General features: G+C 40.4%; 5 protein-coding genes across 5 annotated transcripts; all 5 read left to right on the plus strand.

Moving 5' to 3' along the window:
- The first annotated feature begins 22,462 nt into the window (after window positions 1–22,462).
- On the plus strand, window positions 22,463–23,407 carry LOC114118282 (olfactory receptor 51F2-like). Its single transcript, XM_027979038.3, has one exon. It carries the CDS (start codon window positions 22,463–22,465, stop codon window positions 23,405–23,407), a length of 945 nt encoding a protein of 314 aa, XP_027834839.2.
- Window positions 23,408–31,021: 7,614 nt separating this feature from the next.
- LOC101111389 (olfactory receptor 51E2) lies at window positions 31,022–34,881 on the plus strand. The gene has a single exon (XM_015100856.4). The coding sequence runs from the start codon at window positions 31,185–31,187 to the stop codon at window positions 32,145–32,147; it is 963 nt and encodes a 320-aa protein (XP_014956342.3). The 5' UTR covers window positions 31,022–31,184; the 3' UTR covers window positions 32,148–34,881.
- Window positions 34,882–39,116: 4,235 nt separating this feature from the next.
- LOC101111655 (olfactory receptor 51I2-like) lies at window positions 39,117–46,097 on the plus strand. The gene is made up of 2 exons (XM_012096595.5): window positions 39,117–39,445; window positions 44,856–46,097. The coding sequence occupies exons 1-2, from the start codon at window positions 39,384–39,386 to the stop codon at window positions 45,850–45,852; spliced, it is 1,059 nt and encodes a 352-aa protein (XP_011951985.4). The 5' UTR covers window positions 39,117–39,383; the 3' UTR covers window positions 45,853–46,097.
- Window positions 46,098–49,825: 3,728 nt separating this feature from the next.
- LOC101111902 (olfactory receptor 51I2-like) lies at window positions 49,826–58,654 on the plus strand. Its single transcript, XM_060400180.1, has 2 exons — window positions 49,826–49,872; window positions 55,177–58,654. Exon 2 carries the CDS (start codon window positions 55,223–55,225, stop codon window positions 56,183–56,185), a length of 963 nt encoding a protein of 320 aa, XP_060256163.1. The 5' UTR covers window positions 49,826–49,872; window positions 55,177–55,222; the 3' UTR covers window positions 56,186–58,654.
- Window positions 58,655–68,045: 9,391 nt separating this feature from the next.
- Window positions 68,046–69,086, plus strand: LOC101112158 (olfactory receptor 51I2-like). The gene has a single exon (XM_012096596.4). The coding sequence runs from the start codon at window positions 68,058–68,060 to the stop codon at window positions 69,084–69,086; it is 1,029 nt and encodes a 342-aa protein (XP_011951986.4). The 5' UTR covers window positions 68,046–68,057.
- The last annotated feature ends 3,003 nt before the right edge of the window (window positions 69,087–72,089 follow it).

The following is a 72,089-nucleotide window of genomic DNA, read 5'->3' on the forward strand; positions in this document are numbered from 1 at the left end:
GCCCATCTTTGCATGAAATGTTCCCTTGGTATCTCTAATTTTCTTGAAGAGATCTCTAGTCTTTCCCATTCTGTTGTTTTCCTCTATTTCTTTGCATATTGAACGGCTGCGACGGACCATGCAGAAGCTCTCTGGCTGCGACAGACTGTGCACAAGCATGGCCAAGAGGAGCTATCCCTCGCCCAAGGTCAGGGGCAGCGATAGAGAGTGCCAGGCTGTGATGGCACAGGAGTGGCCAAGAGGAGCTACCCCACGTCCGATATCAGGGGCAGCGGCCGAGACCAGTTACCCATGCTAGAGGTCAGGGGCCGGCGGCCGAGAGGAGCTACCCCACATCCAAGGAGCAGTGGCTGCACGGGTGGAGGAGGGCCGAGAGGAGCTACTCCACACTCAAGGTCAGGCGGGGCAGCCCTGAGAAGATACCCCTCATCCAAGATAAGGAGCAGTGGCTGCGCTTTGCTGGAGCAGCCATGAAGAGATACTCCACGTCCAAGGTAAGAGAAACCCAAGTAAGATGGCAGATGTTGTGAGAGGGCATCAGAGGGCAGACACACTGAAACCATAATCACAGAAAACTAGCCAATCTGATCACATGGACCACAGCCTTGTCTAACTCAATGAAACTAAGCCATGCCATGTGGGGCCACCCAAGACAGGCGGGTCATGGTGGAGAGGTCTGACAGAAAGTGGTCCACTGGAGAAGGGAATGGCAAACCACTTCAGTATTCTTGCCTTGAGAACCCCATGAACAGTATGAAAAGCCAAAATGATAGGATACTGAAAGAGGAACTCCCCAGGTCGGTAGGTGCCCAAATATGCTACTGGAGAAATAACTCCAGAAAGAATGAAAGGATAGAGCCAAAGCAAAAACAATACCCAGTTGTGGATGTGACTGGTGATAGAAGTAAGGTCCGATGCTGTAAACAGCAATATTGCATAGGAACCTAGAATATCAGGTCCATGAATTAAGGCAAATTGGAAGTGGTCAAACAGGAGATGGCAAGAGTGAACATCAACATTCTAGAAATCAGTGAACTAAAATGGACTGCAATGGGTGAATTTAACTCAGATGACCATTATATCTACTACTGCGGGCAGGAATCCCTCAGAAGAAATGGAGTAGCCATCATGGTCAACAAAAGATTCCAAAATGCAGAACTTGGATGCAAACTCAAAAACGACAGAATGATCTCTGTTCATTTCCAAGGCAAACCATTCAATATCATGGTAATCCAAGCCTATGCCCCAACCAGTGATCTACATCAGTGCTTCTCAAATGTGAATGCCAATGAGTTTCTTAGACATCTTACAAAATTGCCGATATTCTGCATTTCTACTTGTAGAATTTTTTTTTATTTTTTGGAGTATAGCTGCTTTACAATGTTGTGTTACTTTCTCAGTTCAGTTCAGTTCAGTCACTCAGTCGTGTCCGACTCTTTGCGACCCCATGGACCACAGCACACCAGGCTTGCCTGTCCATCACCAACTGCCAGAGCTTACTCAAACTCATGTCCATCAAGGCAGTGATGCCATCCAACCATCTCATCCTCTGTCGTCCCCTTCTCTTCTTGCCTTCAATCTTTCCCAGCATCAGGATCTTTTCCAAAGAGTCAGCTTTTTGCATCAGGTGGCCAAAGTATTGGAGTTTCAGCTTCAGCATCAATCCTTTCAATGAGTATTCAGGATTGATTTCCTTTAGGATGGACTGGTTGGATCTCCTTGCAGTCCAAGGGACTCTCAAGAGTCTTCTCCACACCACAGTTCAAAAGCATCAACTCTTTAGTGCTCAGCTTTCTTTATAGTCTAACTCTCACATCCATACATGACTACTGGAAAAACCATAGCTTGACTAGATGGACCTTTGTTGACAAAGTAATGTGTCTGCTTTATAATATGCTATCTAGGTTGGTCATAGCTTTTTTTCCAAGGAGCAAGCGTCTTTTAATTTCATGGCTGCAGTCACCATCTGCAGTGATCTTGGAGCCCCCAGAAATAAAGTCTGACACTGTTTCCACTGTTTCAACTGTTTCCCCATCTATTTCCCATGAAGTGATGGGACCATGTGCCATGATCTTAATTTTCTGAATATTGAGCTTTAAGCCAACTTTTCCACTCTCCTCTTTCACTTTCATCATTAGGCTTTTTAGTTCTTCACTTTCTGCTGTAAGAGTGGTGTCATCTGCATATCTGAGGTTATTGATATTTCTCCTGACAATCTTGATTCCAGCTTTGTCTGGCTTTAGGTGAGTGATCACACTGTCGTGGTTATCTGGGTCATGAAAATCTTTTTTGTATAGCTCTTTTGTGTATTCTTGAAACCTCTTTGTAATATCTTCTGCTTCCGTTAGGTCCTAACCATTTCTATTCTTTATTGTGCCCATCTTTGCATGAAAAGGACTTCCCTGGTGGCTCAGATGGTAAACTGCCTTGCTTACAATGCGAGAGACCTGGGTTCAATCCCTGGGTCGGGAAGATCCTCTGAAGAAGGAAATGGAAACCCACTCCAGTACTCTTGCCTGGAAAATCCCATGGACAGAGAAGTGTGGTGGGTTGCAGTCCATGGGAAAGCAAAGAGCCAGACAAGACTGAGCAACTTCACTTTCACTTTTCACTTGCCTGAAATGTTCCCTTGGTATCTCTAATTTTCTTGAAGAGATCTCTAGTCTTTCCCAATCTATTGTTTTCCTCTTTTTTTTTTTTTTTGCATTGATCACTGAGAAAGGCTTTCTTATCACTCCTTGCTATTCTCTGGAACTCTGCATTCAAATGGGTGTATCTTTCCTTTTCTCCTTTGCTTTTTGCTTCTCTTCTTTTCTAAGCTATTTATAAGGCCTCCCCAGAAAACCATTTTGCCTTTTTGCATTTTTTTTTCCCTTGGGGATGTTCTTGATCACTGCCTCCTGTACAATGTCACAAACCTCCATCCTTCAGGCACTGTATCAGATCTAATCCCTTGAATCTATTTGTCACTTCCACTGTATAATCATAAGGGATTTGATTTAGGTCATGCCTAAATGATCTAATGGTTTTCCCTACTTTCTTCAATTTAAGTTTGAATTTGGCAAGAAGGAGCTCATGATCTGAGCCACAATCAGCTCCCGGTCTTGTTTTTGCTGACTGTATAGAGTTTCTCCATCTTTGGCTGCAAAGAATATAATCAATCTAATTTTGTTATTGACCATCTGGTGATGTCTATATGTAGAGTCTTCTCTTGCGTCGTTGGAAGAGGGTATTTGCTATGACCAGTGTGTTCTCTTGGCAAAACTCTGTTAGTTTCTACAGCACAACAAAGTGAGTCCATCATGCATATACATATATCCTGTCTTTTAAAAATTTTCCTTCATTTAGGTCATGATAGAGCATTGTGTAGAGTTCCCCATGCTATATAGTGGGTTCTCATTAATTATCTAATATATAGTACCAATTCTAATCTTCCCATTTATCCCATCCCCTCCTTTCCTCTTTGGTGTTCACATGGTTGTTCTCTACTCTGTTTCTCTATTCCTGTTTTGTCAATAAGATCACCTACACAGATTTTTTTTTTTTCAGATTCTACATATATGAGTTAATACAGAATATTTGCTTTTCTCTTTCTGACTGACTTCACTCTGTGTGACAGTCTCTAGGTCCATCCATATTTCTACCTGGGACCCAATTTCCTCCCTTCTCATGGCTGAGTAACATTGCATTGTGTATACATGCCACATCTTCTTTAACCATTCTTCCTTTGATGGACATTTAGGTGGTCTCCATATCCTGACTTTCATATATAGAGCTGCAGTGAACACAGGGGTGCCTGTGTCTTTTCGAATTAGTTTTCTCTCAACATATGCCCAGTAGTGGGATTGCTGGGTCACATGGTTGTTCTATTTTTAGGTTTTTAAGTAAGTTCCATACTGTTCTCCTTAGTGACTATATCAATTTACATTCCCACCAACAGTGCAAAAGGGTTCCCTTTTCTCCACACCCTACTCTGCCTTTCTAACAAGCTTCCAGGGAATGCCAATATTATTGTTACTAGTCACAATTCTCACGCTCTTTAATCAATAGAAACTGGTAAGAGGCCAGATAAGAAATTCAGGGAAGGGTTTATTGCGACTTATGCTGCAGAACAAGGGACAGAAAACAAGTAACACGTTTCATTGCTCACTCCCTAAGGAGGGGTGAGCTGGCCCCTTAAATGGGATGAGGCTAGAGGCAAGTCCAGGGGTTAGGCCAGAAGGCTGGCATGGGTTCTCTGCCCACACTCTTGGTGGAGCTGTGTGCAGGGATCATGCAAAGTATCCTGCTTTTGCTCTTGACACTTCAGAAGTGGCAGCTGAAGTTTTTGGTCTTTTTGCATCTTGCTCATAATTTGCCCCAACTTACACGCATGTAGTTATTTTCAACCCCGTAATGTTTTTTTGCATTCTGTTGCTACAGGAGACATTTGTCCAATTGCAAACACTGAAGGCACAAGGTTGCAAGTCCCAGAACCCATCCCATCTCACTGTACTTCTTTAGTAGCAAAGATCTCTATTAATTCTCCTTTTTGAATAATTATAATATGACATTATAATTTCCCATGCAATTATATCCTCCACTAGAGTCTGTGTATTTGGACAATGTTACATCCTCAGATCTTTTTCAATAACATATATTGTGCACACAATGTTTTTGAAAAGATAATTGAATAAAGAATTTTGATGGAAGCACATAAGACATGGTGGAAGCAGAGAAGAATGAAATAAATAGGAAGAATAGGAATAGCTGCAAGAAGCTGATAAAGAGAAAATAGGAAGAGCTATATTTCTTCATGAGTGTCCCTCATGGCTCAGCAGTAAAGAATCCGCCTGCAATGCAGGAGACGCAGGGTTCAATGCCTGGGTTGGGAAAATCCCTTGGAGAAGGAAATGGAAACTTGCTCCAGTATTCTTGCCTGGGAAATCCCATGGATAGAGAAGCCTGGTAGACTGTAGTCCACCAAACAACAGTAACACGTTTCTTTGTCCACTAAAATCAAATGGTTAATGTTGGCCAGGTCAGCAAAGAAGGAGAAACTGCTGTTAATTTGACAAGACTGAATCAAAGAGAAGAGGAGAAATTAGACTTTCACCAGATCACATAGGGCCAGCGCACATTGTAGGACCTTAATGATTTTTGTGAATAGTGGCCCAAACACAACATTCATTGATGCAGCAACCAGATTTTGCTGCTGTTATTACTGTTTGCTTACTTTTAAGTTTATTTCTACAGTTTTGATATATTAGAATACCTGATTTGCCTCTGGCCTCTTGCTTCTGTCTCAGACTTTGTGTCTTTCAGAACCTATACTCTTTACTGCCCTATAAAACCCTCAGCCCTGATTCCTGCTTTCCCACTTCCTGATTCAGGATGACCATCCACATCAGCTGCTATATACATGAATTTTAAAGGTTCTATAACACCCTATGACTCAATATAAATGTTTTATTTCTACACCATTGAGAATTGTCTACATTTACTTCTGTGAATAATGCTGCAATAAATGTTCCCCTACATAAAATGTGGCTGGCATCTCTGATACTTTTCCTTTACATGAATTTCTAGAAATGAAATACTATGGACATTTTAAAGCATTGATATATTGGAAGATTCACTTCCATAAAGTTTATGTGTGCGTGCTCAGTCATGTCCAACTCTTCGTGACCCCATGAACTGTATCCTGCCAGGCTCCTCTGTCCATGGAATTTCCCAGGCAGAAAGACTGAAGTGAGTTGCCATTTCTTATTCCATTCATGAAGTTTATAAAAATATTGTAAAATAGTGCTTATTGTTGTCATTGCTGTGTAGTTGCTAAGTTGTGTCTGACTTTTTGTGATCCCGTGGACTCTGGCCTGTCAGGCTCCTCTGTCCATGGGATTTCCCAGGCAAGAATACTTCCAGGTTGCCACTTTCTTCTCCAGGGATCTTTCTGACCCAGAGATTGAACCTTTGTCTTCTGCATTAGCAGGCGGGTTCTTTACCACTGAGCCCCCAGGGAAGCCAAAATAGTGCTTAGCAGTATTCCCTGCAACAGGGACAGGGACACAACTGTGCAGTATGTTTTAAAAGTTTGCTGACTTGTTAGGAAAGAGGTTTTACTGTTTACTGTAATAAAATGTTGATACTCTAAGTAATATTTATTGCCACTCCCTATGCTACAATTGTTTTTGTTTGTTTTTAGTTCTATTCTTTCTGTTTGGATTAACAAGTCTGGCACACATTAACATGGAGTTGAATGACATCACAGACTGTGGTATGTTTCCCAGATTCAATGTTATTGATATTGATATTTTGATAACTGCATATGCCTGTTGCAACTAATTTTATTGAGGGATATTTTGCTCAGGTTTTTCAGAAGGTTGGATTGATATACCAGCTGCTCTTCTCCTAGGCTAGTGTGAGAGAAGAGCAGTGAGAAGGGCCATATATGGAAAGTCTATGCACCCATGTGTGGATCAGTGTATCACAACATCCCTGTGCACACACCAAGCTCTGTCACAGAATGCACACAATGCTACTATAGTAACTCTACTGTTTGGAGTGAAAAGTAACATTTGTGTCTAGAGGAAAAATAATTCTGGTATTGTCAAGTAGTTTTTGAGATCTAGGGCAGCATTCACTGCCCTAGAATTTGCCCAGCCTGGTAGAGGAAATGTTTTCACACATCTTGAGTTCACTGTGAGGACACACAACAGAACAAACCTTCATATGCAAAATATAAACATACACAGTGACAATATGCTAATATCCAATCTGGTATACAGGCATGAATGCATGCTATGGGTTTAGAACATCTTGAATTGGAATCAGTGGTAAATGGATGGTCATGTGAAATTCTCTAAGGAATGAGTTTTAAACATGAAAACTCTCCAATAGGCCATGCTTTGAATAGTGGTTGTGCCACTTAATAACTGAGAGACTGAAGTTAGTTACTTAAATCTTGGCAACAGCATATATCAAAGGACTACTAGATTCTTCTTCCAAATTTATTATCTTATAATTGTGCAGATCACAAGTCTGACAAGAGTCTCACTGAGCTAAAACCAAGGCATCAGCAGGGCTATGCTACGTTCTTTCCTAGAGAGTCTAAGAGGGTCTAAGGAAGGATGAATATGCTTCCTTTTCCCCTTCTAGAGGCTGCCCACTTTTCTTAGCTGCCCACTTTCCTTGCCACCTTCAAAGTCAGCAATAGTGGTCAAGTCCTTCTCATGCTGCCATCTCTCTGGTTCTCCACTTTTCAGGACTCACATGATTAGATTGGACCTACCCAGATTATACAATGTAATCTCCCATCTCCAGGGCTTCAGCTTCAATCACATCTTCAAAATCCCTTCTGTCGTGTAAAGCCAACATATTTACAGGTTCCAGGATAATAACATATTGTTATCCAGGTCATCTCTGGGGGCCATTATTTTGCCTACCATAAAGATTGGGCATAATAACTTGGGCACAGAATACATAATCAAATATTTCTATCATTGTTTTGTTACATTATAAAACATAAAATATTTCAGGCCAAGACATGTTCTGTGGTGAAACAGAGTTGGTGGTAGGGATGGAAGCAGGGATAATGGTTAGGAAATTTCTGAAAATATACAAGTGAGAGATAATTGTGTATTGGAAAAGGGAGGCATTTTGGGAGGTGATTAAGAGTGATTGAATTCTGGTTGTGTTTTCAAACATATTGGAATAATTTTCCAGTCATCTGTATACAGAGTATAAGAGAGAAATCACAGATGACTCTAAGAGTGGTCCAGAAATGGTGGCAATATTTAAAGATATAAAGGTACCATAAGTAGAGACGATGGGCCTCCCAAAGAAATATGTGGGTACTAATTACCAAAGACTAAGGGATAATTGATGCTTTTGAACTGTGCTGTTGGAGAAGACTCTTGAGAGTCCCTTGGACACAAGGAGATCCAACCAGTCCATTCTGAAGGAGATCAGCCCTGGGATTTCTTTGGAAGGAATGATGCTAAAGCTGAAACTCCAGTACTTTGGGCACCTCATGCGAAGAGTTGACTCATTGGAAAAGACTCTGATGCTGGGAAGGATTGGGGTCAGGAGGAGAAGGGTACAACAGAGGATGAGATGGCTGGATGGAATCACTGACTTGATGGCCGTGAGTCTGAGTGAACTCCCGGAGTTGGTGATGGGCAGGGAGGCCTGGCGTGCTGCGATTCATGGGGTCACAAAGGGTTGGACACTACTGAGCAACTGAACTGAACTGAACTGAAAGTAAGATAATATTCACCTCACGTCAGGCGTACTCAGATGTGCAATATAAGATCCTCCACATTTGAACACAAGTAGGTAGAACCCCAAATTACTGTGATTAGTTTTCTTCCACCTAGTGGGCTGGAACTTTAAAACAGAAAATAGGTTGAGTTATGCAAAAGTAAAAAAACTTAATTTTCTGCACACCTCAATGATGGACTGAGATTTTTATTTACTATATTCACCAACACTTAGTTCAGGCTCTGTGGTAATCTTATCATTGGTTATCAGTATCAGAAATTATCAGTTAACCTGTTTTGTATACTAATAAACTAGGAGACCCTGAACAGTAAGAATTATTGTTATATTCTTTTTTTAAAATCTCTAGCACTTCGGAGAAGGCAATGGCACCCCACTCCAGTACTCTTGCCTGGAAAATCCCATGGACAGAGGAGCCTGGTGGGCTGCAGTCCATGGGTTCACTAAGAATCGGACATGACTGAATGACTTCACTCTCACTTTTCACTTTCATGCATTGGAGAAGGAAATGGCAACCCACTCCAGTGTTCTTACCTGGAGAATCCCAGGGATGGTGGAGCCTAGTGGGCTGCCATCTATGGGGTCACACAAAGTCGGGCATGACTGAAGTGACCTAACAGCAGCAGCAGCAGCAGCATTTAGCTTGATGTTCAGAATTTAGGACAATTTTATTACTGAATATGTACAGATGGATAACATTTTTTGTGAGAGAGGCTACTGGTGGGGTAGTTTAATAAAACAAGACTGTACTTAATGACAGATACTATGGGGTAGAGTATGACTTATATTCACAATAGCTGGTGGATTTTAGCAGTTGGGTATAAAATTTCATTCTAAAAAAAAGTCCTCTTTAGAGTGGGTGCAAATGAGTATGGAGTTTCTTTTGGGGGTGATGAATATTTTCTAAAATCAGACTGTGATTATGGTTGTTGCACAACTTTGTGAATTTACTAGAACTTTTAAAATTGTACACTATAAATGGTGGAATTTATGGTATGTGACATATCTCCAAACTGTTCATATGCGAAACCCTTCAATAAAAGGGCACAGTACAAAAAATTACATCAGCCTATAAAGCACATAGCCACAAAATGCAATTGCTTAATGGAAGGCATAAAAAGACTATATGAGGCAAAAGAAGTCTTCTGGGAACCAGCATACTCTAGAGACATAGTGAGTGACAACACCACAGGGAGTTGGCTGCTCGGTTCTGAGACTGTCTCCAGCCAGTCAGCCAGTAAGTCTTCTCATAAGCTCACCCTCAGCTGGATCTAAAGCCTTCCCGGCATTGTGAGTCAGCCCAAGAGGGACAGGAAAACTGCTGTATGGGCCCTGTAAGTAACACTGTTTTGAAAAAGCTCAACTCTAGGCAATCCGAACTTTCCTACCCACAGATGAGAGTCTCCTCACCCGGAGCAGAATTAGCCTAGATAATGGGATGGTGGGCTAAGATGGAGGGTAGAATTTATATAATTATCTATTCTCAGGAAAGCTGTAGAAAAGGGGTGTTTTGTTCTGTCAGGTGTGGGTGGGAAATCCTGCTGTTCATTAGTCAAATGACTTAATCAGTTGCTAATACATTTATCCTAGTTAGTGGTTTGGTGCTCAAGAAAACTAAGGAGGTTTTCAGGGGCTGAAAAGCCCAGTGGTTCTTACTAAAAATGAAAAAATACCAATTTTGAACATCTAATGCATGCCAGGTACTATACTAGACACAGTGTGTGTTCAATCTCACAGAGAAGGAAACCAAATGAAAGAAAGTTTACACTACTTGTAGGTTTTAGTGAGAATAGTTTTTGAGAGCCTGAGCATTGAAATTAAAAAGAAATGGGTTTTTTTTAATTAAAAAAAAAGAAAGAAATGGGTTTAGAATCCCTACTCTGATGTTCACTAGTTGTACATGGTCTTGTATATGTTTCATAACTTCTTTCATATTCAATTTATTCATCAGAAAAGTGAATATAATACTGCTCCATGGTGTTATAATAAAGATGAAAAGATAAAATGCTTATAGAGTACTGGGCAAAGTAATGTTCATAGAGCAGTAACTGTTGTTATATTTTTGTCATTATCACTATACAAGGTCTCAAAACTAGTTGGTGTTTGAGCAAGGATCTAAACCCAGATCAGTCACACAATAGCCATGCTGTTGGCAATGACTTGGACGATACAGATAATATTATATAGTCTAATTCAGCCGTTAAAGCCATCACCACAAACTGCAGCTTACGGCAGTGCAATGGACAAAGTGCATCACTGTGATCGAAGTGGACAAGAAAATTAGTAGAGAAACTGCAGCTTATTTCCCATAAAAGAAAATGAAGGCTGTGCAGGAACCCAAAGGATGGGCTGAACAGACCTTCTGGTGACGGCTACACAAAACGTCCATTTGAGGGAATTTTTGTGCTCCCTCCTGACCATATTCATTAGTCCTCCTTTATTCTTTAAGATCAGTTTCATGTTTTTTATTTAAGAAGATTGCAATGAAATACAACTGCAAGGTTCCACGACCAAACAGACTGCTATTACTAAGTCTCCATATGAAATCCTCTTGTGGCTCCAGTTTTTGACATTTCAGAAATAAAATTAATATTGAGGCTAAGTGAGTGGATGGTGAGTATGTGTGGTATGTGTGTGCATGAGGGAGGCAGTTCTGGGCAGATGATCTGCTAGAGTTCAATGTCATTTTCTGGTAAATGAAGCAAAGAAGAGGCACCCAGGTGTGGAATGGAGTAGGATCTTTTTGATTCTTACTGACTGAGCTGTCTGAGGGTATATGGGTGGAGCTATCTCTCAGGTATAGATAAAATAGTTTATTCACATTTTATTCACTGGCCCTAAGCAGAGAGCTTTGATTTGTTCTCCAAACTACTGCCAGTTCTTTTCCTAAATCATCTATTTGATTTACTCATTCTACTTCCATGACCTAGTTGAAGCCTAAAAATGTTCTTACAGCTTCAAAGATTCTATTAACTTTTTTTTGGATATTATAATTTATTTAGCACAATACAAGCATGGTCATAATTCCCACACATACTGAAAGAGATCAAGTTTCTAGTTAATAGGCTCTGCATCTGTGATATAGTGCTTTGATATCCCATTTGGTTTCCATTATAATAAGCAAACATACTGCTTATTTTGCATCCATGAGATCTGAAGTCCTAAGCAGAACAGTAAGGATTAATTTCATCTTCATCGGAATCTTACTTAATGTTACTTGAAGAAAGCATTTGATTGTGAGGCAATACTCCATCTCTAATTTGCGATTGGGTATTCATAGGCCCACTCTTTGTCACTTGATTCTTCTTCATATGTTATTTGACATTTTCCCCCCTAAGTATTAAGAGCCACTAATTCTCAGTAGATGGGTTCAGAACACAGGCACACATTATGAAAATTAAATGTCACATGGAAGTGTCCAAAAACATCAGCCAGAAACATTCCTTGAAAATCTAGCTACCAGAACTCCAGATGATGATCCAGGTAGCGCAGAACTACTGCCAGGTGAAATTAAATCTTTCCCAGGCTGGTCTTGGACACCATGCTTCTCAGAATGCAACAAACGTTTGCCAACTACTTCTCTCGCTCCTACTGAACTTTCAGTCAATAAAATCTCACAGCTTTTCCCCCATGGATGGTTGTTAAATCAGTTTCACGTCCTGCACTTTTTTTGTAGTAGTAATCTAATATTCTTTTTTTTTAACTTTATTTATTTTAATTGGAGGTTAATTACTTTATAATATTGTATTGGAAGGCAGCTATATTGTATTGGTTCTGCCATACATCAACATGTATCTGCCACAGGTATACACATATTCCCCATCCTGAACTCCCCTCCATCCTCCCTCCCCGTACCATCCCTCTGGGTCGTCCCAGTGCACCAGTCTCAAGCATCCAGTATCATGCATTGAACCTGGGCTGGCAACTCATTTCGTATACGATATTATACATGTTTCAATGCCATTCTCCCAAATCATCCCACCCTCGCCCTCTCCCACAGAGTCCAAAAGACTGTTCTATACATCTGTGTCTCTTTTGCTGTCTCGCATACAGGGTTATCATTACCATCTTTCTAAATTCCATATATATGCTTTAGTATACTGTATTGGTGTTTTTCTTTCTGGCTTCTTTCACTCTGTATAATAGGCTCCAGTTTCATCCATCTCATTAGAACTGATTCAAATGTATTCTTTTTAATGGCTGAGTAATACTCCATTGTGTTTATGTACCACAGCTTTCTTATCCATTCATCTGCTGATGGACATCTAGGTTGCTTCCATGTCCTGGTTACTGTAAACAGTGCTGCAATGAACATTGGGGTACACGTGTCTCTTTCAAATCTGGTTTCCTTAATGTGTATGCCCAGCAGTGGGATTGCTGGGTCATAATGGCACCCCACTCCAGTACTCTTGCCTGGAAAATCCCATGGACAGAGGAGCCTGGTAGGCTGCAGTCCATGGGGTTGCGAAGAGTCGGACATGACTGAGCGACTTCAGTTTTATTTTTCACTTTCATGCATTGGAGAAGGAAATGGCAACCCACTCTAGTGTTCTTGCCTGGAGAATTCCAGGGACAGGGGAGCCTGGTGGGCTGCCATCTATGGGGTCACACAGAGTTGAACATGACTGAAGTGACTTAACAGCAGCAAGGCAGTTCTATTTCCAGTTTTTTAAGATGGCTAACAAACACATGAAAAGATGCTCAACATCACTCATTATCAGAGAAATGCAAATCAAAACCACAATGAGGTACCATTTCTATTAACTTTTAAAATGCAGAACTTTGGAGAGGCCATAAATAGATCTCAGGTTTGTGAATCATCAGGATATAAGTGCTATTTAAAGCCATGGGAATAACTGTTATATCACAAGAGAATATATGGAGAGCAAAAAATAAGAGGAACTTCTTGGAAGAAAATGCCAGTCTTCAGTTTAGTTCAGTTACTCAGTCATGTCCAACTCTTTGTGACCCCATGGACTGCAACACACCAGGCTTCCCTATCCATCACCAACTCCCAGAGCCTACTCAAACTCATGTCCATCGCGTCAGTGATGCCATCCAACCATCTCATCCTCTGTTGTCCCCTTCTCCTCCTGCCTTCAATCTTTCCCCACATCAGGGTCTTCTCAAATAAGCCGGTTTTTCACATCAGGTGGCCAAAGTATTGGAGCTTCAGCTTAGGCATCAGTCCTTCCAATGAATATTCATGACTGATTTCCTTTAGGATGGACTAGTTGGACCTCCCTGCAGTCCAAGGGACTCTCAAGAGTCTTCTCCAATACCACAGTTCAAAAGCATCAGTTTTTCGGTGCTCAGCCTTCTTTATTTTTTCTTAATTTAAATTTATTTATTTTAATTGGAGGCTAATTACTTTACAATATTGTAGTCCGACCCTCATAATCCATATGTGACTATTGGAAAAACCATAGCTTTGACTAGATGGACCTTTGTTGATAATGTCTCTGCTTTTTAATATGTTGTCTAGGTTGGCCATAGCTTTGCTTCCAAGGAGCAAGTGTCTTTTAATTTTGTGGCTGCAGTCACTATCTACAGTGCTTTTGGAGCCCAAAAAAGTCTTAAAGACAGTCTAAAGTATAGCACAATTACAAGACAGGGAACAAAAATATTGTTTGATCACCAGGGCAAAAATCCTTATAGAATCACTATCATTGAAGCTAATAAAAGAGACAGTTTCAAAGAGGAGATAGTCAACACTGAGAAAATGTGAAATAAGGGAGAGGAAAATGAATGTGCAAATAAACTTTTGGACTTGGTATTTAGGAAGTCATCGGTGACAGTTCGAGAATGTTCTGAGAGTCATTAGAGAAATAATCTGGATTGTTACTGAGAGTGAAGGAATGATAAACAAAAGTATACTGCCTTTCAAAGAACATTTTTGTTATTATAAAATATGGCAGGAAACTGAGAGAGAAACAGTTTATGTTCTATTTCTTCCACTAGATAAGCACAGTGGCTGGTTAAGAAGGATGATCAATCTGTCTTGGTTGAATTTAATGTGTTGGAAAAAATCAATATAAATGTGTGGGAAGCTTTCATTAATAGATTGGGATAAAACTTGAGTATTTTAGAGTGCAGGAAGAGAGTCAATGGTACTAAATAAGACACTAAAGAAGGAAAGGAATCTTCCTGGAGTTAAATTAGAGGAGATGAAGAATTATTTATTTAGTTATTCATAAAATATTTGGAAATGCCTGGCTTCTGGTGCTCTGGAAATAAAATCCAAATTTCTAATCTCTTCCATGGAATTCAAGATATTCATGTCCTAGCCCCCCACCTTCTCTTACTTTATTTCCTATAGCACCCAGCTTCACATTTAAGGCTCAGTAGTCTTCCAACAAATTGTAATATATCATTTAGCCTCTGCTTCCTTGTTATCTATGTCAAGAACATATCTTTGATTTCCATCCTTGTAAACTCACACCCAACCATCAAAACTTTACAGAGTTAAAATCTATCTCATCACTTAAGATTTCTTGGAACTAATTTTTCTTAGTACACAGTCAAACACATTCATGTATACTTGTATTCAGAATCTGTCGCTCCACATTAGTTTTGTCTTATGTGTCACTTTGAAGCATCTTACCTTCACATACTTTACAGTTCAGTTCAATTCAGTCACTCAGTCCTATCGAACTCTTTGCGATCATATGGACTAGAGCACGCCAGACTTTCCTGTCCATCACCAACTCCCAGAACTTGCTCAAACTCACCTCCATTGAGTCGGTGATGCCATCCAGCCATCTCATTCTCTGTCATCACCTTCTCCTCCTGCCTTCAGTCTTTCCCAGCATCAGGGTCTTTCCCATTTGTCCATTCTTTGCATCTGGTGACCAGAGTATTAGAGCTTCAGCTTTAGGATCAGTCCTTCCAGTGAATATTCAGGACTGATTTCCTTTAGGATTGACTGGTTTGATGTCCTTGCACTCCAAGGGACTCTCAAGAGTCTTCTCCAACACCACAGTTCAAAAGCATCAATTCTTTGGCACTCAGCTTTCTTTATGGTCCAACTCTCACATCCACGCATGACTACTAGAAAAACCATAGCTTTGACTAGATGGACCTTTGTTGACAAAGTAATGTCTCTGCTTTTTAATATGCTGTCTAAGTTGGTTATAGCTTTTCTTCCAAGGAGCAAACATCTTTTAATTTCATGGCTGCAGTCACCATCTGCAGTGATTTTGGAGCCCCCAAAATTAAAGTCTGTCACTATTTCCATTGCTTCCACATCAACTTGCTATGAAGTGATGGAATCAGATGCCATGATCTTAGTTTTCTGAAAGTTAAGTTTTAAGCCAACTTTTTCACTCTCCTCTTTCACTGCCAACAAGATTTTCTTTAGTTCTTTTTCACTTTCTGCCATAAGGGTGGTGTCCTCTGCATATCTGAGGTTGCTGATATTTCTCCTGGCAATCTTGATTCCAGCTTGTGCTTCATCCAGCCCAGTGTTTCTCATGATGTCCTCTGCATATAAGTTATAAATATGCAAGGTGACAATATACAGCCTTTAGGTACTTTCCCGATTTGGAACCAGTCTGTTGTTCCATGTCCAGTTCTAACTGTTGCTTCCTGACCTGCATATAGGTTTCTCAAGAGGCAGGTCAGGTGGTCTGGTATCCAATCCCTTTCAGAATTTTCCACAGTTTATTGTGATCCACACAGTCAAAGGCTTTGGCATAGTCAGTAAAGCAGAAATAGATGGGTTTTTTTTTTTTCTGGAACTCTCTTGCTTTTTCAATGATCCAATGGATGTTGGCAATTTGATCTCTGGTTCCTCTGCCTTTTTTAAATCCAGCTTAAACATCTGGAAGCCCGTGGTTCACGCATGTACTGGTGAAGCCTGGCTTGGAGAATTTTGAACATTACTTTACTAGTGTGCGAGATGAGCACAATTGTGCAGTAGCTTGAGCATTCTTTGGCATTGCTTGTCTTTGGGATTGGAATAAAACTGAAATTTTCCAGTCCTGCAGCCACTGCTGAGTTTTCCAATTTTGCTGGCATATTGAGTGCAGCACTTTCACAGCATCATCTTTTATAATTTGAAATAGCTCAACTGGAATTCTATCACCTCCACTAGCTTTGATCATAGTGATGCTTCTTAAGGCCCACTTGACTTCGCATTCCAGGATGTCTAGCTCTAGGTTGGTGATCACACCATTATGATTACCTGGGTCATGAAGATCTTTTTTGTATAATACTTCTGTGTATTCTTGCCACCTCTTTGTAATATCTTCTGCTTCTGTTAGGTCCATACCACTTCTGTCCTTTATTGTGCCCATCTTTGCATGAAATGTTCCCTTGGATCTCTAATTTTCTTGAAGAAATCTCAAGACTTTCCCATTCTATTGTTTTCCTCTATTTCTTTCCATTGATCATTGAGAAAGGTTTTCTTATCTCTCTTTGCTATTCTTTGGAACTCTGCATTCAGAGTCAGAAAGGGTATATCTTTCCTTTTCTCCTTTGCCTTTCACTTCTCTTCTTTTCTCAGCTATTTATAAGGCCTCCTCAGATAATCATTTTGCCTTTTTGCATTTCTTTTTCTTGGAGATGGTCTTGATCTCTGCCTCCTGTACAATGTCATGAACCTCTGTCCATAGTTCTTCAGGCACTCTATGAGATCTAATCCCTTGAATCTATCTGTCACTTCCACTGTATAATCGTAAGGGATTTGATTTAGGTCATACCTGAATGGTGTAGTGGTTTTCCCTACTTTCTTCAATTTAAGAGTTCTACAAGTAGTGGCATTTCTTTGCCTGTGATTCCACTGATATGCACATGCTTAGTACACAGTGCCTGGCATGTAGTTGGTTTTTCAAACAGGTGATTTTCCTTTTTTTTTTCAAAAGTGTCACTGGGCTCTGTTTAAAGATGAGGTTTTCTGCCTCTCAGTAATGAGGTCCTGACATCTCTGGTTTTCTCAGGCACCAAACCTCTGTTATTTTGCTTGCTTTGTGCCATAAGTGCTGACATAATCTGGTCTTTTGTATTCTCATAACAATTTTTATTATTCATCATGATATGCTGGATATTGAAATTATTTATAAGCAGCAGCATTCACTCTCCTTTAATTATAAACCTTGTAAGAGGTGTTTTGTTTGTGTTATATCTTAGCTTCTACCACAGCACTGTGCCCAGAGTAGGTGCTCAGGAAATGTCTCAGAGTGTAAGGCAAGAGCAAAGAAACAATATTATAAGCTCATTCTCTCAACAGTTTCTGGCTTGGAATACTTTGCCTTGACATACACAAAATGTGGAATTATTTCAAGTACTGTTTTTCTTGGAAAGCCTTTTGCAAATACCCCAAACATTTTGTACACAGAACTGAAGTGATTCCTTTTTTTAATAATTTTTCTACTTCCAAGTAACCTCAGAAAGTTGTTAACTTCAAAAACTGAGTCCTTTTCCAAAACTGAACCAGGAAGAAATCGAAAATCTTAACAGACCCATCACAAGCACGGAAATTGATACTGTAATCAGAAATCTTCCAGCAAACAAAAGCCCAGGTCCAGATGGCTTCACAGCTGAATTCTACAAAAAATTTCGAGAAGAGCTAACACCTATCCTCCTCAAACTCTTCCAGAAATTGCAGAGGAAGGTAAACTTCCAAACTCATTCTATGAGGCCACCATCACCCTAATACCAAAACCTGACAAAGATGTCACAAAAAAGAAAACTACAGGCCAATATCTCTGATGAACATAGATGCAAAATCCTCAACAAAATTCTAGCAATCAGAATCCAACAACACATTAAAAGATCATACACCATGACCAAGTGGGCTTTATCCCAGGGATGCAAGGATTCTTCAATATCCGCAAATCAATCAATGTAATTCACCACATTAACAAATTGAAAATAAAAACCATATGATTATCTCAATAGATGCAGAGAAGGCCTTTGACAAAATTCAACATCCATTTATGATAAAAACTCTCCAGAAAGCAGGAATAGAAGGAACATATCTCAACATAATAAAAGCTATCTATGACAAACCCACAGCAAACATTATCCTCAATGGTGAAAATTGAAAACATTTCCCTAAAGTCAGGAACAAGACAAGGGTGTCCACTTTCACTGCTACTATTCAACATAGTTCTGGAAGTTTTGGCCACAGCAATCAGAGCAGAAAAAGAAATAAAAGGAATCCAAATTGGAAAGAAGAAGTAAAACTCTCACTGTTTGCAGATGACATGATCCTCTACATGGAAAACCCTAAAGACTCCACCAGAAAATTACTAGAGCTAATCAATGAATATAGTAAAGTTGCAGGATATAAAATCAACACACAGAAATCCCTTGCATTCCTATACACGAATAATGAGAAAGTAGAAAAGAAATTAAGGAAACAATTCCATTCACCATTGCAACGAAAAGAATAAAATACTTAGGAATATATCTACCTAAAGAAACTAAAGACCTATATATAGAAAACTATAAAACACTGATGAAAGAAATCAAAGAGGACACTAATAGATGGAGAAATATACCATGTTCATGGATTGGAAGAGTCAATATAGTGAAAATGAGTATACTACCCAAAGCAATTTACAAATTCAATGCAATCCCTATCAAGCTACCAGGCACATTTTCACAGAACTAGAACAAATAATTTCAAGATTTGTATGGAAATACAAAAACCTCGAATAGCCAAAGCAATCTTGAGAAACAAGAATGGAACTGGAGGAATCAACTTGCCTGACTTCAGGCTCTACTACAAAGCCACAGTCATCAAGACAGTATGGTACTGGCACAAAGACAGACATATAGATCAATGGAACAAAATAGAAAGCCCAGAGATAAATCCACACACATATGGACACCTTATCTTTGACAAAGGAGGCAAGAATATACAATGGAGTAAAGACAATCTCTTTAACAAGTGGTGCTGGGAAAACTGGTCAACCACTTGTAAAAGAATGAAACTAGATCACTTTCTAACACCGCACACAAAAATAAACTCAAAATGGATTAAAGATCTAAATGTAAGATCAGAAACTATAAAACTCCTAGAGGAGAACATAGGCAAAACACTCTCAGACATAAATCACAGCAGGATCCTCTATGATCCACCTCCCAGAATGCTGGAAATAAAAGCAAAAATAAACAAATGGGATCTAATTAAAATTAAAAGCTTCTGCACAACAAAGGAAACTATAAGCAAGGTGAAAAGACAGCCTTCTGAATGGGAGAAAATAATAGCAAATGAAGCAACTGACAAACAACTCATCTCAAAAATATACAAGCAACTTCTGCAGCTCAACTCCAGAAAAATAAACGACCCAATCAAAAAATGGGCCAAAGAACTAAATAGACATTTCTCCAAAGAAGACATACGGATGGCTAACAAACACATGAAAAGATGCTCAACATCACTCATTATTAGAGAAATGCAAATCAAAACCACAATGAGGTACCACTTCACACCAGTCAGAATGGCTGCGATCCAAAATCTGCAAGCAATAAATGCTGGAGGAGGGAATGCAAACCAGTACAGCCACTATGGAGAACAGTGTGGAGATTCCTTAAAAATTGCAAATAGAACTACCTTATGACCCAGCAATCCCACTGCTGGGCATACACACCGAGGAAACCAGAATTGAAAGAGACACATGTACCCCAATGTTCATTGCAGCACTGTTTATAATAGCCAAGACATGGAAACAACCTAGATGTCCATCAGCAGATGAATGGATAAGAAAGCTGTGGTACATATACACAATGGAGTATTACTCAGCCGTTAAAAGAATTCATTTGAATCAGTTCTGATGAGATGGATGAAACTGGAGCCGATTATACAGAGTGAAGTAAGCCAGAAAGAAAAACACCAATACAGTATACTAACACATATATATGGAATTTAGGAAGATGGCAATGACGACCCTGTATGCAAGACAGGGAAAGAGACACAGATGTGTATAACGGACTTTTGGACTCAGAGGGAGAGGGAGAGGGTGGGATGATTTGGGAGAATGACATTCTAACATGTATACTATCATGTGAATTGAATCGCCAGTCTATGTTTGACGCAGGATGCAGCATGCTTGGGGCTGGTGCATGGGGATGACCCAGAAAGATGTTATGGGGAGGGAGGTGGGAGGGGGTTCATGTTTGGGAATGCATGTAAGAATTAAAGATTTTAAAATTTAAAAATAAAAACTAAAAAAAAAAAAAACTGAGTCCTAAATTCTATGAAAAATGATAAGAAATAGGTCAAAGACTTGTGGAAAATGAGATGTGAACCCATTATTATAGGTTATAAATTATCATGAGTATCATTCATTTAATAGATTTTTAGTTTATCTTCCTGATCAATACATGCTTATTAAATGTAAAAGCTGTAAAAAAAAAAAAAAAGATGTTCAGGAATCACTATAGTTATAATTAATTTCAAAAAGTGCTAATAGAACCTGTTAATCTTTCAAACTTTCACAGTTAATTGTTAAATACATGCCAGTTGCGTGAGACAGTATCTACTTCATTTTTTAAGTATTTTTTAATTGTTTATTTATTTATTTTTGGCTCCTCTGGGTCTCTCTTGCTGCGTGTGATTTCTCTAGTTGCAGCAAGCAGAGGTTACTCTCTAGCAGAGGCATGCACTTCTCATCGCAGTGGTTTCTCTTATGGCAGAGCATGGGCTCTAAGTACCCAGGCTTCAGTACTTGAGGCACATAACCTTTTTTGCCCCAAGACATGGGGGATCTTCTCAGACCAGGAATCACATTTGTGTCCCCTGATTGGCAGGCAGATTTTTTTTTAACCCTTGGACCACTAAGGAACCTTGATACTTCAGTTCTATAAAATGATCAAATCCATGGCAGTGTCATGGGAGTAGTAACCAGAAATAGAAATTCCTTTTAAAATAAATATTCCCTTTTTGTTAACTCTCATTTCCCTTATGAGATTTGCTAATATATTCTGACAGTAATTTAATTGGTTCTCTGAGAACAATCTAATTTTTCTAAACTGGGGAATATGAAGTCATAGTTCACTGATTTGACCAACTCATGTAATTTAACACTCTTTTTTCCTTGAATTTTCCATTAATCAAATTAAAAATTTCCTGTTAAAACTAAGAGATTTATTTAGGGAATTCTTGACCTTGCAGTTTGGGTAAAACTGTGTGTTCTGGAAACCTTTAGGTTCCCTTAAGGAACAGTGATCTTAACATTGGTTACAAGTTCATTCTGGCTCAACCCTCTTTCACATATGCCATGCTAAAAGCTTTGGAATACTAATCTCTGTTTTTCCCATACCTCTTCTTCCAACTTATACAGACCTATTTATCCAGGCTGCAATTACTTACTCAATGAAAAATAAAGTTATGTTCCCCTCCAAAGCAAAGCAGTAAAATTATATTAGGGGTCTCCTCAGAAGCATGTCTTAACAAAATGGAGAAAAATCTGTTCTTTGCTAATGGAGAAAAGCTAGTTTTTAAAGAAATTGAAGAAATATATTTGAAACTGACAGCATGTTATATCAAGCAGGGGCCAGAGGCCTCTGTAGGTAATAAGTCTGTGTTCTAGCTCTCCATCTCTCTAATGCAATTCCAGATGCTATAAGGGTCTGGACAAGGGTTAAATGACAGGGGTCATTTGAAAGGTTAGATACTATAGTCACCTGCACATGACCGTACTGATGCCTAAGTCATTTATTATCACATAATACATGTAATTTTGCATTATAAGTATCTCTCAATATTTTCTCGCTTCCCAAATTATCTGTAAGCTCCACTGCTTTCTCTTCTCTCGACCAATGTAATACTGCTCTTCCAAAGCCTCAATCATCTGTCCCTGATGCCAACTATACAGAATATATTCCAAAGAGGATGGACTATGTTCAGCCAGTCTTGGATCAAGTGCCTTTTCTTAGTTCTGCTATCTCTGGCTAGAGGAAAGGGTCACATAATGTAAACCTTGCTATCAGCAAAATGCTCCAGAGAAGAAAAATCATGAGCAGAAGCAAATACAAAAAAAAAAAAAAAAAAAAGGTATTTTTAAAGCAGTTGAAATTTTGCAATTATTTTATCAATTTATATCAGCCATTCATATTTACATGGTATATAGATCTTCATCTATGGTTAGCTTTTGGTTGAATAAAATTATTCATAATTGGATTGCCTGTTTAAATGTAAGTTTTTTGGTTATTCCAGAATTTCATCTTGGAATTCTGTACTTTTTAATTCATCATGTCAAACTTGAAAAATACCACATCCTCTTCCATCATTTTCCTGCTGACGGGTGTTCCCGGGCTGGAAGCCTTTCACAGCTGGATCTCCATTCCCTTCTGCTTTCTCTATGCAACTGCTCTCTCAGGAAACAGCCTGGTTCTCTTTGCCATCGTCACTCAGCCCAGCCTCCACGAGCCCATGTATTATTTCCTCTCCATGCTGTCCACCACTGACCTTGGCTTGTCTGTATCCACTCTGTTCACCATGCTGGGTATCTTCTGGTTCAATGCCAGGGAGATCAGCTTTAATGCCTGCTTGTCACAAATGTTCTTTATTAAATTCTTCACTGTCATGGAGTCATCAGTGTTGTTGGCCATGGCTTTTGATCGTTTTGTGGCCATCTCTGACCCCCTCAGGTATGCCATCATTTTGACAGACTCCAGAATAACTCAGATTGGAGTGGCCATTGTCATCAGGGGGGTGCTAACGCTCACGCCAATGGTAGCACTTCTTACGAGACTGTCCTATTGCCGCAGCCGTGTGCTCCACCACTCCTACTGTTTCCACCCGGATGTGATGAAGCTCTCGTGCACAGACACCAGGCTCAACAATGCAGTGGGGCTGACTGCCATGATCTCTACTGTTGGTGTGGACTCGATCCTCATCCCCTGTTCTTATGTTTTGATCATCAAGACTATCCTCAGCATTGCATCCCCAGAAGAGAGGAAGAAAGCCTTCAGCACATGTATCTCTCATAGTGGGGCTGTTGCCATTTTCTATATCCCATTGATCAGTCTGTCCTTTGTTCACAGGTTTGGGAAACGGGCCCCAGCCTATGTACATACTATGATTGCTAACACCTACTTGCTAATCCCCCCTGTCATGAACCCCATCATCTACAGCGTGAAGACAAAACAGATACGCAGAGCTGTGATAAAAATTCTCCATTCCAAAGACACATAGAATCATAGAAACAGTCTATGTCAGGTTGTTTTATCAATTGAAAGGTGAATCTGGTGATCGTTGATGCCAAATGTGCAAATATTTAAAATCAAAGATGAAATATATTTAGAAAATCAGCTTGACTGACCCATTTATTTTACAAACGAGGAGACAAGACATTAGAATAGGAGGAACAAACAGCTTTACTGTTTAGAATTTCTCCTCCAATGACCGCTTATTCTAAACTGTTATTTATCCTGCCAGTAGTCTGTCTCCTTTTACTTCATCCTCTTCTCAGCAGGTAAGATGACACAGTATGAAAAAGTCACTCCTTTTTGAGAAATAGATGGTATTTTCTAACTGTAATAATAATTTTAACTAATTTTATTATTTCCTTTAACCAGTCATTGTTCTGTTTTTTACACATATTAACACATTTTTATATTTGAAACAAAATGATAAGATAGTCACTTTTAGTATTAATGAGAAAAACTGAAGCACAAAAATGTTAAGTAACATGCTTAAACAGATAGTAAGTAACAAAGCCATATTTCCTTTTCACCTGCAAACTGACTTATTTCAGGGTCCTCCTACTTTTAACTTTAATGGTGTATGTAGTATAAACAATATACATATTTATATAGCTATACTATATTTATATGTAATATAAACATGTATATACAATATAGCATATAATTATACATGAATTGGATCCCCTAGAGGAGGAAATGGCAGCCCACTCCAGTATTCTTGCCAGGAGAACTCCATGACAGAGGAGCCTGGCAGACTACAGTCCATGGGGTCGCAGAGAATGGGACACGACTGACCGTCTGAGCAGCAGAGTACATAAATTAACTAACTTGTACTGGGGGGACACAATTTAGCCAAACAAACAAAAAAATAAAACTATATTCTCTAGAAATTTTCAACCAATTAATCAAATAAAAGCTTAAAACAAAATCCTCAAACCTCACAAATGTATTTCTACCTGATGTTCTCTCCCAGCTAAGCATATTCCAGAATTTCTTTCTGACCTCCCTTAACATTCTGCCCCAGAAGAAACTGAAAAGTGACTAGAATTGCAAAGGAATTACAAGTTGTGTTATTAGAATTGTTTGTTTAGCAAATTAATTATTTTTTCCAACCTGGGTATATCCAATAATTCTCAAAAATTTAAAGTGCATGTTTCATTGATACATTGGTATCACTCAGTAATCACTCAGTAATGGTGGGCCCTAGCTGGTATCAGATCCAACAAGGAAGTAGAAGTAGTCATTCATAGCTACAGGGAATTTATTCACAGTACCAGCTATTTAATCGTTAGGATGATATCAAAATCCTCAGCATGTTTGACAATAGTATTTTCAGAGTCAGTTACTGTTAATCTTCATCTTTGTTATCGTTGCATGTTGAAATGTCCCAGAACTTTGTTTTGAGACCTGTCTTATTCTTTGTTATATTCTCATTTCTGGTCATCTAATGTAACATCATGTCTTTACATACCATCTATAGGCTTGTAAATCCCAAATAAGTATTTATAATATAGTCCAGACTCATATCTAATTGCCTGTGTATCAGTATCTTCATTTGGACATCTAAAAATCATCTTAGACTCATCATATCCAAAACCATATCCTGGTATTCACATCAAGGAAAAAACATTCTCAATCACGGTTTTTTATAACCCAGAACTCTGCTTTTCAAGATGCTGAGAGAAGACTTGGAGTTATTTCTGGCACATGTTCACCTCCCCCATTCTACATCCAATCTTTAGCAAATGCTGCCTACTCTTTATTCCAGATATTCCAGATGTTGATATCTGGAGTACAACTACTTTCTACTACTTCTACTGCTACCACCATGTTCCAAGCCATCATCGTTTTGAACCTGATTTTGCTTTATAGTACAGTCTATTTCCCCCACGGTAGTTAAAAGGATTATCTTAATACACAAGACAAAGCATGTCACATCCTCTGTGCAACATGTCCCAGAGGTCTCCTGTCTTACCCTAGAAACATTTATAGTCATTATAATACCTTGCAAGGATTTATGTGCTCTGACTCATCTTCATCAGCTCAACTTCATCTCCTACTACTCTCCTCCTACTCACTGTACTGCTGCTGCGGCTGCTAAGTCGCTTCAGTCATGTTCGACTCTGTGCGACCCCAGAGATGGCAGCCCACCAGGCTCCCCCGTCCCTGGGATTCTCCAGGTAAGAACACTGGAGTGGGTTGCCATTGCCTTCTCCAATGCATGAAAGTGAAAAAGTGAAAGTGAAGTCGCTCAGTCGTGTCCTACTCTTCGCGACCCCATGGACCGCAGCCTACCAGGCTCCTCCATCCATGGGATTTTCCAGGCAAGAGTACTGGAGCGGGGTGCCATTGCCTTCTCCTACTCACCCTACTGCACCCACACTAACCTCCAAACATCCCCTAAATACACCGAGTGTGCTTCATCCTCAGACTTTGCACTTGCAGATCTCCTTACTTGAGATGTTCTTCCTCCCGATGCGTGATTTACTGCCTGTCACCAAGCAGTCTCCGCTCATGCCCCCTCTTATTACAGGGCCCTTTATACTACAAAAAATAATAATGACAACACCACCTCTCCTCAATTCCTGCCTACATTCACTCTCTTCCTTACCTACCTTGTTTTAACTTCTAGCACTTTCACACCCTCTGTCACGCATTACATATCGGTTTATATCTTTTCTAGCTTAAAAGGTAAAGGTAAGGTAAGGTCTTTGAGAATAAGGACTTTGTTTCTTTTAAGCTCTCTTCCTGCCAGATAGGAAAAAAAAAAATCGTAAAATCTGTGTGGCCTGCTCAAAGTCATTGCTTCCCCTCCACCCAGTGCTCCAGGCACAAAAAACAACTTGCATTTCCTTAGCCTTGATTGCTCTGTCTCACTTTGAAGCCTTTGCACAGGCTCCTCCACTTACAGCACCCTCACTCTCTTCCCTCTGACCAAGTAGAAGCAGCTTTCCTTCAGAGGTGTTTTCATGATGTCTCAAGTCTGTCTGATACCCTTTTCAGGTTCTCCTGCATCATTTTGTGCTTCATCATGGCACCCTTTTTCAGACGCTACTGTAAGCATTCTCCCCACAAAAGGCTCTGCTTACTTCTTGAGATCAAGGGACCATGTCTCAGTCACCATTAGAAATAAGAGAAAATGCGCACATGATGTGGGTTCACAGACTCAATTTTTGTTTCATATGATATAAGATAGGGCAGGGAGATAAGGGAGAGAGACAAAGAGGTGCTTGAGCTAGAGAAGATGGATGGGGGTACCCAGCATCCTAAATATGGGAGGAGATGGAACTTCAGTCTTAAGAACTAGACAGCCAGGAAGCTCTCATTACTTCTACAGATGTTTCTCTCCCATCAACACCCGCCCACAGGATCAACACTAACGTGTGAAAGGCCCCACTGTGCAACCATCCAAGCAACTTGTAAGCTTCCATTCCTAGGGAGTACATAATGTAGACGTTAAGGGAAATGGGGGGTGGGGTGCAGAGCAAATGTCATCTTTGACCCAAGGGACAAGTTCACAATGAATTGTAGATTTTCCTAAAGGCCAGAGCAGTGGTAGACACATGGCCACTATTTCACTTGGACTTCTTAATCGAAATTCTTAAATGTTCCATAAGTCCTATGAGGCCCTATATGATCCAATTGCCCATTACTTCTCTGATTGTATCTCCCTAATACTCTTGTCCTGGTTCCCTCTGCTCAGCACAGTGGCCTTCTTGGTGTTCTAAACTCGCAGATACATTCTCTTCTCAGGAATTTTATTTGTGGTTTCTTTTCCTTCTTCCTGGAATAGCCGTCTACAAATACCTCCATGGATATATTTCTCACTCTCTTAGGCTTCTCCTCAAAAGCTTTCATTCTGTGTGGTCTTCGTAATATTGTCCAATAGCTTCATTTAAAATTTCTACTATCCCCTTGAGATGTATTTATTTCCTTCTTCCCTTTATTTTTTTACTCCTGAAGCCTACCTAACATTCTCTTTCATTTTTTATAGCAACTCCATTTACTGTCTGTGCCCCTAACCAGAGTACTCCGTGAGGCTGGAGATTTGTATGTGTGGCGTCTGTTTTTCTTATTACATTGCTGTCATTGTTCAGTTGCTAGATCATGTCCAACTCTTTGTGACCCATGAACTGCAGCATGCCAGGCTTGATAAATCTTTGTTGAATGTGAATAAATAAAGAATCCGAATACTTGGTTCTCTGACCATATTATAATTCAGGAACCATATGACCTAAGCAAAGAGACTTTAGGTCATGTGTATGCTTTATCTGTGACACAGGTGCAATGAAAAGTGGCTTCCTCACCTGAAAGTCCATTTCATCAACTGAAAGAAAAGCTGGGGCTGGGAAAAGAGAAGTTCAAGAGGTACATGGCCTTATTTTAAATTATGGGACTATATTTTTATGTGCCTGTCGCAGTAAAGAGGATATGAACTCCTAGAGCTCAGAACCAAACTACATGCACTGGCCGCTGTGTCTAGTAAAGTGGCTAACTAGAGTCTGAGTTGCTTGGAGGGGCAGATATAGATTGTCGAGAGCCCTGTATGTTTAGGTGCGGGAGTGATGGCAGAGGCAGTGGGCCCCTGGTAATCTTCGCCCATCCACGCCCACCAGACTGAAACAGCAGGAAGCCTGTGGAGTGACATACAAGTGGCCTTGGAGGTTTTGCTCCCTGCCTGCCCAGCCCCAAGGCCCTCAGTCCGTAGTCCCATAGCCTATCCCCATGGGAGTCCTAGGCAGTTATAAATAAATCTGTGCCTGAAAGGGAGAGTCGGCTTCAGCTGCCTCTCATCAGGACTGTGCCGTGTTCAAGTGAGTGCACCCTCACTGGAGTCAGGCAGCCCATGGTCCCTGACATCCTAAGGAACCCTGAAGACCCTACAAACTGTCTCATGGCAAGGTAGAGGGAAGCCTTTGTATCGCACCGGCATCTTCATGGATGAGGAAGAAGTGTCCCAGAGTGTTAGCTGCCACCCAGAAAGGCAAGTGACAATAGATGCTACAGCCACACTCAGACCCAAAGAGAAGCTGCAAGTGGGTCTGGCTAGCATCCCTTTGGGCAGAAGACCAGACCACATGGGAGGAAAGCATGAGGTCTTCTGGGATAGGTAACTGGGGAGATGAAACAATGGCCCCAAGTCTTAGGCTGCTACCCCCAAAGCAGAAAAGGTGCCCTGCGGAAAGAAGAGTCAGGAAGATATCTGACTCTGAGGCCACCAGAGACCCTTCTTGTCTGCCCATGCGGATGTTGTCATCAGAGGTGCTGAGAAAGGGGAAATGCATTACTGTCCTCCCCTTGCTACCCTCCATGCTTGTGAGCATCTCCTCTGAAAAACACTCTTCATTCTCTGACAGCAGCTGAGGGGGACAAAGCTGGGATCTGATATTTGTCAAGGAAGGTAGCTGTAATATCTTGGCACATGTCTGAGAATGGAGAACAAATAGTCATCGGAGGAGAGATTTTCTGACCTTTGAACCTGGATCTGTTCTTCCTTGCTTATCTAATATGAGGATAATCTAAGTCAAAATGTTTAGTTTTCATTTTATCATATTTGTTTTTAGATACCTCGTCACTCTCCTCTCCAAACCCTCTCCAAGCCCTCTCTACTAAGGCCAAATAGAAGAGCATGTCTCAGCAGCAGAAAGGACACAGGTTAGGAGTGAAGAGGAATCCTGGTGGGGTGGGGAGAAGTGGGGAGGATGAACAGTTTAATCCCAATATCACTGATGAAGTCACCTGCAGAGTGTATTCTATTTTTTTTTTTTTTGAAAAGCCAAGCCTTTAGCTCTTTAGAGACAATTAGCTCTATATACCAGGGTATGAAAGTGAAAGTGGAGAGTGAAAAAGTTGGCTTAAAGCTCAACATTCAGAAAATGAAGATCATGGCATCCGGTCCCATCACTTCATGGGAAATAGATGGGGAAACAGTGTCAGACTTTATCTTTTGGGCTCCAAAATCACTGCAGATGGTGACTGCAGCCATGAAATTAAAAGACGCTTACTCCTTGGAAGAAAAGTTATGACCAAGCTGGATAGAATATTCAAAAACAGAGACATTACTTTGCCGACTAAGGTCCGTCTAGTCAAGGCTATTTTTTTTTTCCAGTAGTCATGTATGGATGTGAGAATTGGACTGTGAAGAAGGCTGAACGCCAAAGAATTGATGCTTTTGAACTGTGGTGTTGGAGAAGACTCTTGAGAGTCCCTTGGACTGCAAGGAGATCCAACCAGTCCATTCTGAAGGAGATCAGCCCTGGGATTTCTTTGGAAGGAATGATGCTGAGGCTGAAACTCCAGTACTTTGGCCACCTCATGTGAAGAGTTGGCTCATTGGAAAAGACTCTGATGTTGGGAGGGATTGGGGGCAGGAGGAGAAGGGGACGACCGAGGATGAGATGGCTGGATGTCATCACTAACTCCATGGCCGTGAGTCTGAGTGAACTCTGGGAGTTGGTGGTAGACAGGAAGGCCTGGTGTGCTGCGATACACGGGGTCACAAAGAGTGGGACATGACTGAGCGACTGAACTGAACTAAACCAGGGTACTTCGGGAGACTTTCAGGAAAGAGTTTGATGAGATCAGAACATTGAATAAGGCAGAGCAACACTGAGTTTCCTAAGAAAGCAAAGACTCACCTAATATAAATAACTCATGGCCAGAGGTTCCAAGAAAGATGAAGCTCTAGGAGTATCAAGACTCATCTCAAGCTCTCTTTGTAGCAGTGAGAGTGGCCTTAGAGACAACTTTTAAAAGTAGAGGAACCCATCAGCTAGGAACAGAGAGAAAGCCTTCATAGGGGCCACACCTGGCAGCTAAGATCCTACCAGCACCTTCATCTCCAGAGAATTCATTAATGGGAGCTACTACCTTTCATTTGATGACCCCAGATAAGCTTCCCTGTTACCTTAAGATATCGACTTTGGCCTTTTTACCTTAATTTTTATTTTGTGGGTTTTGTTTGTTTGTTTTTATTATTTTTATTTTTTTATTACAGTTGTATCTTTCCTCTCTTGCTGACCTTAGACCTGATGACCTGGAATCCTGAAAATCTGCAAGCAAACAAAGCAAAACCAAAACAAAATAAAAAATCTCCCTATCCCCACTGTTTGCTCTACCTTGTATTCCCTTCTCTGTCTTTTTAATTTCTACTCAATTTTCAGGACTGAACAGAAGGATCATCTTGTTTCAGAGAGTTTCCTCTGATGATGCTTTCCCCATCCTATGCATTAAATACACATCTTTTCCTAACACATATCCCAAGATCCTAATATTTTGGTTACTTATCTATCTTTCACTCTAGGCATGGTATCTGAAAGGCAAACAATATGTCACAGCACCTGATAGGCAAAAATATGAATTTTTGTCTCTGTATTTTCAGTATCTAGCAAATATCCTTGATATATGGTAAGTCTTATAAGTAAATGCTTATAGAACAGAAAAATGATTCCCAGGGAGCTTAAGAAGGACAGGTTTGGGGGATGAGCATTGTTCTTTCCAGGTTCCCTTTTACAAATGTAAATGGACTTTGAGAGTAGTGACTGATAAGTGAATCTGAGCTGTCACTTTGCCCTTTGACAGGAGGCTTCAGACAGCCTTTTTATGAAAGAACACAAATGACTTGGAGGAGTGAGAGAAGAGAGAAGGCGAAGGAGAGCTAAGGTGTGTTCAGTCCGCAGGTCTCTGGGGCCAGCCTCTCTGATTGTGCTTCCTGTCTTAGCAGGCTAACAGGCTCCCAGCGTGACCTCACCTCCTCGGTGCCAGCTATGAGTACCTGCAACTTCACACATGCCACCTTTGTACTCATTGGTATCCCAGGACTAGAAGCAGCTCAATTCTGGATTGGCTTTCCCCTGCTTTCTATGTATGCTGTGGCATTGTTTGGAAATTGCATCGTGGTCTTCATTGTAAGGATGGAGCGCAGCCTCCACGCTCCCATGTACCTCTTTCTCTGCATGCTGGCAGCCATCGACCTGGCCTTGTCCACATCCACCATGCCCAAGATCCTCGCGCTCTTCTGGTTCGACTCCCGGGAGATCACCTTTGATGCCTGTATGACCCAGATGTTCTTTATTCACACTCTCTCAGCCATCGAGTCCACCATCCTACTGGCCATGTCCTTTGACCGTTATGTAGCAATCTGCCACCCGCTGCGCCATGCCGCAGTGCTCAACAACACAGTGACAGCCCAGATTGGCCTGGTGGCTGTGGCCCGTGGATCCCTCTTCTTCATCCCACTGCCTCTGCTCATCAAACGGCTAGCCTTCTGCCAATCCAATGTGCTCTCGCATTCCTATTGCTTGCACCAGGATGTAATGAAGTTGGCCTATACAGACACATTGCCCAATATGGTCTATGGTCTTACTGCCATCCTGCTGGTCATGGGTGTGGATGCCCTGTTCATCTCTTTGTCCTATTTTCTGATTATACGAACAGTTCTACAACTGCCTTCCAAGTCGGAGCGGGCCAAGGCCTTTGGAACCTGTGTGTCACACATTGGTGTGGTGCTGGCCTTCTATGTGCCTCTCATCGGCCTCTCAGTGGTGCATCGCTTTGGGAACAGCCTTCATCCCATTGTGCATGTTCTCATGGGTGATGTCTACCTACTTCTGCCTCCTGTCATCAATCCCATCATTTATGGTGCCAAGACCAAACAGATCAGAACTCGGGTGCTAGCTATGTTTAAGATCAGCTATGACAGGGAGTTTCAGCCTGTGGGAGGAAAGTGACCCTTACCACTGCACTTATTCTTACCTTTAATGGCTTGATATAATGATTTCCTAATGCTAGCTTGATCTTAGTTGCCCATAAACACATCAGTGATTTTCTCTGGTTTGGCTTCTAAATACTTCCTCTGTTTGGGGTGAAATTTTTGAGGCTGCCATAATTATTTTCTAGGCTTCCCAGGTGGGCATGAGTGATAAAGAACCCATCTACCAGTGCAGGAGATGTAAGAGACATGGGTTCAACCCCTGGGTCAGGAAGATCTGCTGGAAGAGGGTGTGGCAACCCACTTCAGTATTCTTGCCTGGAGAATCCCATGGACAGGGGAGCCTGATGGGCTACGGTCCCTAAGGTTGCAAAGAGTCAGACACAACTGAGTGACTAACACTACCACTATTACTAGTATCCTTGTTATATAAAAAGCTAAAATTAGAAAATAAGCAGCAAAAGAATGTAAAGGAGAGTGGCAAAAGTACAATTTGACTTTTACACAAGGGAAAAATTGCTTTCGTTATTAGTCCAAGAAACCTATGTTAACACAATAATTAGGTAACAGTTTTGCTTATTTAATTAGCAGTTTTTATTAATGAAAATTCACAATGAAAAAGAAGTTTGTGTTGAAGCATATATGCTTTAGCATCACAGCTGATGGTGCAACTGGCAAAATGTAGCAAAGGCTTTTTAAAAGTTATGAGTGTTCATGCTGTAATCTCTCTTTTGAAAATTTCATCTAATAAAATATCCCTAAATGCAGAAACCAAATTTCTCATAAGATATATCAGTCATACCATTATTTATAGTAATCATGTATTTGGCATCCAAGGTTTGATTTATAAAAATAAAGAATTGCAAACTCAAGTATGGGCTTCCTTGGTGACTCAGACATGGTATTTTCACTTAATAGAATATTATGTGAAATATTCCATGTTAAGAAAATATTATGTGACCTTTAAAGGCTCTGCTATAAAATGAAACATGTATATAATGTTAAGAAAAATAAGGAGGATACATGATTGAAACTAACTTGTAAAACAATCTACGCCTTGAAAGAAATGTGCTCAAATTACTAGTGACTTACTTCTGTTTCTACCTTCTAATTCCTTTTTTATGGAGATCTTGTACAGCTTTTATAATTTATACAAGTTCACATGTATAACTTTTAAAATGGAAAAAATGAAACTGATCATTTATGTATACCGGGGCTTGTCAAAGACTCATTGTTTCCTATTTATTACCTGGGAAGTTCAGCTTTAAATAATAATGCCAATGAATATATCTTGAGTGATTGCAATGTTCCAGAAATCTAAGTGCTTTATAGGTTTTATCTTATCTTCACATCAACTTTATGGCATAGGGACTATTTCTGTCCTCCATTACCAGTGCAAGAAATAAGGTTTACATTGAGAAAACTGAGGTGCACAGTTTGGCGGTTACCGTGCCATGATTCCTAATTAAATTTCATAGCCAAATACAGTATTTAATGTCCATACTGCATTGCTTCCTGTTTAACATCTGCCATTTATTTCCTCAGCCTGTGTAAATCTTGTTTTTCTTCTGCCATGTGCCTTATGAGATAAATGACTATTTGTGTTGAGAGATAACCCTGCCTTTGTTGCGAGCAACAAATCTAGGTTACACTTCTTGTTTTACAGCCAACCTTCATGTTCTACAGCCTACTTCTTTCTTTATTAAAGGAGAATATTTTTGTTTATTTATCCCCATCTTCTCAATCATGTCTCCCTTTTTTAAAGTATTTTCTGTATCTATCAAACATATCCAAGGTCTGAGTTTTCACTTAGGTAATGAGACATTATAAATTTTATTTCAAATTTTGCTAAGTGTTATGCCTACTGCTTTCACATTCATAGAATCCTATGTGAGAGTTTCCTTGGTCTTCTTTCTCACCAGTGCAAAAAGCTAAATGCATCTTTTCAAAATGGACTATTCCTATCGTATCATTGAGCAGGTTTGATGAGATGCTAAAGTCTGAAGACAATCACTGGGCCTATGTGTTCCCTCAGCAGCTTCACTGAACAAATCTTTTGTGGGTAATTAGGTGGATAAACCATGAGGGAGACTTCAGCCTGTAGGCTCTTGCTCAGAAGGAGGGAACCTCAGACTCTTAGCCTTTCTCCTGGAGAAGGGTCCTCCTAGCATATGATGTATCTGTGAGCATCCAATTCTGATCACCTGCCCAGAGGCTGTAAAAGAGCCTCCAAAGTCTTGCAGTTCATCAGTGCACATAGACCAGGTCTGAGAGGGAGAGAATGGAAGAAATGGATGACTCCTTTAAGAAAACAAAGGAGTGCTCATGCTCTGTAAAAGTGGAAATTCGAGTATTGGACCTCACCCCAAATAATGATTGATGAAATTGACTATGTCTCTTCCCACAACTTCCATTCTCTTCTATTTTCCTGTGCATGGCTCTACCTCAAATCATACCCTCTTAACTACTTCCATACACCTAAGAGAATAACCAGATTAACAACTTAATAAATTGTGCCATCTCTCACTCCCAACACTCTCACTGTTCACTGCTGTCCAATTTATTCATATTCCATTTCTGTCTCCGCTACATCTCCCACTGCCCCAGGATTTTAACTTAAAAAAAGAAAAAGTAGTCCCAAGACTTGTATTCATAGCAACACTATTCCCAATAGCCAAAATGTGGAAACAACCCAGGTGCTCAACACTTGAATGGATAAAGAATACTGGTTATATACATACAATAGAATATTATTCAGCCATGAAAAAGAACAAAATATGATACATTCTACAACATTAATGAATCTTGAGAAAATGATGTTAAGTGAAATAAGCTAGACACAAAAGGACAAATATTGTAGGATTCCAATCATATAAGGTACTAAAAATTCGTTGAACTAGAAAGTAGAATTCATCGAAATAGAAAGTAGAGGTTTCCACGGGCTGGGGGTAGGGGAGAATGAGAGTTATTGTTTAATGGGTAACATAATTTCAGTTTGGAATGATGAAAAAGTTCTAGAAATGGATAGCGATGATGGTTGCACAACAATGTGGATATACCTAATCCCGCTGAATTGCACACCTAAAAATGTTTGTTAGAATGGTAAATTTTATGTATGTTTTACTATGATAATTATTTTTAAAATGTAAGACATCACTATCAATTTTATAACAAGAACATGTTGAAATGATTGCATCTAGGTTAAAGAAAGTATATTAAGTTTTTGTTGCTGTTGTTTAAGTATCCCAAAGAACATATTTGATCACCATACTGAGAGGAGTGCAGAGCCCTGGGATGAGACTTAGGAGCTCAGAATTCCAGTTGTGCCACTAAGCCTTGTGACTTTGTCTAAATCACATTATCTCTTTGAAGTCTATAAACATGGTGATTAAATTATGCAAAGTCTAAAAAATCTAAATCCCATTTCCAATCTTTTTTTTTTTTTTTTTTTTTTTACTTTTTGGCTGCCCTGTGTGGCATGTGAGATCTTATTTCCCTGTCCAGGGTTTAAACCCCTTCCCTTGTCACCCCCTATCTCTGCAGTAGAAGCTCAAAGTCTTAGCTGCTGGACCACCAGGGAAGTTATATGATGTGCTCTGAACGTTAAGAAAGTGAAAGTCACTCAGTCGTGTCTGACTCTTTGTGATCCCATGGACTAGGCCAGAACACTGGAGTGGGTAGACTTTCCCTTCTCCAGGGGATCTTCCCAACCCAGGGATTGAACCCAGGTCTCCTTCATTGCAGGCAGATTCTTAACCACCTGAGCCACAGGTGAAGCCTAAACATTAAGAAGCCAGGAACAATTCTAAAGATCCTGCAAGGCTGAATCTCTCCAGGGACTCCTTCGGAACTGCTTTCTGACTCACATAAGAAAACCAGCCTCCTTCCCTGAGGCCACACCTACTATTTGCCCAAACACTGTATTTATCAACTTGACCTCCTACTCCTTGATTCTACCAATTATAGCTCTCTCCAAAAATCAAACCTTCTCTCAAAGATGGGGAAATTTCCACCCAGTAGATATGCATGGGCTCTCTGAAAGGAGGCCCAGTCCATCACAGAGAGCAAACCATTCTGGTCATCAAGTCAATTCACTTTCTGTGAGGCTTGTTTTCCTCTTTAGTTTATTATGGGCAATAATAGTGTCTACCCCTCAGTGCGTTTGTGAGGATTATGTGCAGTCATCCATACACAATGCTTAGTGCAGTGTTTAATACATAGTATGAATTCAAAACAACAAAGGTCTGTCTAGTCAAGGCTATGGTTTTTCCAGTGGTCATGTGTGGATGCAAGAGTTGGACTGCTAAGATACCAAAGAATTGATGCTTTTGAACTGTGGTGTTAGAGAAGACTCTTGAGGGTCCCTTCGACTGCAAGGAGATCCAACCAATCCATTCTGAAGGAGATCAACCCTGAGATTTCTTTGGAGGGAATGATGCTAAAGCTGAAACTCCAGTACTTTGGCCACCTCATGCAAAGTGTTGACTCACTGGAAAAAACTCTGATGCTGGGAGGGATTGGGGGCAGGAGAAGAAGGGGACGACAGAGGGAAGATGAGATGGCTGGATGGCGTCATTGACTCGATGGATGTGAGTCTGAGTGAACTCTGGGAGTTGGTGATGGACAGGGAGGCCTGGCATGCTGCAATTCATGGGGTCGCAAAGAGTCGGACACAACTGAGTGACTGAACTGAACTGAGAACTCATAAATACTCATTATTATTATTATCATTGAGGAGATAGATAATAATCCCTGCCTTACAGGGATAACGAGGAGATAGGAATGTGGGTTTCTACCTGTGGCAAGCAAGACACACAGATTGTTTTAAACACTGATTAGATCACATTAGCCTAGGAGCTTGGAGTTTAAGACCTGGACTTTGTTCCTCTCCCACCCCTCCAATTCACACGTGCACACCAGCAGGACTATGATTGGAAAATGAGATGAAGGAAGGGAGTATAGTGGAGGGGGAAGTGGGACTTACATGGGATTCAATTTGGATTGAAATGACTGATTATATGCACTAGAGGAGAAAGATCAACAGAAAGGCCATAGTCTTCAAAACTGTACCAGAAAAAATACTATTGCATTCCAGAAGGTGGCAAACTAAAAACGGGTTATGGCCATTATTTATGCCTTGTTCACACAAACCAGGGTCCTGGGAGAGTGTCTGCCTTTTGTTTCCCAATGGCCTGGAAGGACTTCAAGAAGGAGGCCTCTGGGTGCCTGGGGAGCTGAGTCAACTGAGAGAGGTGGTCCCAGGCAGCCCCTGCCGTGAGAGGCCTCCGGGTCTCAGGCAAGTGCTTGCTGTCGTGAGAGTCTCTTTCCCAGTGAACAAGGGTCTCTGGGGACCAAGGACCATAAAAGCTTTGCCCTGTTCCCAGCCATGTTTATGTTGGCCTGAACAGTGGAGGGCACCAGTTTAGGTACCCAGTTCCCCATGAGAGCCACAGTGTCTGAGGCTGCTCTGTAAGCAAGACAACTCCCATCCCCACAATAATGACATTTACCCCCCACCTCTGAGCAGCACATCATTTACCCAGCCCTGGACTGACACCACATAAGTTTGTTTTGAGAGATAGAGATTTCCCCAGGCTTTAAAAATTATTATTAGAAGAAAAGATTTACTCTCAATACATATTTATGACCAGAGATTACCAGCATCACATATCTGAGATTCTTTCCAAAGATGATCACCACCAATTCTCCCAACTGGTGCCGGAAATCATGCCCAATGTCCATGCTTAAATGTCATTTAACTTTAAATATTCAAGCATAATTTACAACACTCTAGGCCTTGTAAGAAATGAAGAGAATACCAAAATAAACAATAGTGGATGTTATAGTGTATGTCAGATATTACCCAAAAGGAAAGAGATAACAAGTGTTGGCAAGGATGTGGCAAAAAAGGAACATATGTGCCCAGTTAGTGGGATTGTGAATTGGTACAGGCATTAGGAAAAACAGTATGGAGCTTATTCAAGAAATTAAAAATAAAAATACCATAAGCAATCATCACCTCAAAGAGATACCTGCACTCTCATATCAGCATCATTCACAATAGCCAATGTATGGAAACAGCCTAAGCATCCATCAGCAGATGAATGGATAGAGAAAATGTGATGTACATATATATTACATATATATATATATATATATATATATATATATACAGTATATGGATATTATTCAGCCTTTTAAAAGGAAACTCTGACATTTGTTACAGGATAGATAAAACTGAAGGGCATTGTTCTAAATGAAACAGTCTAGACAGAGATAGACAAATAGTTCATATTCTCACTTATATGTGGAATCAAGGAGGAAAAAAACATCAAACTCAAAGAAACAGAGCAGAATGGTTTTTGTTGGAGGCTGGGAGTTGTAGGCAGCCAAATGTTGATGAAAAACATCAGGAAGGAGAACATCAGCCAGGAAAATGTTGATGAAAAAAATATAAACTCTTAGTTATAAGATAAGTAAGTTCTAAGGCTCTAGCATGTAATGTGATGACTATAGTTAATAATACTACCTTGTATAACTGAAATGTGCTAAGAGAGTACAACTTCAGTGTTCTCAGAAAAGAAAAAAAAAACTAAGTATTTGAAGTGAACGATTTTTGTTAATTAACTGAATGGTGGGGATCTAGCCCTTTCACAATATATATGTGTATATATAATTGCCACATTTTACCTTTTAAGTATATTACAATTTTATTTATTAATTATACCTCAATACATACATAAATTAACTCAAAGTCAATCACTTACCTGAATGTAAAACTTTTTTAGATGCAAGCATAAATCTATAAAACTCTTAGAAAAGTGTAAGAGAAAACCTTCAGTATTTAGAGCAAAGTTTTTCTTAGTCCTGACACCAAAACCATGATTCATTTAAGGAAAATTGATAAATTAAGCTTCACTAAAATTAAAAATTGCAGCTGTATCAAAGACTCAGTTTAAAGGATGAAAAGACAGCATACAGAGTATGAATTGAATATGTGTGCCAATTACATATCCAACAGATGCCTAGTATCTAGAATAGGAAAAAGACTTTGAAAATTTAGGAAAAAAAATCTAAAGATAGGCAAAAATCATAAAGTGACATTTTATGGAAAAAGATACATGGAGGCAAATAAATATATGAGAAGATGTTCAAAATTATTAGCCCAGTAAAAAATGAAAATTAAAACCATGCTGAGATATCAATATATATCTATAAAAATAGCTAGCTTTAAAAAAAAATATGAAAACATCAAATGCTAGCAAGGATGTTGGGAAAATGGATGCTTAATGCACTGCTGAGGAAATGTGAAAAGGCATAGCTAGTCACTCTGAAAAACATTTTGGTAGTTTCTAAAAACTGAACATGCAACAAACATATGACTGAGCATCTGCACTCTGGTATTGATCTCAGAGAAATGAAGAAATATGTGTACCAAAAGCTTGTACACAAACGTTTGTAGTAACTTTAAAATACTAACCCCAAACAGGAAATAAGACATAATGTACTTCAACAGGTGAATTGTTAAGAAAACAAAAACAAACAAACAAAAAAACAGCGGTAATAGCCATACCCTACAATATTGCTCAGCATTTAAAAAGAATAAACTGTTGAAGATGGTGAAATAGGAAGACCCTGAGCACACTTCCTCCCATCAGTTCAGTTCAGTTTAGTTCAGTCGCTCAGTCGTGTCCGACTCTTTGCGACCCCATGAATAGCAGCACGCCAGGCCTCCCTGTCCATCACCATCTCCCAGAGTTCACTCAGACTCATGTCCATCGAGGCAGTGATGCCATCCAGCCACCTCATCCTCTGTCGTCCCCTTTTCCTGCCCCCAATCCCTCCCAGCATCAGAGTCTTTTCCAATGAGTCAACTCTGCATGAGGTGGCCAAAGTACTGGAGCTTCAGCTTTAGCATCATTCCTTCCAAAGAAATCGCAGGGTTGATCTCCTTCAGAATGGACTGGTTGGATCTCCTTGCAGTTCAAGCATGGTTACATCAAAATTACAACTGTTTACAGAGGTGGCTCAGATGGTAAAGAATCCGCCTGCTATGCAGGAGACGTGGGTTTGATCCCTGAGATGGGAAAATCCCCTGGAGAAGGAAACAGTTACCCACTCCAGTATTATGGCCTGGAGAATTCCACGGACAGAGAAGCCTGGTGGGCTATAGTCCATGGGGTCACAAAGAGTCAGACAAGATGGAGCAAGTTTCACATACGTACATACAGAGCACATACAGAGCAACTATATATGAGACAGTTTTCCACAGCCAAAGATACAAAGAAGAAATCACAATGAATGGGTGGGAGGTGCAGAGACACAATGTAGTCAAAATTCACAACCCTGGGAAGGCAACACACAAATACGTGGCTAATCACACTAGCAGAGATGCTCTCCAAGGCACAAAGGGCCCAAACCCTACATCAGGGTCTCCAATTCAGGGGTCTTGCATCAGAAAGATGAACCCCAAGAACATCTGACTTTCAAGACCAGTAGCGTTTACATACAGGAGAGATACAGGGCTGTAGGAAAAATCTCCATGTTCTGAGTCCTTAATTTCCTTAATGTCCATGTTCCTTAATTTCCTAATCGAAATTAAGGAAATAATCCCACTCACAATTACATCAGAAAGAAAAAAAAAAAAACCTTGGAATAAATCTAGCTAAGGAAATAACAGACTTGAACTTTGAAAACTATAAAACTGATGAAAGAAATTGAAGATGAAAAACAGAAATATGTATAGTTTCAGATCCCTGAAACTAACACAAAATTGTAACTCAATTATACTTCAATTTTAAACAGGCACAAGCTATTAATACATGGAATAAGCTGGATAAATCTCCAGATAGTCATGCTGAGTGGAAAAAATATAGTCCCCCCAAATTATATACTATACCATTTCATCTGTAAAAACAATCTTGCATTGACAAAAGTCTAGAAATAAGTAACACACTAGTGATTGCCAGGGATGAAAAAGGGGGTGGGAAACAGCAGAGTGAGAGTAGACATAAAAGAAGAAAAAAAAGAATGACGGAGCCTTGTGGTGATGGAAATGTTCAGTATCATGACTGCAGCAATGCCAGTCTTCCTAAATTGGCATTGCACTGTTGTTTCACAAGATGTTAACTTTGGGAGAATTGAGTGAAGGATATATGGTATCTCTGTGTTGTCTTACAGCTGCATATGAATCTACAACTGTCTCAAAAAGAGTTTTAAAGAATAAAGTGTCTCAATTTCTGCTTTGCCATTCCAAGATTTCTTGTTGTTGTTTTAAGTGATGGACAGCCAACAAAGAAGTGGTTAAAAGCTTGGAGATGGGGTTGATATGAAACACACATGCCTTAGAATGGTCCCTCTAGTAGGGTGTAGATGTAGGAGTGGAAGCAGGAAAAAGAGCAGATGGACTAGGCAAGACTCAGAGAGGGCACATTTGATGGCCTTTGTTTCTCATTGTGAAGCTGGGAGCAGTAACATATGAGCTACTGAGAGTAAGGTGGCAGACTGGACAAAGAGCTTGAGAAGAATGGTGACAATTTAAAATCCAAAAGGAAAATTATGGAGTACTGCCAAAGTCTCAACTCAGGTAAATGAACATGAATTTATTTTGATATAAGATTTGAAAGTTGAGTAATTTTTCCTAAATTTATTTATCACCTATGGAGGAGAAAGGGAGATACACTGGGCCCAGTTCAGCTGGGAGTGCTGTGCTAAGTCAATTCAGTCGTGTCTGACTCTGTGTGACCCTATGTACTGTAGCCCGCCAGGCTCTTCTCTCCATGGGGATTCTCCAGGCAAGAATACTGGAGTGGGTTGCCATGCCTTCCTCCGAGGGATCTTCTCAACCCAGGAATTGAACCCAAATCTCTTAAATCGCCTGCTGCTGATTTCTTTACCATCCTGAGTTCTTTACCACTACTGCCACCAGGAAGCCCTCAGATGGGAGAGTGCAGCCAAAATCAAAGAGGACAAAAGTCAAATGTGTTCATAGAAAGCAGCTCCAAGTGAGTGACATTAGTCCAAATTGATTTAGGAAAAAGCTGAGGTCACAGCTATTTTGGAGTAGAACTCTCAAGAAAGGGAGAAAGAAGGAACACAGACCTTACATGTGGGAAGAAACATCAAGAAATGGAGAAAGATTTGAACTGAGTTTTGAATGGCTCTGTAGTTTGTATTGTTTCTACTAAGTTTCCTCCTTCTGACCTAGATTCAACAGGGCAGCCCCAGGCTAGGCGTGTGGGCAGAATCTGTGCCAGCTGCAGTCTGGAGCTACAAGCCTAAAGTCTTGGAGTCCGTCCCAGAATGAGAGCTGAGAGTTCAGAACAGGGTCTGTGGGTCTTTTAGAATCCTGAGCTCTCTCCACTTCCTTTAGGAAGCCTTCTCTGATGCCCTCTGGCTGGGAGAGGCCAACACTACTAGGCCCCTAACACATCATTCCACCCTCCACAAAAATGGGCTGTTCCTGCAGGATTCGTCTTGGAATTTGGCCAAGACGGGGCTGGCCTGAGGAATATTGTCTTCGAAGGATTTCAAATGCAATTGAAGTGGATCGTCTGTGAAGATAATTTAAACTTGCTGGGGTATTGTAGAATCTATGAGTCTGTCTCCTTTCCTCCATTATTGTTTAATTGCTCCAACCACTTCCCTATTCCAAGAGCTAGCCACAAATTGTTCAGTCCTCAGGGACCCGAGTGGAGTGGCTCCTCTGTGGCTCAGGCCTGGTCTTCCCTGGAGATGGCGCTGCAGCTAAAGCGTCTTAAAGACGTCCTGGGCTCTTGCAGGATGTGGAGTTGGCAGAGCAGCTGGAGACAACAAGCAGCCAGGGTGAGTAACCTGGGCTCTCAACACACCTTCTTCTCTGCTTTCAGGATGAGTGACCACTAGTGCCTCTGCCTCAGATGGAGGCAACAGTGGGAAAGGTCTGAAAGTCAGGTAGAAGAAAGAGAAATAACCATTCTTGGACAATAAGAGATGGGCGTGCCTTCTTGGGAAGAGAGTCTGAAGAAGGCTGCCTTTCTGAGGATTAGGGAGTTTATAGCTTAGAGAAGTGGAGAAGGCAATGGCACCCCACTCCAGTACTCTTGCCTGGAAAATCCCATTGACAGAGGAACCTGGTAGGGTTCCATGGGGTCGCTGAGAGTCGGACATGACTGAGCGACTTCACTTTCACTTTTCACTTTCATGCATTGGAGAAGGAAATGGCAACCCACTCCAGTGTTCTTGCCTGGAGAGTCCCAGTGACGGCGGAGCCTCATGGGCTGCCATCTATGGGGTCACACAAAGTCGGACATGACTGAAGCAACTTAGCAGCAGCAGCAACAGCAGCTTAGAGAAGAACTGGAATCCCAGACCACACTTCCAGGGAGAGGTGCCCCTCGTAGCCTCTGCAGAGAGGAAGTAAATGAGGGGAATTGTCAAGTTTTCATCACATCTGGCATTCATTTTCCTTAATTTATCACTGACCCATTTTTATATCACAATATCAAAAAATTAATTTGGTTCATGATTTCTTTAATTTCTTTACTTGGAAAGTATTCATACAGAATTTTCTTCTCTCTCTTGAATAATTCCTTATATCAAAGAGACGGGGGCAACAGAGGATGAGACGGTTGGATGGCATCACTGACTCAATGGACGTGAGTTGGGGTAAATTTCGGGAGTTGGTAATAGACAGGGAGGCCTGGCATGCTGTGGTCCATGGAGTTGCAAAGAGTTGGCCATGACTGAGTGACTGAATTGAACTGAAGTTGTTTTAACACTTTTAATTTTTACAAAATGTGTCTGCACAAGCTCTGTGATGGAAACTTCTCTGTTACTTGGCTTTGAATGGAGTGAATTCAGTCAGGTTTTGATATTTGCTCACAATGTCTGAGAGAGATTGGACGGAGGGCTCCAGAACTGACATTGTCAGCAACGTCACTATGTTTTCTTTAAAAAGTTTCTGCCAAATTATGCACAATCTTCTGCTGCAGAAAAACAATGCTTGTCACCCACCTAAGAAATAGAGGAATTTAGAAAAAAAAAAAAGTCAGTCCTACCTTTAGGGTGAGTTGATGCTGTTGACTAGACATGACATAACTGTAGACCCCAGGGTTCCGATTAAAGCCCCTTGTAGCTCTCAGACATACTTTTGGTGGAATTTCATAATCTTCTAAAAGATATCTGTGCAAGTCTTCCTCTTACATTCTTTTATTGACCTACCTTTAAAGAGTTTTTGTTTGCTTATTTACTTGTTTATACTTTTTGTATTGCGATTTAAAGGAAAATCCCAGGAAAACAATGAGAGTGAGCCCAGGTCATCAACCGTTTAAGTTTCCACAGTATATTTGCAATTTATTTCGATGAGGCCATTGCTTCCTGTTTAAACTAGGGCTTTTTAAATTGGACTCTTTATGATCATCTCATGTATTTTTAAAGAAAGTACCACTTTCTTCAATAAGTGAAGAGATCAGTATTTCACAGCATAGCATTTCAAAAATGATACTACAAAAGTATTTAAATTATAGTTAAATATATTATATATCAATATATTTAGATATTTAATATTTAAATATATCAATACACTTAAATTATATTATCTTTTGCTTGCTTTCGGATGGAATACATTTTCAATCTCCTTCGCGTTTAATATATGCTATTGTGTGTGAACTCATGTTACCTAATATCAGAACCGCCATTTTTCCCATGTTTTTACCTTGTTTTATTCTTCTGTCCAGATTGAAAATACCCATCTTTCTGGAGATCTCATCTGTAAACTAAGGATGTTCCCTTCCTGGTCCTTTGCCAACATCTCCTTCTTCCAGCCTTCTGCTTTCCTGATGATCGGCATCCCAGGCCTGGAGGCCATTCATGGCTGGATCTCCATCCCCTTCTTCTCCATGTACACTGCGGCCCTCACTGGAAACTGCCTGATCCTCTTGGCTGTGAGGAGGACCCCCAGCCTGCACCAGCCCATGTACTACTTCCTGTCCTTGCTGGCCCTCACCGACGTGGGCCTCACCTTGGCCACAATGCCCACTACGCTGGCTGTGCTCTGGTTTGACCATCGGCTCATCGGCTTCGACGCCTGTCTGGTCCAGATGTTCTTCCTCCACTTCTTCTCCGTGGTGGAGTCCTCGGTGCTCCTGGCCATGTCGTTTGACCGCTTTGTGGCCATCGCCAACCCCCTGCGCTATGCCTCTGTCCTCACGAACACTGTCATCACCAGGATTGGGCTGGCCGTTGTGGCCCGAGCCACTGTGTCCCTCTTCCCAGGGCCCTTCTTACTAAAGAGACTGAACTTTTGCCCTGGCAAGATCCTCCTGTCCCACTCATTCTGTTTCCATGCGGATGTCATGAAACGAGCCTGTGCTGACATTACTGTCAATATCATTTATGGGCTGTATGTGGTTCTGTCCACAGTGGGTTTTGACTCCTTGCTTATTGTGCTGTCCTATACCCTTATTCTTCATACAGTGATGAGTCTGGCCTCTCCCAGGGAGCGTATCCGGGCCCTCAACACTTGTGTTTCTCATATTTTAGCCGTTCTGGTTTTCTTCATCCCAGTCATAGGTGTGTCCATGATCCACCGTTTTGGGAGACACCTTCCCCCCATAGTACACGCCCTTGTTGCCTACGTGTACCTGGTGGTGCCCCCTGTGCTCAACCCCATCATCTACAGTGTCAAGTCCAAGCCCATCAGGGAGGCTATGCTCAGGGTGCTGAGGGAGAAGAGGAAAGGCTGATGACGTCAAGAAATAACCTCAAAAGTGGAGGGAAAACACAGTCAATTATAACCTGTATCCAGAAAGCCCATTTTTCTGAGCCCTGACCCAGAGACATTATCAAGAGAATGACAAGCAAATGCATATCCTCAGAATCAGCCCTGATTCTTTACTTCACTCATTAACCTCAGCTTTTCTATTCAGAGTTACTCATGCAAGAGTCTGTGGTTGTTATGAGAGAACATTAAATGAACCATACATAGTCTCTTCCCTCCACTGAAGAATAGAAGTTTCTAAATACACAATTGTAATAAGTGCAATAAGACTGTGAGAGGTCCAAACATAGAGCTATAGGAACCTAGAAGAGGTCTTACTGCTTTGACAGGAAAAAAGGAGTCAGGGAAGGAGTCAAGGAAGAAGGAGGCCGCAGAAAGTGAGTAAGAGCTTCTCAGGCAGAAAAGGTAGGCGAGTCGTGCTTAGTTGCGCCCCACTCTTTGCGACCCCATGGACTGTAGCCCACAGGTTCCTCTGTCCATGGGATTTATCAGGCAAGAATCCTGGAGTGGGTGCCATGTCCTCCTCCAGGGGATCTTCCTGACCCAGAATTCAAACTCACATCTCCTGTGACTGGCACAGGCAGATTCTTTACCCACTGAGCTACTGGAGAAGCCCCAGGCAAGCAGAGAAGGATGGAAAAGAATGGAAAAACAAACGTGGAGTTTTCTGGTTGCTGTGGGAAATGAGTGGTCAGATGTGCCTCAGCGTTGGAGGCAAGGAAAGCTGTAGTTACCGCTCTTCACAGCTATAGATCCAATGGACATCCCTTGCTCCAAAGGGATAGCTCCTTGCTCAAGAATGACCTTTCTCTAGCCTGAGGTCATAATACTAGAGCCACTAGTTCAGTTACACGTCACTCTCTGTCTCACCTCTTAAAATTCCATGTCCCTGGGACAGAAATACCTTCATTCTAAAGTCATCCCAAAGAAGCCACTCAGGTAGGAATTTTCTTCACTGGCAGCTGCATTGGCAGAAAAACAAAGAGTCAGTAAATTTAAGAAGGATTTAGAGGCCAATGTTTGAAAACATAAATGTCCTCTTAAGATGCTCCTGCACCTATGTTTTAGACCCTGATGTCAATTTGGGGGCTATATATTCAGAAGTCATACTGCTAGATGATATAGTAGACCCACATTTAATTTTTTAAGGAATCCCCATACTATTTTTCATACTGGCTCCAGGAGAGTACACTATCACCAACAATGTGCAGGGTTTCAATTGCTCCGCATACTCACCAATGCTTGTTGTCTTTTTCTTAATGATAGTTGTGAAGTGATAGCTCATTTTGGTTTTGATCTTTTTTTTTTCTAATAATTAGCCAGGTTGAGAACCTTTTCATATCCCTATTTGCGTATCTTTGGAGATGTGTCTGTTCATTTCCTTTGCCCATTTTTTTCTTCAGGCTATTTCTTTTCTTTTCTTTTCTTTTTTAGAATGGCAGGAGTCCCTTACATATATTTTATATCAGTCCTTTATGAGGTATGCAGTTTGCAAATATTTTCTTCTTTTCATAAGTTTTCTTTTCACTCCGTTGATTGTTTCTCCTTTTCCATGCATTAACTTTTTAGTTTGATGTATCCCCATGTGTCTAATTTTGCTTTTGTTGCTTGGGATTTTAGTTTCATATTCAATAGGTCATTGCCAAGTTCAATTACATGAAGCTTTTCCCTAAGTTTTCTTCTAGGTGTTTTATACGTCCAGGTATTAGGTTCAAATAGTTAATCTATTTTCAGTTAATTTTTGCATATGATGTGAGATCAGGTCCAATTTTACTCTTTTGCATGCAGGCATCCAGTTTTCCCAATGCCACTTGTCAAAGAGACTGGTCTTTCTCTATGGTATATTTTTGGGATCCACGTTAAAAATCAGTTTACTCTATATGAGTGGGTTTGGATCTCCATTTTTTATACCAGTACCATACTGTTTTGAATTGCAATACAATTTAGGTTGCAATACATAATCTTTAGATTTTTAACACATTTTGAAATCAGAAAGTATGTGTTGCCTCCAGCTCTATTCTTCTAGTTTAAGATTGCTTTGACCTTTGTGGGTCTTTTATGATTCCATATGAAGTTTAAGATTGTTGCCACATTTGTAAAAAATATCATTGAGATTTTTATATAAATTTCATTGCCTTTACAGATCACTGGGGGTAATAGGCACACTTTGACAATAATGAGTCTTCCAATCCATGAATACACAATGTAATTTTATTTATTTGTGTCCTCTTTAATTCTTTCTTCAGTTATTAACAGTTTTCCATGTACCAGTATTTCACCTCCTTGGTTAAGTTTATTCCTAAGCATTTTATTTTCTTTGATGCTACTGTAAAAGGGATTATTTTCAAAATTTCCATTTTGGATAGTTCATTTTTAGTGTTACAAAAACAAAATGGATTTTTCTGTATTCTTTGTATCCTGCACTTTACTGAATTTGTTCTAATAGCTTTTTATGGAATTTGAGGGTTCCAAAGACATATGATCATATCGTCAGCAAACAGAGAAAATTTTACTTCTTTTCCAATTTGAATCACTTTGTTTCTTTTTCTTATCTCACTACTTTGGCCAAGACTTTTAGTACTATGTTGAATAGAATTGGAAAAAGTAAGTATCCTTCCCTTGTTCGTGATCCTTGTTTCTAAGAAAAATCTTTCAAGTTTTTATTCTTAAGTATAAGGTTAGTTATGGGCTTGTCATACATGTTCTTTATTATGCTCATATACATTTCTTACAAATCTAGAAATACCATATTCATTTCAGCATTATTCACAATAGCCAAGATAGTAAAACAACCCAAATATTCATCAACAGATAAATGGATAAAGAAAATGTGCTAAACACATAAAGTAGAATATTAGTTACCCTTTAAAAAGAAGAGAATACTGCCATCTGCAGCAAGGAAATATTTGGGGGTGATGGATATGCCTGTCATCTTAATTGTGATGAATGATTTTATGGATGAAAAGATATGTCCAAATGAATCAAATTGTATACATTAAAGGAATTCAGTTTTTTGTACATCAGTTATACCCCAATAAAGCTATTATGCACACATACACACACACACACACAGATGCTTCTACATGTTGGCTCTGGGGCCTCTTCATGCTTTCAGTATTGTTTTCACTCTATTAGAAGTAAAGGAAGCCCCTGGGGATGGAATAAGATAGCAAGGACAATGTCCTTGATAGGAAGGCATGCTACATCTCTAAAACACAGGTCCAGAGACATGGATGAGCTCCCATGTCTACCCCCAGTTGTCTCTCTGTGTCTGAGGCCATTTATTCCTCATCTGTCTTCCCAGGTTACTTGATCCATAGTTGCTATGCAACATGATGGGGCTTTCACAAAATCACAGGGAAAACAGAAACAGAAGTGAGTCTGCTTAACCTGCAAGAACAACCCTAGGAACCAAGGAGAGAGTGCAGAGAAAGAGGCGCAACTCACCCGAGTGTCCGTAAGGCTCGCTTGGAGGGACCAGGAAGTGCTCTGTGTGACTCCAGATAATAGATCTGATATCATTGGAAGGCACAGTGAAAAAAAGGTTTAAGTGCCAGTAGAATTTCCTACAAACGTAGTGGAATGGATGAACCTAGAAAGGATGATGATCCTAGCACTCTCCTCCACAGAGGTGTGTCTGCTTCTTGCCACTCTCCCTTTGGTCCCTAGGGTTGTTCTCGCAGGTTAAGCAGATCCACTTTTGTGTCGGGTTTTCCTGTGATTTTGTGAAAGCCCCATCATGTTCCATAGTTTCAAAGTTGCTCAGATCCACAACTTTCCAACAAAACACATGTTTTGCACATTGTCCATTTCCCAGGGAAGACTAAGCAGAGACTATCCTCTGTGGTCTGTGGCCAGGATGTCCCTGGGGAGCAGCAAATCACTAAGGCACCCAGTCAGTGGTATAAAGTAGCATCTAAGTTGCAGAGTTTTTCTGGGTTCTTCAGAATGACGGGCAATAGAGAAGGCTGCAATAACAGGCAGGGTGAGTAACTTAGGTTAGAACCCTTTTTACACTATTAAGAAGGGTGGGGACCTGGTTAGTGGGTCTGAAATTCTCTCTCTGTCAGCTGCTGTCATGTGGAGGAATCAGTGGGATGGAGGATGAGTGGATGCCAGAAGCAGGAAGAAAAGGATTCCAGGCCTTTATGAATACTAGGTCTGCATCACCAAATAAGAGAGAGGAAGTGAAAAGGCTACTTTCCTGACGCACAGATATTGTCTAATTCAGATAATTATGCAGAAACCCAGACTCTGTGTCCAAGAAGATTAATACCTTTTTATTTCTCTAAGAAAGGCATCAATGTAAGGCTGTCTTTAAAATCCCACTCCAGAGAGCATCCTGTGGGTGATCTGAATGTTTGCTAGGTTTCTACACTCTCACTATGAGATTGTCCTTTCCATCTTTCTGAGTAAGAAGAGGCTTTTAGAAAGAACCTGGCTTAAATATTGCAAAATGACTACAACATAGTATTAGATAGCACCTCCATCATGCCACACAATTATAAGATTTCTTTATTTCTCTCTTTTGTAAAAAAAAGAAAACAACTTGGCTTTGAGGTCATGTAAAGAATGTATGTTGGATTCAGCCTTTTGCTTCTCAGCTGTTTGACTTTCCAAGACACACTGAGTCACAAGATAACACAATCCTAGAGTGCTAAAGTGGAAAGGATGGAATTCCTCAGGGGAGAGCTATAATTTAAAATATCTTTGACCCTTTAGTGTGCTGGAGATAATAATAGAAGACCAAACCTGATCTGATTCCAGGTTAAAGTGATTTATTACAAAATTCTGAACGACATGGGAAGCAAGAAACATATCAATCCCACTTGGCTACTAAAATAAGCATTTTAGTAAAAGAACAGGGAGAAAAAAAAGACTTTCCTTTCTTTCAACACAAAGAATCTTTCCCAATGTTCAGTTCAGTTCAGTTGCTCAGTTGTGTTGACTCTTTGTGACCCCATGGACTGCAGTACACCAGGCTTCCCTGTCCTTCACCAACTCCCGGAGTTTACTCAAACTCATGTCCATCCAACTAACTCATCCTCTGTTGTCCCCTTCTCTTCCTGCCTTCAATCTTTCCCAGCATCAGAAGAAGTGAAGTGAAGTCGCTCAGTCATGTCCTACCCTTTGCAATCCTGTGGACTGTAGCCTACCAGGCTCCTCCATCCATGGGATTCTCAGGGTCTTTTCAAATGAGTCAGTTCTTTGCATCAGGTGGCCAAAGTGTTAGAGTTTCAGCTTCAGCATCAGTCCTTCTAATGAATAGTTGGGACTAATTTCCTTTAGGATGGACTGGTTGGATCTCCTTGCTGTCCAAGGGACTCTCAAGAGTCTTTGCCAACACCACAGTTCAAAAGCATCAATATTAGACTCCTCATAACACTGTAATATATATTAACAAAAGAAAGGTAGAAAAGTCATTATCTGGATATAAAGAAGAAATTGGCTTGGTTGTACTAGAGTTGCTCAAAATATGACTTATGTGGTATACTATAATTTTAGCCCTTTAAGCTCTGAACTTCTTATAATGTTCAGCTTAAGTTACCATTTGGATCTTGCTACCACAGCCAAAAGTAATAGATCACACAAATGCCTACAGTTGCATGGGATCTACCTATCAACTACGGAAAAGGTCAAGTTCTAGGATAGGGGTTTGAGAATAATTCAATAAGAGATCAATTAATGCAGAATGAAAGAAAGAGACCTGTGACATTAATCCCAGATAAAATTAATCCTGATTCCTTCAAATTAAATGGGGAGCTGACACATTCTATTTTGATTTATGCTGCCAATGACAAAGAGTATTTCCTGGGTTGATCCTAAGCAAATCCAAATAAAATGGGATAATAATAAATATTAGCTGAAGAAACCACTGATCTTTATACGAAGTATATAGTTTAAGCTGTGAGCATATGTACCTATGAGGTACTATGTTAAGGGTTGAGATAAGGGGAACTAGAAAATGAAATTATTTTCACTCAATTATTCATTTTCTTGTTTATTAACTGATTATCCCTAAAAAAAAAGGATAGAAAATTTTGAAATCATCAAAATCAGAACAGTAAGAGGGAATGAGAGAGAAGAAATATGTCTGGGATTAGAAAAGCAGGAACAAGGAGATAATTAGCACAACAAAAGGCAAATGGCTTTATAAGAAGGACACACAAGGTAACAGTGAGAATTAAGATTTTTGGAGAAATAGGAAGGAGCTTCCTTTGGAGAAACTTCAGTCTTATTAACATGGAACATCAAAAGAGAACAATCTCTTCTTGATAATTTGACCCTGCCAGCCCCACACTTAACAAACCTCCAGTATCTAGTACAGCCCATGGCCAATACAGAGGTTTAAGACTGTTGAAAGCATATAAGCCAAATAGACCTGAATTTGGATTTGGTCTCTTTCCTGGAACAGCCTAGACAAACTCTCTAAGCCTCTTCCTTCCAGTTTAATGTATTTTTTCCTTTTTTTTTTTTTTCTGGTGTGTACAACTTTTAAAGTCTTTATTAAATTTGTTGCAATATTATTTCAGTTTTATGTATTGCTTCTTTGGCCACGAAGCATATGGGATTTTTGCTCCCAAGCAGGGATAGAATCTGTACCCTCTGTGGAGGGTAAAGTCTTAACCACTGGATCACCAACAAAGTCCCTGTAATTTTTATTATTTGTTAAAAAGATACAGTAACACTTACTTTATGTCTTTTTTTTTTTTTTGAGACAGAGAGATATTATTCACAAACAAGAATGTTGGGGGGTCTAACGTCTAGAACACAAGAGCTTTGATAATTGTTAAATTAGGAAGTTAATTTGCTCAGCATTATTTTGTTGTTGTTGAGTCACTCAGTCATGTTTAACTCTTTTGCAATCCCATGGATTGTAGACCACTAGGCTCTTCTGCCTGTGGGATATTCCAGGAAAGAATACTGGAGTAGGTTGCCATTTCCTTCTCCAGGGCATCTTCCCAACCCCGGGATTAAACCCGGGTCTCTTGCACATGTCCCCTGCATTGCAGGTGGCTTCTTTATTGGTGAGCCACCAGCTCAAGATCAGATGCTAAAACTTTGTGACACTACTAGGACAGATTCCACTGAACCATTAAAAACCTGAATTTATGTCCCTGACTTATGTCTACAGTTGGCTTCTGTGAAAATTCTGACTCAGAGAAGAGAACCTTAGGTCTCATCCTCCTGCAGCTGTGGCCCTCCCAGCTAGGGCTGAGGTCAGTGATCAGAGATTACAGGCAGCCCATTCAAGGACAAATCAACTCTTCCAGATGAGTGTGCTAAGAGGCTGAACAAAAGGTTTAGCTGGTATTCTAAAAACTATGGCAAATGTTCAATGAATGGAGTGCGCAAATGATTTCTGTTTAGCAACTACTGTAGCCTGGATTGCAAAGGCACCCAATGACCCAGACAGATACTGTCTGGGCAAGGCAGAGCTGGACCCCAAATTCCTAAATGTTCTCAGGGACCTGGTGAGAATCAAGTGTCTCTTCATTTACCGAAGTTTCTTAGTGAAAGGGAAGGTGAAAGTGAAGTCGCTCAGTCGTGTCCTACTCTTAGCGACCCCATGGACTGCAGCCTACCAGGCTCCTCCATCCATGGGATTTTTCAGGCAAGAGTACTGGAGTGGGGTGCCATTGCCTTCTCCAAAAAGTGGCTTCCTTAACCAGGTGAAAAAATGTGCAGCTTCACTCATCAGGGAGATCCAAGTTGAAATGACTCTGAGATACCCCTTTGCGCTTTTCGGACTGGCAAAAATTAAGAAGCTTGACATTTTCTGGGCCAGGCTGTAGGAAAACAGGAACTTCTAAAATAGACCATGGAAATGCAAATGTTAACAGCCCTTGTGAAGGGGAATTTGGTTATCTCAAACCAAACTGTTGATACATGTGTGTTTACCTCTTGATCTTTCCCACCAAAAAAAAACTCTTTATCTGTGAATTTACCCTGAAGATATACCTCCAACAATATAAAAATAAATACGCACAAGATTATTCACTGCAACATTTTTTGAAGTTGCAAAATATTGGAAACTGCTGAAATCCTTAACCATAAGAAATGCAAACATAAAGACTGGTACATCCATACCACGTATGGAGTATGATGCAGCTACTTAATATAATTTTCAGCCTGGGTATTTATCATTACTGGATCTTGATTAGAAGACAATGTCCTAGGATTTGTACTCAGACACGCCAAACACAAGAAAATCTCAAGTTCTAATAGTTCAGGAAAACGCTGCAGTTTTCTCTTCCTTTGTTGAACTTCAGAATTTCTCTTTTCACTTTAGATAAAATATTTCACTTCTCTATCGGCAAAGTAATTATGAGAGAACACGTGATAACTATGTGAAATTGGGCTTCCCTGATGGTTCAGTTGGTAAAGAATCCACCTGCAATGCAGGAGACCCCTGTTTGATTCCTCGGTTGGGAAGATCCCCTGGAGAAGGGATAGGCTCCCCACTCCAGTATTCTTGGGCTTCCCTTTTGGCCAGCTGGTAAAGAATCCACCTGCAATGTGGGAGACATGAGTTCCATCCCTGGGTTGGGAAGATCCCCTGAGGGAAAGGCTTAATCACTTAAAATATAACATCATTTAAACTATTAAAAAATTCATTCTCAATTGAATAAGAATAACCAGGACACAGAGAGGAGGATGACAATGATCATGAGCATTTTCAACGTGCTGTATATATTATAGAGTGCTGCTGTGCCTGATGCTGCTAGGTCACTTCAGTCGTGTCAGATTCTGTGCGACCCCATAGACGGCAGCCCACCACGCTCCCTCATCCCTGGGATTCACCAGGCAAGAACACTGGAGTGGATTGCCATTTCCTTCTCCAATGCATGAAATTGAAAAGTAAAAGTGAAATCGCTCAGTCGTATCCGACTCGTAGCAACCCCATGAACTGCAGCCTGCCGGCTCCTCCATCCATGGGATTTTCCAGGCAAGAGAACTGGAGTGGGTTGCCATTGCCTTCTCCTAACACACATCAATTTATTTAAAGAAAACATTGGATGGAAGGGTATAAATTGTATAAAATTTACATTTAGTAAAAACTAAATCCATTCCTGTCATTTATTTGCTGGTAACCATAGAAAATTTACACTATGTCCTACATGCCATATTTGTTTTGATGACACACTGGCTAATGTATGTACATTCCTAGAACAGTTGATAATATAAAGTAAAAGCTGAGAAATGGAAAATAAATAGTGAAAATGCCTAACAGCATAATTATCTGCCTATTGACACGTGTTGGGTCAGTGTCTTTGTGTCTGTCCAGATTGAAAAAGTCACAAATTTCTGGAGCCCTCATCTGGCCCCTAAGGATGTTCCCTTCCTGGTCCTTTGCCAACATCTCCTTCTTCCAGCCTTCTGCTTTCCTGATGATTGGCATCCCAGGCCTGGAGGTCATTCATGGCTGGATCTCCATCCCCTTCTCCTCCATGTACACTGCGGCCCTCACTGGAAACTGCCTGATCCTCTTGGCTGTGAGAAGGACCCCCAGCCTGCACCAGCCCATGTACTACTTCCTGTCCATGCTGGCCCTCACCGACGTGGGCCTCACCTTGGCCGCAATGCCCACCACGCTGGCTGTGCTCTGGTTTGACCATCGGCTCATCGGCTTCAACGCCTGTCTGGTCCAGATGTTCTTCCTCCACTTCTTCTCCGTGGTGGAGTCCTCGGTGCTCCTGGCCATGTCGTTTGACCGCTTTGTGGCCATCTCCAACCCCCTGCGCTATGCCTCTGTCCTCACGAACACTGTCATCATCAGGATTGGGCTGGCCGTTGTGGCCCGAGCCACTGTGTCCCTCTTCCCAGGGCCCTTCTTACTAAAGAGACTGAACTTTTGCCCTGGCAAGATCCTCCTGTCCCACTCATTCTGTTTCCATGCAGATGTCATGAAACGAGCCTGTGCTGACATTACTGTCAATATCATTTATGGGCTGTATGTGGTTCTGTCCACAGTGGGTTTTGACTCCTTGCTTATTGTGCTGTCCTATACCCTTATTCTTCATACAGTGATGAGTCTGGCCTCTCCCAGGGAGCGTATCCGGGCCCTCAACACTTGTGTTTCTCATATTTTAGCTGTTCTGGTTTTCTTCATCCCAGTCATAGGTGTGTCCATGATCCACCGTTTTGGGAGACACCTTCCGCCCATAGTACACGCCCTTGTTGCCTACGTGTACCTGGTGGTGCCCCCTGTGCTCAACCCCATCATCTACAGTGTCAAGTCCAAGCCCATCAGGGAGGCCATGCTTAAGGTGCTGAGGGAGAAGAGGAAAGGCTGATGATGTCAAGAAATAACCTCAAAAACAGACGGAAAACACACTCACACAGTCATAACCTATGTCTGAAAAGCCCATTTTTCTGAGCCCTGACCCAGAGACGTTATCAAGAGAATGGCAAACAAATGCATATCCTCAGACTCATGGGTGAAAAACAGTCCTGATTCTTTACTTCACTTATTAACCTCAGCTTTTTCATTCAAAACTTACTTGTGCAAGACTCTGTAGTTGTTATAAGGAATAACATTAAATGAACCATAGGGAGTCTCTTCCCTCCATTGAAGGATAGAAGCTCTAAATACACAATTACAGTAAGTATAATAAGGCTGTGAGAGTTTCACACAAAGAATTATAAGAATGTGGAAGAGGGTTTGCTCCCTTGCCAGGGGAAAATGAGAAAGGTCTCAAGGAAGGAGGCTAAAAGGTGAGTCAGTTGTCAGGAAGGCAAAGAAAGGTCACACATAATCACTGGAAATGATTGTAAAAGTGAATAAACTGAGGTGTGGAGTTATCTGGTTGCTTGAGGAAAGGTGAGTGGTCAGATGTGGCTCAGCATAATGTGTGTGTTTGTGTGTGTGTGTACGTGCTATAAGCAATGAAAGTGTAGTACAGCTCTTCTGAGCTAGGGATCCAATGGACATTCCTTGCTCCCAAAGTGTACCTCCTTGCTTGAAAATGGCCTTTCTCTGGCCTTTGACTGTCACCTGAGATTCTAATTTCAGACACTATAAATTTTAATTACACATCATTCATGCCTTCCTCATCTCTTAAAATTCCATGTCCCTGGGTTAGGAACATCTTCATTCCAAAGTCATCACGAAGAGACCACTGAGGCAGGCACTTTCTGCATTGTCAGCTGCACTGGTGGAAAATCAAGGAGCAGGTAAGTTTAAGCAGGGTTTAGAGGCCTATGTTTTGACATAAATATTCTCTTATGATGCTACTGCATATATCTTTTACATCCTGGTGTCCATTTTGGTGGGCATATATTCAGAAATGATAGTTAGATGATATAGTAGCTCCATATTTAATTTTTTAAGGATGCTCCATACTATTTTCTTAGTAGCTGCACCAGTTTACATTATCACCAATGATGCAGAAGGTTCCATATTCTCCACATCCTCAACAATGCTTGTTATCTTATTTTTTTAGTGATAGCTGTGAGGCGACATTTCTTTGTGGTTTTGATTTGCTTTTTCCTAAAAAGTAGCAAGTTTAGTTGCTACTTGCTTTGCAAGTTGCTTTTTATATGCCTATTAGTATTTCTTCAAAGAAATGGCTATTCAGTTCCTTTGCCCATTTTTTAATCAGGTTATATTTTTGTTCTTGAGTTACAGGAGTACTTTATATATGGCTAATTTTAATCCTTTATCAGATATGTAGTTTGCAAATATTTTCTCTTTTCCATGGATTGCCTTTTCACTCTGTTAATAGTGTTTCCTTTCCTGTGCACTAACTTTTTAGTTTGAAGTATCCCCACTTGTCTAATTTTGCTTTTGTTGCTTGTGATTTTGGTTTCATTATTTCATAGGTCTTTGCCAAGTCCAGTTACATGAAGGTTCCCCCCAAGTCGTCTTCTACTAGTTTTATAGTTTATTATGGTCAAATATTTAATCCAGTTTGAGTTACCTTTTGTATATGATGTGAGATCTGGTTCAATTTTATTCATTTGCATGAGGACATCCAATTTTCCCAACATCACTTGTCAAAGAGAATGTCCTTTCCTCATTGTATGTTCTTGGGACTCTTATTAAAAAGTAATTGAGTATATATGGGTGAGTTTGGATTTCTATTTTACAAGACAGGTTTTATACCAGTGAAAGTGAAAGTCATTCAGTCGTGTCCAACTCTTTGTGAACCCAAGGACTACAGTTCATGGAATTATAGGCCATAATACTGGAGTAGGTAGCCTTTCCCTTCTCCAGGGGATCTTCCCAACTCAGGGATTGAACCCAGGTCTCCCACATTACATGCATATTCTTTACCAGCTAAGCCAGAAGGGAAGCTTATACACAGTACCATGCTGTTTTAAATTGCTATAGATTTGTAATATTTTTTGAAACCAGAAAGTATGTGATGCCTCCAGCTTTGTTCTTCTAATTCAAGTTTGCTTTGACTGTTGGGGGTCTTTTATGATTCCATATGAATTTTAGGACTTTTTTCTATTTCTGTAAAAGGTATCATTGATATTTTTATATAACTTTCATTGACTTTGCAGATCATCTGGGGTAAAATGCACACTTTGACAATATTAACTCTTCCAATTCATGAACATAAAGTGTACTTTCATTTATTTATTATCTTCTTCAGTGATTTATAGTTTTCAGTGTACAAGTCTGTCACCTCTTTAGTTAAGTGTATTCCTAAGTATTTTATTTTCTTTGATTCTATTGTGAAACAGATTATTTTTTCTTATTGTCCATTTTGGATAACTGATTGTTCATGTAATAAAAACAAAACTGATTTTGCGTACTAATTTTGTACCCTGAAACTTTCTTGAATTTATTGTAAACTGTTTTCTTATAGAGCTTTGGGGATTTCAAATACATAAGATTGTGTAGCCTGCAAACAGAGATAATTTTATTTCTAATTTTCCAGTTGGAGCTCTTTATTTCTTTTCCTTAAGTCACTACTTTGGCTTGGATTTTAGTACTATACTGAATAGAAATGGAAAAAATGAGCATACTTCCCTTGTTTCCAATTCTTGTTCATGAGAAAAATGTTTCAGTTTTTACTATTGAGTATAATGTAAGTTATGGGCTTGTCATATATATCCTATATTAAGTTGGGAACACATTCTTTACATATCTGTAACTCCCGTATTCATTTTACATTATTCACAATAGCCAAGATAGTGAAACAACCCAAATGTCCATCAACAGAAGAATGGATAAAGAAAATGTGGTATACACATAAAGTGGATTATTACTTAGCCTTTAAAAAGAAAATCCAGCCATTTGCAACAAGGAAACATTTGGAGGTGATGGATGTCTGTCACCTCGATTGTAAGGAATGACTGTAAGTGTATATCAATTCAGTTCAGTTTAGTTCAGTCGCTCAGTCATGTCCGACTCTTTGTGACCCCATGAATCACAGCACGCCAGGCCTCCCTGTCCATCACCATCTCCCAGAGTTCACTCAGACTCACATCCATCGAGTCAGTGATGCCATCCAGCCGTCTCATCCTCTGTCGTCCCCTTCTCCTCCTGCCCTCAATCCCTCCCAGCATCAGAGTTTTTTCCAATGAGTCAACTCTTCTCATGAGGTGGCCAAAATACTGGAGTTTCAGCTTTAGCATCATTCCTTCCAAAGAAATCCCAGGGCTGATCGCTTTCAGAATGGATTGGTTGGATCTCCTTGCAGTCCAAGGGACTCTCAAGAGTCTTCTTTAACACCACAGTTCAAAAGCATCAATTCTTCGGCGCTCAGCCTTCTTCACAGTCCAACTCTCACATCCATACATGACCACAGGAAAAACCAGAGCCTTGACTAGACGGACCTAGTCGGCAATATCTCTGCTTTTGAATATGCTATCTAGGTTGGTCATAACTTTTCTTCCAAGGAGTAAGCATCTTTTAATTTCATGGCTGCAATCACCATCTGCAGTGATTTTGGAGCCCCAAAAAATAAAGTCTGACACTGTTTCCACTGTTTCCCCATCTATTTCCCATAATGTGATGGGACCAGATGCCATAGGTATGTTCAAATGGATCAAATTATATAAATTAAAGAAATTCAGTTTTCTGTACATTAATGATACCTCAGTAAAGCTGTAACACACAAACATACACACACACACACACACACATACACACACAGATGCTTCTGCATGTTGGCTCTGGGGCCTCTTCATGTTTTCATGTTTTCACTTTAATAGAAGTAAAGGAAGCCCCTGGGGATAGAACAAGATGGCAAGGAAAATGTCCTGGGTAAGATGGCATGCTGCATCTCTAAAACACAAGTCCAGAGACACAGGTGAGCTCCCATGTCTTCCCCCATTCATCTCTCTCTGTCTTAAGCCATTTATTCCCCATCTGTCCTCCCAGGTTACTTTATCCATAGTTGCTATGAAACATGATGGTGCTTACACAAAATCCCAGGAGAAACAGACACAGAATTGAATCTGCTTAACCTGCAAGAACAACCCTAGGAACCAAGAAGAGAGTGCAGAGAAATAAACACAACTCACCTGAGTGTCTGTAAGGGTCACTTGGAGGGACCAGGAAGTATTCTGTGTGACTCCACATACTAAAAGACATAGTTTTAAAAAAAGTTTGAAGTGCCAAGTAAAATCTCCTACAGATGTGGTAGCAGGAATGAGCCTAGAGAGGATAATTCTAGCCCTCTCCTTCACAAATCAGGTGCTCAATAGTATAACTTTCCAACCAAAAATACATATTTTGCACATTTTTCATTGCCCAGGAAAGACTAAGCTGAGACTATCCTCTGTGGCCTGTCGCCAGGATGTCCCTGGGGAGCAGCAGCTCAAGGCACCAGGTATAAAGTAGGGTCTTAGTTGCAGAGATTTTCTGGCTCCTTCAGAATGAGGAACAGTAGCGAAGGCTGCAAGAACAAGCAGGGTGAGTAAGCTGGGGCCCAGATACAACCCTTCATACACATGTTATTTATTAGGAGGGGGACCTGGTAAGAGAATCTGAGATGCCCTCTTGATCAGCCGCTTTCATGTGGAAGAGCCACTGAGATGCAGAATGAGCACGTGTCAAGAATAGGAAGGAAAGGAAGGAGGCCAGCCTTCCCATAAATGCCAGATCCACATTCATACCCCTCCCTGCCCCCCACCCCGGTAGGGGAAAAGAAGTGAAAGAGACTACTTTCCTGCAGCATAGAGACTGTCTAATCCAGATAATTATGCAAAAACCCAGACTCTGTGTCCAAGCAGATTAGCACCTTTTTATTTCTCTAAGTAAGGTATCGATATAAAGGTATCTTAATATTCCACTCCAGAGAGCATGCTGCGGGTAATCTAGATATTTGCTTGCTGTCTCAATTCTCTCTATGAGATTTGTCTTTCCCATGTTTTCTGAGTAAGAAGAAACTCTTAGAAGAGCACTTGGCTTAAATACTGCAAAATTTTTACACCATAGCTTTAGATAGCACCTCCATCACGTCACATAATTATCATGTTTATTTCTCTCTTTTTCTGGTAGGAAAAAGAAAAGCACTTGACCTTTTTCGGCGGGGGGTGTATAGTTGTTTTACAATATTGTGTTGGTTTCTGCTTTACAACAAAGTGAATCAGTTTTATGTTTGCGCTCGATTTTATACCTCCCACCCGCACCCCCTCATTCAGCCCGTCTGGGTCACCACAGAGCCCTGAGCTGAGCTCCCTGTGCTGCGCTGCAGATATCCTCCCCATGAGTCCACATATATGTCTGGTCTCTATTCCTGCCCTGAAAAGGGCTTCCTCTGTACCATTTTTCTAGATTCCACATATATGCGTTAACATATGATACTTGTTTTTCACTTTCTTACTTCACTCTGTTGGCACCCCACTCCAGTACTCTTGCCTGGAAAATCCCATGGATGGAGGAGCCTGGAAGGCTGCAGTCCATGGGGTCGCTAAGTGTCGGACAGACTGAGCGACTTCACTTTCACTTTTCACTTTCATGCACTGGAGAAGGCAATGGCAACCCACTCCAGTGTTCTTGCCTGGAGAATCCCAGGGACGGGGGAGCCTGGTGGGCTGCCGTCTATGGGGTTGCACAGAGTCGGACACGACGGAAGCGACTTAGCAGCAGCACTTCACTCTGTATGACAAACTCTAGCTCCATCCGCATATCTACAAGTGACCCAGTTTCACTTCTTTTATGACTGAGAAATATTCCATCATATGTATGCACCACATCTTCTTTATCCCTTCGTCTATCAGTGGACATTTAGATTGACTCCATGTCCTGGCTATTCTAAATAGTGCTGCAATGAATATTGGACTGCATGTGTCTTTTTGAATAATGGTTTTCTCTGGGTATATACCCAGTAGTGGTAATTGCTGGGTCATAGGGTAGTTCTGTTTTCAGTTTTTTAAGGAATATTCATATTGTTCTCCATAGTGGCCATGTTAACATACGTTCTCATCAAGTGTGGGACATTTCCCTTTTCTCCACATCCTATCTAGCCTTTATTGTTTGCAGATGTTTTGAAGATGGCAATCTGACCTGTGTGAGCTGATGCTTCACTGTAGTTTTTAATCTGCATTTCTCTAATAATTAGTGATATTGAGCATCTTTTCATGTGTCTCTTGATCATCTGTATGCACTTGATTTTGAGTTCAAGTAAAGAAAGTATGGTGGATTCAACCTTTTGCTTCTAGGCAGTTTGACTTTCCCAGACACATGGAGTCAGAAGATAACAGAATCCTAGAGTGCTAAAGTGGAAAGGATGGAATTCCTCAGGGGAGAGCTATAATTTAAAATATCTTTGACCTTTTAGTGTCCTGGAGATAATAATAGAAGACCAAATCTGGTCTGATTCCAGGTTAAAATGATTTATTTTAAAATTCTGAACCACATGGGAAGCACGAAACATATCAATCCAACTTGGCTACTAAAATAGGCATTTCAGTAAAATAAGAGTGGGAAAAAAAGCCTTCCCTTTTTTTAAAAAACCACAGAGAATCTTTTCCAATATTATTTCCTCATAACACTAATATACACAAAAAACAGGTAACAAGGTCATTATCTGGATGTAAGGGAGAAATTGGCTTGGTTGTATAAGAGTTACTCATAATTTTTGGCAATTTTCCTTAAGGGGTATAAGATAATTTTAACCCCTTAAGCTCCAAACTTCTTGTAATGTTCAGCTTAAGTTACCAGTTGGATCCTGCTACCACAGCCAAGAGTAATAGATCACACAAATACCCACAGTTACATGGGACCTACATATCAAAAGCAAGTTCAAAACAAGAGATTTAAGAGTAATTCAATAATAGACTAATTAATGCAGGATGAAAGAAAAAGAACTGTAACATTAATCCCAGATAAAATTAATCCTCTGCTGCTGCTTCTGCTGCTAAGTCGCTTTAGTCATATCCAACTCTGTGCGACCCCAGAGATGGCAGCCCACCAGGCTCCTGCACCCCTGGGATTCTCCAGGCAAGAATATTGAAGTGGATTGCCATTTCCTTCTCCAGCACATGCATGCGTGCTACATCGCTTCAGTCGTGTCTGACTCTATGTGACCCCATGGACAGCAGCCCATCAGGCTCCTCTGTCCACAGGATTCTCTTGGCAAGAATACTGGAGTGGGTTGCCATTTCCTTCTCCAAATTAATGCTCAGATTCCTTCAAATTAAACGGAGAGCTGACACATTCTATTTTGATTTGTGCTGTCAATGGCAAAGAGTATCTCCTGGATTGATCCTAAGCAAATCCAAATGAAATTAGTTAATAATGACAATTAATTGTATTAATCTGAAGAAACCACTGGTCTTTACTATATACTTGAACATATGGACCTTTGAGATGCTATGTTAATGGACCGAGTGAAGAAGAACTGGGTAATAAAATTACTGTCTTCATTCAATCATTCATTTTCTTATTCATTCATTGGTTATATCTGAAAAAAAGAGAGTATAGAAATTTGTGAAATCATCAAAATCAGAACAGTAAGATGAACTAAGAGCTGAAGAAATATACCTGGGAATAGTAAAGAGAAAAGCAAAACCAAGGAGATAATTACCACAATAAAAGGCAAATGACTTTATAAGAAGATTCTAAAGGGTCACAGCATTTGCCCTGCTTAGAGCAAAGGCTAACAGAGTTTTGCCAAGAGAACACATTGATCATAGCAAACACCCTCTTCCAACAACACAAGAGATGACTCTACACATGGACATTACCAGATGGTCAATAACAAAATCAGAATGATTATATGCTTTGCAGCCAAAGATGGAGAACCTCTATACAGTCAGCAAAAACAACACCGGGATCATGAACTCAGATCATGGACTCATATGGCTCAGAACATAAAACTACTTATTGCAAAATTCAAACTTAAACTGAAGAAAGTAGGGGAAACCACTAAACCATTCAAGTATGACCTAAATCAAATCACTAATGATCATACAGTGGAAGTGACAAATAATTCAAGGGATTAGATCTGATAGAGAGCCTGAAGAACTATGGACAGAGGTTCCTGACACTCTACAGAAGGTAGTGATCAAGACCATCCCAAGAAAAAGAAATGCAAGAGGGCAAAATGATTGTCTGAGGAGACCTTACTTATAGTTGAGAAAAGAAAAGATGTGAAAGGCAAAGGAGAAAAGGAAAGATACACCCATTTGAATGCAGAGTTCCAAAGAATAGCAAGGAGAGATAAGAAAGCCTTCCTCAGTGATCAATGCAAAGAAATAGAGGAAAACAATAGAATGGGAAAGACTAGAGATCTCTTCAAGAAAATTAGAGATACCAAGGGAACATTTCATGCAAAGATGGGCATGATAATGGACAGAAATGGTATGGACCTAACAGAAGCAGAAGATATTAAGAAGAGGTGTCAAGAATACACAGAAGAACTACACAAAAAAAGATCTTAATGACCCAAACAACCATGATGGTGTGATCACTCACCTAGAGCCAGATATCCTGGAATGTGAAGGCAAATGGGCCTTAGGAAGCATCACTATGAACAAAGCTAGTGGAGGTGATGGAATTCCAGTGGAGCTGTTTCAAATCCTAAAAGACGATGATGTGAAAGTGCTGCACTCAATATGCCAGCAAATTTGGAAAACTCAGCAGTGGCCACAGGACTAGAAAAGGTCAATTTTCATTCAAATTCCAAAGAAAGGCAATGCCAGAGAATGTTCAAAGTACTACATAATTGCACTCATCTCACATGCTAGCAAAATAATGCTCAAAATTCTCCAAGCTAGGCTTCAACAGTATGTGAACCAAGAACTTTCAGATGTTCAAGCTGGATTTAGAAAAGGCAGAGGAACTAGGGATCAAATTGCCAACATCCATTAGATCATAGAAAAAGCAAGAGATTTCCAGAATAGCATGTATTTCTATTTTATTGATTACCCCAAATCCTTTAACTGTGTGGATCACAACAAACTGTGGAAAATTCTGAAAGATATGGGAATACCAGACCACCTTACCTGCTTCCTGAGAAATCTGTATGCAGATCAGGAAGCAACAATTAGAACTGAACATGAAACAACAAACTGGTTCCAAATAGGAAAGGAGTATATCAAGGCAGTATATTGTCACCCTGATTATTTAACTTATATGCAGAGTACATCATACAAAATGCTGGGCTGGATGAAGCACAAGCTGGAATCAAGATTGCCGGGAGAAATATCAATAACCTCAGGTATGTAGATGACACCACACTTATGACAGACAGCAAAGAGGAACTAAAAACCTCTTGATGAAGGTGAAAGAGGAGAGTGAAAAAGCTGGCTTGAAACTCAACATTCAAAAAACTAAGATCATGGCATCCAGTCCCATCACTTCATGACAAATAGATGGGGAAACAATGGAAATAGTGACAGACTTTATTTTGGAGTGCTCCAAAATCACTGCAGATGGTGACTGCCGCCATGAAATTAAAAGACACGTGCTCCATAGAAGAAAAGATTTGATAAACCTAGACTGCATATCCAAAAGCAGAGACATTGTTTTGCTGACAAAGGTCCATCAAGTCAAAGGTATGGTTTCTCCAGGAGTCATGTATGGATATGAGAGTTGGACTATAAAGAAAGCTGAGCACTGAAGAGTTGATGCTTTTGAACTATGGTGTTGGAGAAGACTCATGAGAGTCCCTTGGACCTCAAGGAGATCCAGTCAGTCCATCCTAAAGGAAATCAGTCCTGACTATTCATTGGAAGAGCTGATGCTGAAGCTGAAGAACTGACTGTGCAAAGAACTGACTCTTTGGAAAAGACCCTGATGCTGGGAAAGATTGAAATTTAGAGGAGAAGGGGACAACAGAGGATGAGATGGTTGGATGGCATCACTGACTTGGTGGACATGAGTTTGATCAAGCTCCGGGAATTTTTGATGGACAAGGAAGCCTGGTGTGCTGCAGTCTATGGGATCACAAAGAGTCAGCCATATCTTAGCAACAGAACTGAACTGAAACAGTCACAGAGAAATGGCAGAAGATTTTTGGAGAAAGAGGAAAGGGTTTCATTTCCAGAACCTCAATCTTATCACCATGGAACATCAGCAGAAAACAAGCTCTTCTTGATAATCTGATCCTGCCAGCCCCACACTTAACAAATCTCCAGTATCTAGTACAGCCGATATAGGAGATCTAAGATTGTTTAAAGTGTGTAAGCCAAATAGACCTGAATTTTAATTTGGATTCCTTTCTGGCATAGCCTAGAAAAACTCTTTAAGCCTCTCCCTCCAGTTTTATCTTTTACTATTATTGTCATTTTGATTATTTGTTTAAAATATACTTTTTTAAAGTAATACTTGTCATTTTTTGAGACTAAGTGGTATTATTTACTAATATATGAGAGAATAGAATGTCTAATATCTGGAAGACAAGAGGTATCCAATAACTGATAAGAAAATGTATTTCCCCAAAATCAACCTAGAGGGGAGGGGTAGGGAGGGAGATGGGAAAGAGGTTAAAAGGGAGGGGATATATGTATACCTATGGCTGATTCATGTTGAGGTTTGACAGGAAACAACAAAAGTCTGTAAAGAAATTATCCTTCAATTAAAAATAAATAAAAGTTTAAAATAAAAAAGGAAAAATGCTATAAAATTTTTAAATTAAAATTTTTTAAATATAAAATGTGTTAGTTTCAAACAAAAAGAAAATTTATTTCCCCAAAATCAGAAACTAAACTGATATTTCTAGGACAGATCCCACTAAATCCTCATTGAGCCTAAATTTATGTCTTTCATTCATATCTTTGATTGGCTTCTGTGGAAATTCTAACTTGGAGAAGAGAACCTTACATCTCATCCTCCTGCAGCTGTGGCTCTCCCAGCTAGAGCTGAGATCAGCACTGAGAGATTTCAGGGAGGTCATTCAAGGACAAATCAAGTCCTCTTGATGAGTGTGCTAAGAGGCTGAACAAAAGATTTAGCTGGTATTCTAAACATTATGGGGAATGCTCAGTGAATTGAATGAGAAAATGAATCCTACAAAGCAATGTGTAGCCTGGATTGCAGGGGCATTTAAAGACCCAGGCAGATATTCTCTGGGCAAGGCAGAGACAGACCCCAAATATCTAAGTGTTCTCAGCGACCTGGTGAGAATCAAGTGTCTCTTCGTTCAACAAAACTTTTCTAGTACTTAACAGCCTAGGTATTAATCATTATGGGTCTTGATTAGAAGACAACGTCCTAGGATTTGTACTCAGACCCTCCAAACACAAGAAGATCCCACGTTCTAATAGTTTTAATAATTCAGGAAGAAGCTGCAACTTTCTCTTCCTTTTTGGACTTCAGAATTTCTCTTTTCACTTTAGATAAAATATTTCCCTTCCTTATCTATCAGGAAAGTAATTATGAAAGCACATGTGATAACTATGTTAATCTTTTAAAATTTTGCAAAAAGGAATGACCATGAGCATTTAAAATGTCTTTTATATATTCAAGAGGGCTAACACACATCACTTTATTTAAAGAAAACACTGGAAGTAAGGGTGGAAATAGTATAAAATTTACATTTATTAAGAACTAAATCTTAAATCTATTTCATTTATTTTCTGATAATCATAGAGAAGTTATGCTATCTCCTAAGTGGTATATTTGTTTTCATGACATATAGGTTGTTATATATACATTCTTGGAACAGTTAATAATACAAAGTAAAAGCTGAGAAATAGAAAATAATTAATGAAAGAGTCTACACAGTATAAATAAATGTCTTCCTAATAGGTGTATGGTCAATGTTTTTGTGTCTGCCCAGATTGAAAAGGTCACAAATTTCTGGAGACCTCAACTGCCTTCCCAAGATGCTTGCTTCCTGGTCCTTTGCCAATATCTCCTTCTTCCAGCCTCCTGCTTTCCTGATGATTGGCATCCCAGGCCTGGAGGTCATTCATGGCTGGATCTCCATCCCCTTCTCCTCCATGTACACTGCGGCCCTCACTGGAAACTGCCTGATCCTCTTGGCTGTGAGGAGGACCCCCAGCCTGCACCAGCCCATGTACTACTTCCTGTCCATGCTGGCCCTCACCGACGTGGGCCTCACCTTGGCCACAATGCCCACCACGCTGGCTGTGCTCTGGTTTGACCATCGGCTCATCAGCTTCAACGCCTGTCTGGTCCAGATGTTCTTCCTCCACTTCTTCTCCGTGGTGGAGTCCTCGGTGCTCCTGGCCATGTCGTTTGACCGCTTTGTGGCCATCTCCAACCCCCTGCGCTATGCCTCTGTCCTCACGAACACTGTCATCATCAGGATTGGGCTGGCCGTTGTGGCCCGAGCCACTGTGTCCCTCTTCCCAGGGCCCTTCTTACTAAAGAGACTGAACTTTTGCCCTGGCAAGATCCTCCTGTCCCACTCATTCTGTTTCCATGCAGATGTCATGAAACGAGCCTGCGCTGACATTACTGTCAATATCATTTATGGGCTGTATGTGGTTCTGTCCACAGTGGGTTTTGACTCCTTGCTTATTGTGCTGTCCTATACCCTTATTCTTCATACAGTGATGAGTCTGGCCTCTCCCAGGGAGCGTATCCGGGCCCTCAACACTTGTGTTTCTCATATTTTAGCCGTTCTGGTTTTCTTCATCCCAGTCATAGGTGTGTCCATGATCCACCGTTTTGGGAGACACCTTCCGCCCATAGTACACGCCCTTGTTGCCTACGTGTACCTGGTGGTGCCCCCTGTGCTCAACCCCATCATCTACAGTGTCAAGTCCAAGCCCATCAGGGAGGCCATGCTTAGGGTGCTGAGGGAGAAGAGGAAAGGTTGATGAAATCAAGAAATAACCTCAGAATCTGAGGGAAAACACGGTCAAACAGTCATAATCTATGTCCAGAAAGCCCATTTTTCTGAGCTCTGACCCAGAAACATTATCAAGAGAATAACAAGCAAATCACCCTCATACATATGGGTGAAATGCAGTCCTGATTCCTTCTTAAGTCTTTGTGGCTTCACATTTAATTTGTTTACTTATTTATTTGTTATTTTTCTCTGTGCTGCATCGCTTTCAGGAATTTAATTCCCCAACCACGAATGAAACCTGGAGCTCCAGCAGTGAGAGTGCCAAGTCCTAACCACTGGACCACCAGGGACTTCCTCAGTTCTAATTGTTTACTCCACTCATTAAATTCATTTTTTTTAATTTAGTGTTTATTTATGCTAGAATCTATGGTTTTTATATGAAATATTTAAATGAACCATATGTAGTCTCTTCCCTACTTTGAAAGGTGGCAGCTTCTAAACACACAATTATAATAATATGTAATAAGGCTGTGAGAGGTTCACACAAACTGGTATAGAGGCCTAGAAGTGGATTTGCTGCCTTGACAGAAGGAAATGAGATAGGAGTCAGGGAAGAAGGAGGCTGAAAGATGAGTAGGAGCTTATAGGCAGAAAATGTAGGCAATGGGAGGTCATACCTAATAAATGGAAAAGAATATAAAAAATGATAAAACTGAGGCATGGAGTTATCTGGTTGATGTGAAAAAGTGAGTGGTTAGGTATGGCTCAGCATAATGTGTTAGGTGTTGGAGGGAGAGGAACTGGAGATGAGCTGGAAATGACAGGCAGTGGTGATACCTCTTTAACTTTTCAGATCTGATTGGACCATTTGGTCTTCATTCTTTGTTTAAAAGTCAGCCTTGGAAAGGCTACTGCAATGTAAAAAGTTGTAGAGGCTTTACTGTGTATCACGAATTAGTAAGGTGAAAATAGAGGAGAAAAAGAATGCAAGGAAAACATTTAAGAAGTTGTTTTAACAGTCTAGAAAAAAGAATGTAAACTAAAGCTAAGTCAATAATTTGTTTTTAATAGATGTAATTTTTTTAATTTAATTTCATCTCCACATTTCTCTTCTCTGTCTTCTGAAAGTACCTGGAAGCAATGATACCGGCATCAATGAGCAAGACTAGTATCTATTTGTTTCTAAATACCATTCACCACTACATAAAACCTAGGATTCTTGGAGTAGTGGCTAATTCCACGTATCCAGGTATGAGCAGGGAGTACACAAAGTGAGATGAAATAGTTTATGTCTGAAGCAATAAAAAAAATACAAAGTCAATAGGAGCATTAAAACACACACACACATAGAAATTCATTCAAAAAGGCTGCTGCTGCTGCTGCTGCTGCTGCTGCTAAGTTGCTTCAGTCGTGTCCGACTCTGTGCAACCCCAGAAATGGCAGCCCACCAGGCTCTGCCGTCCCTGGGATTCTCCAGGCAAGAACACTGGAGTGGGTTGCCATTTCCTTCTCCCATGCATGAAAGTGAAAAGTGAAAGTGAAGTCACTGAGTCATGTCTAACTCTCAGCGACCCCATGGACTGCAGCCTACCAGGCTCCTCCGTCCATGGGAATTTCCATGCAAGAGTACTGGAGTGGGGTGCCATTGCCTTCTCCAGTGACCAAATGTAAGTCAATTAGAACATTAAAAATAATTTTAACAGCAATTGATTATAGAAAATAAAACTCTTTAAGAAAAGTATGAGTCCCCAATGATATTCAAAATGAAGAGGGAGAAAAGAAGAAACTCTTTTTATAGAAGAAGGTCATGAAACAAATGCAGAAGTATTGATTTATAAGATAACCTCTTTGCAGTTTTTAATGTAGTTTAACTAATCAACAAATGCTTAAAGGATGTTCAGATACAATATTCACACAGTTTCAAAGTACATTGCACAACTTACTTACTAAATAAAAAAGGATAAATCTGTTTCAACAATAAAGAGACTGGCAATAATATCTTAAGCAAATGATCAAATTTAGGTTAACCAATAAGATATAATCTGACCTTATGTGCCTTTTGATATGAATAAGGACACAAAATCTCATATGTAAAAGTCCTACCAAAAATGCTTAACCTGAATCTAACTCTGAGGAATAACCAGGGAAACAATAAATATGGAAAGCACCACACACACACATAACTACACTAACACACACACACACACACACACACACACACACACACACACACACAAACTAGTAGCCTGGGATAGTTTTCAAAATACAGGGTTATAAAAGTTATGTCAGGTACTTAATCTAAATTAAAAGAGATCAAAGGGGCATAAAAACCAAATGCTAGCATTAATTAGCCATTATTAGGACAATCATGGAATTCAAATATGTATTGTATATAAGTACTAGTATTTAGCACAGTTCAGTTCCGTCGCTCAGTCATGTCTGACTCTTTGCAACCCCATGGACTGCAGCAGCATGACAGGCCTCCCTGTCCATCACCAACTCCTGGAGTTTACGCAAACTCATGTCCTTAGAGTCGGTGATGCCATCCAACCACCTCATCCTCTGTCGTGCCCTTCTCCTCCTGCCTTCAATCTTTCCCAGCATCAGGGTCTTTTCAAATGAGTCAGTTCTTCGCATCAGGTGGCCAAAGTATTGGAGCTTCAACTTCAGCATCACTCCTTCCAATGAATACTCAGGACTGATTTCCTTTAGGATGGACTGACTGGATCTCCTTGCTGACCAAGGGACTCTCAAGAGTCTTCTCCAACACCACAGTTCAACAGCATCAGTTCTTCAGGGCTCAGCTTTTTTTGTAGTTCAACTCTCACATCCACACATGACTACTGGAAAAACCACAGCTTTGACTAAACAGACATTTGTTGGCAAAGTAATGTCTCTGTTTTTTAATATGCTGTCTAGGTTGGTCATAACTTTTCTTCCAAGGAGCAAGCGTCTTTTAATTTCATGGAGGCAGTCACCATCTGCTGTGATTTTGGAGCCCAAAAAAAAAAGTCTGTCACTGTTTCCATTG

This window comes from Ovis aries, chromosome 15 (assembly GCF_016772045.2).
Source record: "Ovis aries strain OAR_USU_Benz2616 breed Rambouillet chromosome 15, ARS-UI_Ramb_v3.0, whole genome shotgun sequence".
NCBI lineage: Eukaryota > Metazoa > Chordata > Mammalia > Artiodactyla > Bovidae > Ovis > Ovis aries.

Excerpts from the sequence above, each read along its gene's own strand:
- LOC101111389 (XM_015100856.4), top strand. The coding sequence starts at position 31,185 with ATGAGTACCTGCAACTTCACACATGCCACCTTTGTACTCATTGGTATC.
- LOC114118282 (XM_027979038.3), top strand. The coding sequence starts at position 22,463 with ATGTCAAACTTGAAAAATACCACATCCTCTTCCATCATTTTCCTGCTG.
- LOC101112158 (XM_012096596.4), top strand. The coding sequence starts at position 68,058 with ATGTTTTTGTGTCTGCCCAGATTGAAAAGGTCACAAATTTCTGGAGAC.
- LOC101111902 (XM_060400180.1), top strand. The coding sequence starts at position 55,223 with ATGTTCCCTTCCTGGTCCTTTGCCAACATCTCCTTCTTCCAGCCTTCT.
- LOC101111655 (XM_012096595.5), top strand. The coding sequence starts at position 39,384 with ATGCTAGCAAGGATGTTGGGAAAATGGATGCTTAATGCACTGCTGAGG. Across the intron at positions 39,446-44,855 it reads CTGAGGAAATGTGAAAAGGC|CCATCTTTCTGGAGATCTCA; the intron begins ATAGCTAGTCAC and ends GATTGAAAATAC.